A 72,089-nucleotide genomic window follows, 5' to 3' on the forward strand; every position below is an offset into this window, starting at 1 on the left:
TGATGTGGACAAAAAACAGGGTTTGGTAAGGAAAGGCAGGAAGAAAGGTTGAAAGTCAATATTTCTGGACTCATTAAGGGTATTTTAGTGTTCGTGAACACAGAAATGGTATGCTTATGGGTGATAGAAAGTTTAGTTAAGACCATCTTAGTGTATGCTAAGGTGGGGTGGAGAAAGTCACAGGAAATGAGTGGATGAACTGGGAGGTTAGGGAGTTTGAGGAAGTATTGAGATATACTCTCAATACTCTCAATAGAAGTCTCCTTCTAAGAGGGAAAGAATTGGGAAGGAAAGATTGTGAGCTAGGAACTAAATTTACTGAAGGAAAGGGAGTATCCTGGAGATCTGTGGACAATAGCTATCAGGAATTTGACTGAGTGGTAGATGTGAATTTCATGGATTTAAAAGGAGAGATTACAGAATGATAGTGGTAGGAAAAGAAGCAATAAGGAACCAGGAGGATTTGAATTCCCCCCCCTCTCAACCAGGGAATGAGGGGAATGAATAAAGTGCTGAAAAGGGTGGGAAGGGAAGTTGTGTCTAGAGGGAGAGGTCTTAGAAGCCTCAAAGAAAAAGATTTAAAATGAAAGCAAGTTTGTTGCCAATGGAGCAGTGAAAAAGATAGGGAGCTTTTAAGAGGTGAGACTTGGGTGAGGGTGGGGAGGACTGATGAGAATAAGAAAAAGGAATCAGGATGATCAGGGTGAGGAAGGGAAATGGAAAGATCTACATGAACAGATGCAGACTGAAGTAATCAGTCAAGAAAACAATATGCACAATGACTACAGCAATGTAAACAGAAAGAACCACCAAAAAAATCTGAAGTAAATATTGCAAAGAACAAGCCCAACTCAAAAAGACACCCTTACCCCCATCCCGTGGCAAAGCTGGGAGGCCTGTGAGTATTGGACATTGCACATATTTTCAAACTTTTTCAATGTACTGATCAGTTGTGTTGATTTTCACCCTCTTTTCTTTTGCCTTTAAAGAAATATTATTTATTAAATGGAATGGCTTTCTTGAAGGGAGAAGGGAGGGATACTGGAGGAAATTATAGTGATATAAAAAAATACATGAATTACACTTTTAAAAAGTGTTACTATGTAGCTATAAGTAATGAGGGTTTGGGGGGACAGGGGAATAGAGCAAGGGTATAAAGGTTGGAGCAGAAAGCCAGCAAAGATGAGCGAGAAAGGTTCAGATGTAACTTGTTGAGATGTAGAAAAATGTGTAAAGAGAAAAAATGCAACAAAGAAACTTGATTATCCAAAAAATGATTCTTAAAATAGAAAGTGAAGGAAGAATTTAAAGAAGGCAATTGTCCACCCAGCAAAGTCAAAAGAAAAAATAAGACTGTGATGATGGGGTCAAGAGGATGACTCATAAATGGATCTGAATATTAAAAAGAGGCAAAACCATAGAAAGTGCCCAACTTGGATCAATCCTAGGGCAAAGGGAAAGACTCAGGGCAAAGTAGGGACAAAGTTAATAAAAAGCAAAGAAGATACAGCAAAAGCAGCAAAGGGCACGTGCAACCTAGTAGACTTAAAGATTTGAAAAACACTCAGTTGCATTTGCTCAGAAAACACAATTTGATTCTAGCTCCTACTGAATGAAAATCATTTGTTTACATATTCTGCCCTAGTTACTTCACCCTAGCACAAAATATGTCTGTCCCCAGATTCCTTGGGGGGTGTTAAGTGCTGGCTACACTAAATTTTTATCTGGCCTTGTTAATATTAATGTTTTTATTTGATGCTATAGTTGTTAGGAAATGAACTGGATAGTCATTACATGGTCTTGCATTTATTTGCACATATTTACCTTGTCCTTTGGGGAATTACATTTGAAAATATAAGATTAGCTATGATTAAAAGAGCCAATTTGAGAAATCTAAAAAAGCTATCACATTAATTGCAGTGCTTTCTGAGCCTTAACTAGTGTTTTTCTAAATAGGACTTGTGTTCCTAGAGTTTTTGTTGCTATGTCATTCATATGATGGATATTGTGTTTAAATCACAAAGTTTGAAACTTTTCTTTCATAATCATTAATGTAAAGATCCAGACTGATGGCTAAAGTTACATTCCTGACTCCTCTTCTCATTCCTCCCTCTCCATCCCCTCAGCCCAAAATAGAAACCTGCTCAAAGATCACAAACTAGTCTTCCAAGGCTGCCCTTTGCTCCAGCCAAGGGCACTCTGGAACATGTAAAATTAGCTCTGGCACAGGTACAAAGGATTCTGACCCCAGATAAAAATCAGAGGGAAGGATCTCAGACTGAAAACCACATGATGACAATGGAGGAATTGGGCCCAGCAACTGGTTGCCTCAGCAGGGCTCAGATTACAAACTAGAGGAAGCTTGTAGGAAGGTCATGAATAACCAGAGGAGAAGGTCATTGAAGTTAGAGCTAGGAAACTTAAGAAGTCACCTAGTCCAGTCTCTTCTTTTTACAGATAAGGAAACAGAGCCTCTGAAGGGCTAGCAGCCATCCAAAGTTGCCCACATCCTGTGACTGACTCTAAATCCATCAGTTTTGACAGATGGCCATCAGGCCACCCCTATTTGGGAAACACTATCCAGGCCAGTCAATTAGGGCAGGAGTTTTAGGATAGACACACAGGAATCACAAACCCAACCCTTCCTTTGACCCAAAAATCCCAAGAAGTAGGTAGAAAACTACAGTTGCATTAGTTACATTTATTCTTCATACAAATATTTTACAATTTTATTTAAAAACCATTTTTTGACAAAATCATATACACATATTTATATAAAGAAAAATAAAACTCTAGGATAGAACCTAGGGAGCAAGATGGTTTAAAAAACAAAGAAAATTAAAATTTCTTTTTTCTGATCATTAAGTACTGACAAGGTTTTAACCTTCATTTCAGGGAGAAGGGGTTTTCTCCCTACTCAAGGGGCAGTACAGGTATTAGAGGTTAGCCTGAGCCTTCCTGACTTTACCTTATAAAAAAAGTGGCAGGGATGGGGAAGAGGAAGTAGAGTTGCTCTTCGCCCCACTCCCAGAAGCAGCCAGTGAAGTGAGAAAATGGGAATATAGAAAGAGATTTGCATTGCCACACCCACACTTCTAGGAATTTGGCATGCACTCTTCTTCTAGGACAGGTTCCCAGGGAAATGGACAAGTCAATTCCCAATCATAGCCCTTCTAACAATCTAACAATCCCTGGAGGCCTCAGAGCTAGACCCAAATGCTCCCTCCAGATGGTCTTCTTACCCCTCTCCCACACCCACTAAAGTGCTCCTTATTCTAATTCATTTTATATCTAGACCCAAATTATCTTATAGGCTCACTCCACAGCATGCTTTCATCCTCTAAACCCAGAACACTCATTGTATCTAATCCCTTGATACACACCCCTGAGTTTTTTAATTTCCTTTTATTTTAGCAGCCCTATTATGAACACACTAGTGCATGCAGCCTCATGCTCATAACCCACTGCCAGGGCAGCTCCAAAGGAACACAGCTGCAGAAAAACCCTACAGACCCCTCACCTCCATTAGGTCAAATACCTCACTCACGCGCACCCTGACCAGAAATGTACAGGGATTGATGGTGGAGGGGGAGTTACAAACTCCCAGTACAAGGGAATGGGAACAGGATCATTGAGGGTGTGGCAGGTTCTACAATAAGGGGCTGTGGGCAGAGAGGGCCGCCCTGTTGTGTTGCGCCCTCCCCAAACAGAGGATCCAAGAAGGCAGGGCACGAGGATCAGAGAGATAGATAGATAGATAGCTTGATAGGAGACCCTCCAATTGCCGAGAGGGACCCAGGAAAAAGACAGGCTCCGTTCCCCACAATTAACTGGAGACTGGACTCCTGATGGCCTGTCCCCTCCCTTCTTCCCTTCCCCGGCACCTCCTGAGAAGCCATACCGCATGTGGTTATCAGCCCACCCCCGGGGAGACCCTTTGGGAGGGAGGGAGTCACGGCAGGAGCGGGGACGCCTCAGGGAGAACACTCACAGGGAAGCCCATCCCACTGTCACTGGGCCAGGCCAAAGGTCCGCAATAGAGTAGGAAGGTCCCGAGCATCCGCAGCCCCATAGACATCACTCTGGCCCAGCATGGACAGGGCCATGCGCAGGGTACTCCAGATGTTCTCTGACATGGCGCCTCCTTTACCCCGGGGACCTCGGCTTTTCTGCTGCATGTTCAAGGCCTCCAGGAAGTGTTCCACAGCTTCTCTGTGAAATAAAGGGCAACGACTAAGAAGAAGAATGACAAGAGAAACTGGCCAACAGACGGGTTAATGCTGGCAAACCACCCAGAATAGCTGATCCCCATCAATTAAAAATGAAGGGAAGGCGTGTGTGATGGGGGCAGGGTGGACAATGCAGAAAGATGTGCTCTCACCGGTGGGCCCCAAGATTAATGCAGCTTATCCCCAAGTTATAGCGGGAACGGATATAACCAGGCTGTAGTTCCAGGGCCCGGCGGTAGGCAGCCACTGCTTCTTCACTCTGATTTCCATTAGCTAGTGTGGCTCCCAGTTTATTCCACAGCAAATAGTCCTACAGGCAGAAAAAGGCGGGAAGTAAAGGGGAGAGGACGAGACAGCAAGGAGACATGAGAGGGATCTTCCTCAACTTCACTGCTCTCCATCATTAGCTATGTAATTGTCTCCACTGCCTACAGAACAGACTATAAAACACCTTATCCTAGCACAGGATCAAAAGATTTAGACCTGGAAATGACCTTACCAATCATCTAGTCCAATTCTCTAAATTAACAAATGAGGAAACTCAGACCCAGAATTTAAGTGACTTGTTCAAGGCCATTTAATTATGAGATCCAGTATTAGGAACAGGCTTCCTCTACAACATACAGTGATTCTCCATAGTAAGGGTTAACACTATTCAAAGTCTTACTCTGGTCAAGGTCCATAGCAGTAAATACTTATTAAACTGAAGTGAATTGACTAACTTTTGAGATTCATTTCAATTAGTGATCAGTGGATTCTTTCCATCTTTATTTTGCGGTCTAGTTCTGGGCAATGTCTAGGCTTTTTATTTTTTTTTTTAATTACAATGTTCAGGGACTCTGATTCTTAAATTATTTCTCCTTGACCTATTTCCCAAGTCAATTATTTTTTATATCAGATAGCTTACATTTTCTTCCAATTTTTTATTTTGTTCTTATATTTATAGTCTTTTTTTTTAACCCTTACCTTCCATCTTAGAATCAATACTGTGTGCTGGTTCTAAGACAAAAGAGTGGTAAGGGCTAGGCATTGGGGGTTTAAGTGACTTGCCCAAGGTCACACAGCTGGGAAGTGTCTAAAGCCAGATTTGAACCTAGGATCTCCCGTCTGTAGGCCTGGCTCTCAATCCACTGCCCCCAGCTGCCCCCTGATATTTCCAGTCTTTATGGAATTTTGGAGTCATGGTTTTGTTTGCATTAGTATTGTTTTCAAGGAGTATATTTCTTGGATAAAGTTTACCACTTTCCCTTCTAGCTATATATTCTTCTGCCAAGTCTTTCCTCCAAAGGTTTTATTTTCAATTTTTTTTATCTTTTGTTTCATTTATTCTTGATATTCATGCAGTCCCTTTTGTGTCTCTGTAGCTTTCATGAAGTCATTCATTTTGGGGGAATTTCTACATTTGCAATAATTGTTTATATTGAATGACATTTTCTTTCATTTACTCATCTGTCCACTTTTAGACCCTGAATGCCAGAACCAATTTCTTCCCTTCTTTTCCCTCCCATATAGGGTGGCTGGCATTAATCTGGATCGCCTGAGTTTCTGCACTGGCCTTCACCCCTTAGGGCAAGATCCCCTTGGATCTTTTAGGATCTCTTAGGACCTTTAGGTTTTCTTTAGTAATTAAATTTCAGTGTTAGGGGATAAATCAAGTCACTTCAGCAAGTTCTTGGACTTCCAAAATACAAGTCCCTCTACAATCTGACTCCAATCTATCTTTCCAGTCATATTTCATACTTCTCCCCCTCCCTACCCAACCAGACTACCCAACCAACCAATGCCCAAATGTGTCCTACCCTCTCCCATAACTCTATATTTTCACAGGCAATCCCTACATGGAGGAAAACCAATCCAAAGGACTTCTATCTTCAACGTCCTTAACTTCTCGATAAAGAAAGTAAAGTAAAGACCTTCTACTTCTGGATATTCGTTCTCTCCTCCTGTTTTTTTTTTGGTGATACTACATCATGGTTCTCTTCCTTCCTGCTCATCTACATCTTGTCCCCTATGCATCTACATTCCTCAGGGTTCCATCCTGAGGCCTCTCTTCTTTCTTGGCAATCTCTTCACTTCCCATAGTTCCAATTGTCAACTCTAGGCAGAGAACTCTTGAACCTACATTTCCAGTCTCAACACCTCAAACTGCCTGGTGGATATCTCAACCTCAACAAACCATAGACTTCAATATGCCAGAGAATTCATTAGTTTGTCCTCTTTAATTTCCCTATTTCTGCACCATTTCCCCAGTCTCTTGGGTTTGCCACCTAGGGCTCTTCTCCCTCCCTTACCCTTCATCTCCAAGAACTTGTCAAATCTTACTGATTCTTCTTCCACAATGCCGTGTATATCCATTCCCTTCTCTCCTCACATGGCAACCACCCTATTTCAGGTTACCAGACTCCTAACCAGTCTGCCTCCAGTTCAATCTCTATATTTAAACTACCTGTTATTCCTAACGCCTTACTTAGACTATGTGACACCCCTCAATCAGCAAGCTTCAGCAGCTCCCTATCACCTCTATGAGAAAATATAATTTCTTCTGTTTTGCCCTGAAGGTTTTCACAACCTAGCTCCAGATCATCTCTCTAGACTTAATGCACACTTCTCCCCTGTGTTCATGCCAGACTACACACAACCTAGTCCATCTGCTGCTCTTCACACATAAAATTCCATCTCCTACTTCTTTGCTTTTGTCCTGGCTGTCCTCCATGCTTGGAATGATCTTCCTTACTTATGCTTCTTGAGATGCCCTCAGTTTCCTTCCAGCCCAACCTTGTTCAAGGGGCCTCTCCTGATTCTCTAGATGTTACTTACTTTATAAACTACATTTACCTATCTGTGAGCTCATGGTATCCTTACAACAGAATGTAAGCTTCTTGAGGGCAGGGACTATCTTACTTTCCTATTTATAGCTCAGTGGCTAAGCACAAAGATGTGCTTAATAAATACTTGCTAACTAACATTTGAAATCCTCATCCTTTAAGATTCAGTTCAGGTGCTCCATTGTCTGTGAAGCCTTCCTTTCCTCTCCCAGTGATCTCTCACTCTGTAAATTTTTTATGACACTCATAAGAACACAGGAGACATTATAATTAGTCTACACACGGGCTTCTAAATTCTAAGATCTCGAGCTTACATTTTTATAAGTAAGGTTTGCAGAGTACTAAAGAGAAGCATAATGACATTTCTTAACCTTTGTGTCCCCTGCTTCAGCACAACACCTATAAACAGTTAAGTCCTTGCATGTTAGTTGAATTTTATCTTACACATATAACTTTGATATCATAAACAATTCTGAAAGACTCAGGAGCATCGATCAATGATCAGTCATAAATCCAAAACTGAATTCCGCCTCTTCCCCTAGCTTTATGTCCATGGTTGCCTCCAGTTTCCGATCCCCACTATGGCCTTATGATCCTGAATGTGTACCCCCTTTCCGAACTCACTGAAGTGTGAAACATGGCAAGTTATACACCATGACTTCAGACTGGGTCCATCTGGGTCTAGACTTGGCCTCATGTTTTTTTCCCAAAAATTATTTGGATGTTAGTGTTTTATTCAATTCTAGAATTTTAAATCTTAACTTTTCATTTTTAAAAGTCAATTAGGGGCAGAGAGGTGGCTCAGTGGATTAAGAGCCAGGTCCAGAGATAGGAGGTCCTGGGTTCAAATCTGATGTCAAATACTTCCCAGCTACATGATCCTGAACAAGTCACTTAACCTCCATTCTCTAGCTCTTACCACTCTTCTGCCTTGGAACTAATATTTAGTATTGATTCTAAGACAGAAGGTAAAGTTATTTAAAAAAGAAATAATTAAAATCAGCATGTTTTCCTCAGTCTTTTAAAAGTTCCATCTTTTCTAGGTGTCTATAGTGGATAACAAATAAAAAAATATAACTTTCAGAGGGCAGTTAGGTGGTACAGTGGATAGAGCACCAGGTCTAGGCCAGAAAGATCAGAGTTTGAATCTGAGCTAAGACACTCACCAGCTACATGATCAGAGGCAAGTCACCCAACCTTGTCTGCCTCAATTTCTTCATTTGCAAAAAAAGCTGGAGAAGGAAATGGCAAACTCCTCCAGTATCCTTGCCAAGAAAGCCCCAAATCAGGTCACAAATAGTCAGACTCAACTGAACTATAATCTAGGCCACTAGGTAGCTCACTAGATGCTGGGCCTGGAGTCCAGAAGAGCCAAGTTCAAATCCAGCCTCAGACCCCAGCTAAATGACCCTGGGCAAGTCAGCCAACCCATCTGCCTCAATCCATGGAGAAGGAAATGGCAAACCAGTCCAGTATCTTTGCCATAAAAACCCCCAGGACAGTATGGTCCACTTTGGCAGCCAAGTGGCACAGTAGACAGAACACTGGGTATCATCGTCCTGAATTCAAACACTAGCCTCTTGTTTCCCCCCACACCTCCCTCTCTCCTCGTCCTGTGCTCACATCAGGGCGAACGCTGAGGGCAGCCGTGAAGCAATCCACTGCCTTGTCATATTCCCCACTCAGGTTGAAAAGGACCCCAAGGCCACACTGCACATCAGGGTCAATGGAGGCAGGATCTAGCCGTACAGCTGCTAAGAACAACTCCTTTACCTCCACAAATAAGGAGCTGGGAGAAGGAAAGAAGAGAAGAAAAATTAGACAGGCACAGCTGTGTTCCAGTCATCTGATCCCATTTCCTAAACATACCCAGAACAGACCCTTCAGCCACTCAACCCATCTAAACCTCGGAGGCTAAAACTCTTTGCAAAACCACTTTTCACCTTGGCATCTTTGTATACAAATCGAACTTCCAATTGTTAAATCTAAGATTTCCATCCACTCCTGAGACCTCGGATCTGAATCTCCCTGAATTTCAGTTCACTAAGACCAACCAGGAAGAATCACTGGATACTACACCTGGAACAAACCTTGGAGATCATCTCTGGGGGATCTTAACCTCGGTTTTGTGAACTTTTTAATAATATGTTTTTAAGTAAGAGCATTTAAGCAAAATTAGTTTTCTTTATAATCTTATGTATTTTGTTCTAAAAACATTCTTCTGAGAAGGGGTCCCTGGCACAATATATAGGGTTTAATAAACCCTGATTTAGACCCAGACCTTTCTTTATTTTCCAAATGAAAGAACTGAGCCCAAGGGTCAGCTAGGTGGCACAGTGGATAAAGCATCAGGCCTGGAGTTGGGAAGACCTGGGTTGAAATCTGGCCTCAGTCATTTCCTAGCTTGTGATCCTGGGCAAGTTACTTAAGCCTGATTACCTAGCCCTTCCTGCTCTTCTGTCTTAAAATTGATACTAAGGGCTTTAAAAAAAGAAAAAAAAAGACTCGAGGTCCAGAGAAGTAAGGGGCTTGCCTATGACTGCCCAAACAGCTTATTTTTCTCAGACTCTAATTCTTTTCTCAGCCCAACCTCAGCCTAAACCACACAGCTTCAGCAGGACCCCTCACTTACTCAGACAGCAAAGAACCCAGGATACGCTTGCTCGGACCCAGCACTGCCCCACCAGCTCCCTCCTCGGCAGGTGCCACCAGGTGGGCATAGGCAGGTGTGTATCGTAGCCAGTCCCGCAGGGTCTCACAGGCCTGGCGCTGCAGGGACTCGTTGGTGAAGCTCACAGCCAGGGCCATTAGTGCTGTCAGATTATCTGGCTTTAGCTCCAGACATCTGTAACAAGGTGGGGAGGGGAAGTAAAGAAAGAGAGGGGTTAAGCAGTAAATGAGTCTAAATACGGTAGGAACTCCAGAGGCTAGGTCTGCGCCACAGGCACTGTGCACCAAAGCCCCAGATACTGAATCAATACAGACTCACGTTACCTAGTTCACCTAAGACCAGAGAATTCTCTAGATTCAAGATGGTTAGGCTCTAAAGAAATATTAGTCTATCCTCCAGTCATTTGCCTGAGGGAAAAATGAAGATTTAGAGGCTTAGGACCTAGCTGGGGTCCCATGAGGACATGGGCTGATGTGGGAATGGAATCAGTTTCCATCCAAAGCAACACAACATTCACATTCTAGTCTTAAAAATGTGCTCTTTTGAGGGAGCAACTGGGTGGCTCAGTGGATAGAGAACCAAGTCTGGAGACAGGAGGTCCTGGGTTCAAATATGACTTCAGGTACTTCTTAGCTGTGTGACCCTGGGCAAGTCCCTTAACCCCCGTTGCCTAACCCTTATTGCTCTTCTGGTTTGGACCCAATACACACTATTAATTCCAATATAGAAGGTAAGAGTTTAAAAAAAAAACCAACAGAATGTATTCTTTTGAAGGACTAGCAGCTTAGGTATGGACTGAAATCACTACAGACGTCATCTTTCATGGTACTCACCTTCGGAGGGCACTGATAGCCAACAGCTCCTGCTCATTCTCTGCTTGTGTGGTACCCAGGTACTGCCAGGCCTGTAGGAAGGTTGAAAGAGCCCATAACTCATGGAGCTACCCCTGAGATGTGCCCAGAGAAGGAGGGAAAGGATTGTTGCACTTTCTGTTTCATTTTCTTAATCTTTTCCCCTAAGCTCTAGTCCAAAATACCAAGTTATGAGCTTGGCACACAGATTGAAGCATAGTTTTTAACTTTCTTATTTTTCTTGGTTTTTGTGTTTTGCAATGTGGCTAATATGGAAAGTATATTCTGTATGACTCTACATGTAGAATAGATGTCTAACGCTTGTCATTCCAGGGTGGGGGAGTAGTATAAGGGGAGGAGAGAATTTGGAACTCAAAAAATGTTTTTTATTCAACCACTCCCTCCCCTCCTCACACCATAGAAGACATCATCCGACAAACAGATATTATATATAGATTATGTCTTTCATGTTTCTACTTCTCAGTTCATTCTCTGGAAGTAAAATAATCACAAGTTATTCTTCAAATATTAAATCTGTAGCTGTATAGAATGTTCTCTTGTTTCTATTCATTTCACTCTTCATTATCTTATATCATTCTTTCCAAGTTTTTAAAAAGTTAATCATCTCAGAAGCAGCTGGGTTGGCTCAGTGAATTGAGAGACAAGACTAGAGACAGAAGGTCCTGGGTTCAAATCTGATCTCAGACCCTTTCTAGCTGTGTGACCCTGGGCAAGTCACTTAACCCCCACTGCCTGGCCCTTACCACTCTTCTGCCTTTAAACCAGCACACAGTACTGATTCAAAGAAAGAAGGTAAGGGTTTTTTTAAAAAATGAATCGGCTCATCATTTCTTACAGCATAATAATATTCCTTTACCATCACATACCACAATTTGCTTAGCCATTCTCCAATGGATAGATGGAACTTGAAATTTTTTAAAATAAATGTTAAAAAAACTTTTACATATAATTGGGAACTATTTAATGAAACAAATAAAAATATATTTTTAAAATATAAAAAAAGAAAGTATGAAAGGCAAAAAAGAAAAAAAAGCCCCAATTATCTATCTACACCCCACAATTATCTGTCCTTCCCCAGTACTTAGAATTAGGGGAGGCATCTGGGTCTCACAGGCACAGGTCACTTACTTCCATATGCTCAGGATCCTGCTGCACTGCTGCCTCAAAGAGGAGTACTGCATTTGGCAGGTCCCCCTCCTGTAGCCGCAGCAGCCCCTCTGCAAAAGGCTGCGGATGATCCCGAAGTGGGTTCTCTTCTTCAAACTGGTATCCCTACAAGAGAGATGAAAAAGTGAGATGAATAGTCATAGCTCTCCCATGAGGCTAAAGGAAGTCTTATCTGCGAAATGCCTTCAGTCAGAGGAAAAAGGGAAAAGAAGAAAATATAATGGGAAAAGAAGTAGACTTGAAAGTAAAGACCCCCAAAAGAAGTACTGATAGAATTTTGGCAAGTTCTCTGTCTATGGGCATCTGTGTGCGAGGCCCTGTGCTGGGGACAACAAAACAAAAGTCATGGTCATCAAGGAACTGACAGGATGCCTCTGAGTGAAGGGGAAGTCATGATCTTGGGCCAGGGAGACTTGATGGCACCTATACCTGATCAGTGAATTTCTATATGGAATAATTAATAACATGATATCATGCTTCTGTGGTTATTAGTATTTGAGTAGAAACAAGCAAACTTACTTTCCCTACCCCACTTTTAAAATATTATTAAATTAAATTTACTGAATCATTAAATATTGAATATTAAGAAAGCATTTAAAAGTTATCCTAGTCTGAAGCTTTTGGAAGGAGAAATTACATCCTGCTTCCTCTCTTTCCATATAAGTCTAGGAAAGACTGAAGAACTTAAGACAGTGACTGGACAAGAGCAAGGGGCTCTTGATGAATGCAATTTGACCTAAGAGAAGGAAAAGCTTTGGGTAATAGAACCGTTAAGAAGATGGCATATTTGCCTTTACTGCCATCTGCTGACCATGAGAAAAGTACAGTGTCTTGGGCAAGTCCATAAATATTATGTGCTATCTCTATCTACTTCAAAGGGAGGCTTGAATGTTTTTACCCTTCACTTCCTACCACCACTTAAACTTGCCTCTGAAACAGACCTGAATGGCAAAATAAGGACTTTTTAAAGCTTCCCATAGACTCAAAAGGGATTTCTTGTATTGGCTGGTCCCCAAAGTCATCACAGGACCAATAAAATCTTAGATTTAAAGATAGAAAGCACCTCAGTGATCATCTAGTTCAACTCTATTCATTTTACAAATAAGGAAACTAAGACTGAAAAATATTAAGAATTTGTCAGTTCACAGAAGTATTTAGGACCAAAGCCAGGATTTGAACCCACAATGTCTCTGACTTTTGATATTGGCTGTCTCAAAGACAGAACTTCAAGGTGCCAGACTTGTTCACTGATTACAACTAGCAGAATAATAAAATGTTAAAATCAGAACAGAACTTAAAGGACATACAGTATCAAGTCCTTGTTTTACAGATGACGGAAATAAGGCCCAGGGAAATAAAGTAGGCTGCTTGAAGTCACACAGCTAATAAATTTCCTAATGATTACAACAGTGAAAAAGGGAATGAAATACCTCAGGAGACAGTGGCCCCTCATTAATTTTCAAAAAGATGCTGCATGGTCACTGCACAGGTATATTATAGTGGAAATTTCTTTTCCAATGTGTACTGGATATGGTGATTGAGGTTCTTTCCTGCTGCAGGGTGGGCCAGCCTCCCATAGGGGATGGGATCTTGGAGGTGGGACAATGTCATCGTAATGATAGATGGGAAACCGCAGCACAGGTTTCACAGGATAAACTGCTCTACCTTGCGTCAGGCCTGACTTTATTTTATACCCTCATGATCACACATCTACTTGGCACACAGTTTTATTCTCAACATATATGTTTCCATAGAACCTAACAACAAACAGGAAGCCTAGGGAGATAGTCAATGAAACATTGTTTCTAAGTGCAAGATCAGAGGGTAGAATCAACATGACCCAGATATAGGTTAGGGAATTCAGAGCACAGATTTGCCAGAAGTTTTTATGCCTTGAAAAGGGGGTCCTATCTAAATGGGTATATAAGAACCTTAGGTTTAATTTTGTAAGTGGGATCTCCTGGTAATATCCTGGGGGAACAGAGTGAGACATCTGTATTAACCCTGCAAGCATGTTGCTCTCATCTATTTTTCCTGGGGCTAAGTAAGAATAATAATCATAGCAATTCCAATAATAAGGGGATATTAGTAAGGAAAGTCACTTAGTGGGGTGTCAGTGGATGTTTCCATCCTTCCTGGGGGCTGCTTTGCAGTCCTCGGTTACCACATGTGAAAATGTCAAAAGCTTGGTCTTGATGGCTCCCGGCACTTTCCGATAAATGTTGTGTATCTTCCCCCCCAATATGTTTTTACTTATTTAATTAGATATTTCTTAATTACATGTAAAAATTGTTAACATTCATTTTTTTCTTATTTTGAGTTCTAAATTCTCTCCCTTCCACCCCTTTTACCTCTTCCTTTACAAGGCAAGCAATTTGATATCCAAGAAGAATGAAATAAAAAGTATTGTAATATACATTCAGACTCCATCAGTTCTTTCTCTAGAAGTGGAGAGCAAATTTCATCACAAACCCTTAAGAATTGTCTTAGATCATTGTATTGTTGATAATAGCTAAGTCATTCCAGTTGGTCATACTTTATTGCTATTACTATATACAATGTTCTCCTGGTTCTGCTCACTTTACATCAGTTTGTGTTGTCTTTCCAGGTTTTTCTGAAACCATCCTACTCACTATTTCTTATAGTACAATGGTATTTCATCACAATCACCGAAAACAACTTGTTCAGCTAATCCCCAATGGATGGAAATCCCTTCAATTTCCAATTTTTTGCCCCCACTATAAATATTTTCATATTAATAAGTCCTTTTCCCTCTTCTTTGATCTCTTTGGGATTACAGACCTAGTAGAGGAATTTCTGGGTCAAAAGATATGCAGAGTTTTATGGCCCTTTGGGCATAGTTCCAAATTGCTCTCTGGAATGGTTAGATCAGTTCACAACTCTTCCAACAATGCATTAGTGTCCCAATTTTTCTACATCCCTTAAAACATTTGTCATGTTCCTTTTCTGTCATAACCAATTTTACAGATGTGAGGTGGTGGTACCTCAGAGTTCCTCTAATGTGCCTTTCTCTAGTCAATAATGATTTGGAACATTTTTTCATATAACTATAGATAGCTTTGATTTCTTCATCTGAAAACTACCTGTTCATATCCTTTGACTATTTATCAGTTGGGGAATAATTAATATTCTCATAAATTTGGCTCATTTCTCTATACATTTAAGAAATGAGGCCTTTATCAGAGAAATGTGTTATATATGTTTTTTTCCCCAATTTCTTGCTTTCCTTCTAATCTTAGATATAATGGTTTTGTTTGTGCAAAATCCTTTTAATATAATGTAATCAAAATTACTGTATAATTTTATTCCAGTTTTTTTCTTAAATAAAGGATTTATTTTTAGTGTGAACAAAATTTTGATGCTTCAGAAAAAGCAACAGTTTTAGAAGGGCAGACTATAGTGCACCATTCTTACCACTGTTTTTAAAAAGATAATCAAAAACAATAATCTTATGTTTGATCATAAAATCCTCCCTTATCCACAGATCTGATAGGTAAAATTTTCCATCAGGTAAAATTTTCCATGTTTCCCTAATCTGTTTCTGATATCACCCTTTACGTCTTAACAATATACCCGCTTTGACCATATCTTATTATACATTGTGAATGCTGATCTATACTTACTTTCTGCCAAACTGCTTTCCAATTTTCTCATAAATTTTTGTCAAATAATGAGTTCTTGCCCCTAAAGCCTGGATCTTTGGGTTTATCAAACACTAAATAACTATAGTCATTTAATACTGGGTATTGTGTACTTATTATTGTTCCACCACTCTATTTCTTAGCCTGTACCAGATTGTTTTGACAATTACTTTGTAACTGCTTTGTGATTTTGAGATCTGATACTTCTATGCCACCTTCCTTCACATTTTTTAATTAATTCCCTTGATTGTCTTGCCTTTTTGTTCTTCCAGTTGAACTTCATAATTATTTTTTCTAGCTGTAGAAAATAATTTTTAGTAATCTGATGTGGCACTGAATAAGTAAATGTATTTAGATAGAATTGTTATTTTATTATATTGGCTTGGTCTTTCTATAAGCAATTAATATTTCTTCAATTCTAATTCTAAAATTCTTTAAGTCTATTTTCCATTTTTGGAGGAGTGCTTTTGTAAGACTTCCCCAGACTTTTAGAGGGTGGGATAGATTCTTCAGTTCATATATAACAGATAAAGAACATAACAATGAGGCCACGTGGGCTCTAGTCCTAGCTATTCCTAATTAGCTGTCTGACTTTGGACGAATAATTTGATCTTGGTAGGCAGTACATAGCTAATATCACACTCTCAGAATGGGAATGAGATGCTAGGCAGTATCACAAAGGGGAAATCAGCCTCCTTCAGAATGTAATAGCAATAAAAACAAAAATATATTGCTCATTTCAAAGATATAGGAGCAACTAGATGATGCAGTGCCAGCCTAGAGTCAGGAGGTCCTGGGTTTCAATCTGGCCTCAGATTCTTCCTAACTGTGTAACCCTGGGCAAGTCACTTAACCCCCATTGCCTTGCCCTTACTACTATTCTGCCTTGGAACCAATACACAGTATTGATTCCAAGAGGGAAGGTAAGAGTTTAAAAAAACAACAAAAATAAGAAGCTTTCTCCCCTTGTTACTTCAAAATTGCTGCCAAATAATCAACATAATTCCTGTAAAAATGGAGATTTGAACTCTAGACTCCAATCCCCAGAAGACCTTGCTCTGGTTCCCAGGATGCTTTGTAACCTCACTGAATTCTCACCTGGGCCGAGAGCAAATTATTATTTAAAGGGTCTCTGCCTAGGGCTGGGGCTCTCTTCCTGTTTCCACTTGCAAGGAAATGGGTCTTTTCATGATGTAGGTGAGGTTGAATTGGGCCTCTTGGCCCTCCTTCACATATGCTTTTCTTATTTGTATATTCTTAAAATTTTAATCCTTAATAAACCTCTAAAAATATAATACTCCTTGCAGAGAAACTAATTTCTACCTTGCCTCAGTTCCCCATAAATTTTAATCATAACACTCCTATAGTATAAAACTGATGAAAAATAATTTTTCCTCCCGTTTTAGAAAGCACTTTCTTGTGTTGAAGTAATTCCAAGCTATTTAAAACTCAGGCCCCAACTTTCCTCTAGCCATTCTTTGTCCCCACAGGACTAAGTACAGGGTTTAACACACAGTAGGTTTGATAAGTGTTTACTGACTGATTCTGTCCCTTTACTGCACACTTTCTAGCCTTCTGACACACCAGTCCCCACCAGCTGCTCTTTGTCTGGCCAAACTGGCCCTCCTGATCTTCCTCCTCCATAGCATCTCATATTCACCTCAGCCTTTTCAAATCCCTCTGTAACTTCAACTTCACCTATGGGAAACCTTTCATACATCCCCCAGCTGCTAGTGCTTTCCCCCTCCACAAATATATTTTTCCTAGTTATACTGATTTTGTTACTAGCACTACCTTATCTTACCTTTTCTCCTAGGGTTCCCTCTCTGCTCCAGGCAACTCTGGACAAACTGCACATCCTGTGCTTTCTTGCCTTCATGCTATTCCTTATAACTAAAATGACCTCCCTAACTATAGGAATTCGTTCCCAGTTCAAATGCCACCTCCTCCGGGAAGTCTTCCCTGATCTCTATAACACTATTTATACCACACTTATGCATTGCTTATACAGAAGTAATATTTGTACTTATCACCATCTCTACCAGACTACAAGCTTTATGAGATAGGGTAGGACATATTATCTAAAATTCCTCCTTCATCCCACATCACTCCTATCTCAGTGCTCTCATACTCAGGGAGATAATATCAAAGTAGCAATTCTTCCTGGGAAGCTCTGTCTCAGCTCCAGGACCCCCACCTCCTGGCCTGTCTTTGCCCTGGGGCCTTCCAAGGGAGCCCTGCATCAGCGCTTTACTGCTCCACACCCACCAACCCACATCCCAGCTTCTCTTCAGAGACTTCTCAGGGGTACTATGTCAGTCCTGATTAAAGCTGGCCACTTGCTGGCCTCTGGATTTGGCCTGGGAGCCCTGGGTCAGCCTGGATCTCTGCCATCCACCTCTGGCCTCTTTGCTCAAGATTCTTCTCCAGTTCTCTGGTGGACATTTTCCAATCTTGCCCTCTGCTCAATAAGTCCTGGTGGTTCCCCATTGACTCAGGGATCAATCTGAAGTCCACTTTGGGGTACTGAAAGTTCCTTACATTTGTCCCCTTCCTCCTAGCCTTCTTCTACCTTAATCTCCCCCACAATTTAGCTCCAGTGGTGCTAAACCCCCTACACTGCATTGACAGCTTTGATAAAGCAAGATGATAGACTTCCAGATTTGTGATTATCTATTAACAAAGGAAGATAGTTATGTTTAAGGTTTCTTTTCATGTGAAGCTTCACAGGAAAACAGATTTATAGAGTATGCACTTGGTAGTTTTCCTTTCTCAGGTTTGGAGAGGGGAAGGTCAAGGCCCCAGAACAGCCACTCTTACCTTATCATAGGAGGAAGAAGTGAGGTCGTCATAGTCCGAGAGCCATGGATGGGCCTCAGCATCCCGTTTTGCCATCTCTTCCCATTCTGCCTGCAGCTTATCCCAGAAGTCGACATCAGACTGGAGAAAGGCAAGTGAGAGAGGACAGGAGTCAGCTCTCACTGCCTCCTACAAATCTTTCTTCTAAGAGTATTCCCTAGGAATCTTCTTTGATCTTACACTCCCACCGTCTGGGTTGCTATCCACAGAAAAGCTCTTCAGGGAACAGGTCCTTAACCTGGGATCCATGAATTTTTTAAAAAAATATTTTGATAACTGTAGTTCAGCAGAATTGCTTTCCTTTCACAATCCACATATTTGATTTTATGCTTTTAAAAACATTATTCAGAGAGGGGTTCATAGCTTATAGTAGACAGAAGGGGTCTCCCTTCAGGAGCAAGGAGTCCTTGCTCCTGGATGTTGTTCTCACCTCTACAGCTGATTTGGCCCTTTCAAATTCTGTATCTAGGACAGGCACGTTCGCTGGCCGTGTGAACTGGTCCACCCAGGCATCTGATGTGCCCTGTGAGAAAGAAAGGGCAGAAGGCCAGTCAATGTTCTCCCATCCGCAGATTCTTCCTCCTCTCAAAAGGCCCCTCAAGCTGAAGAATATCAGCTCCCACTGCCACCCACACAGGGGGGCAGGACTGACAGAAAAAACTGTCAATGACCATCCTTTCCCCACTTGGGATCAGAGAACACTGAGAGGGAAGCCCTAACTTGGAGCAAGGGCTGACTCTGAGGCTGGACTGGGTCATGACAGGGTCCTACCTGCTGCTGTACAAACTCTGCTGCCCACTGTTCTGCCTGCTCCCGGCTGGACCCCGAATTGGCATCCAAGGACACCCGCCCCTCTCCGATCTGTCGCACGAATCGCAGGAACTGGGGCACAGAGACACACACAGGCCACTTGGGAAAGGACTGCCAAGTGTGTGCCCTCAACCATGGCTGAAAGGACCCTGCACACTCCCTTCTCCTTGAACATACCCAGCTCCAGGCAAGATAGAACAAGGGAGCCAAGAACAAAAGGAAGGGCGTCTCAGGCTCTAAGGCTGGGGAGCAGAAGAAGGGAAAAGGAAACCACAAAATAGAAAGGGGCTAAGAGGGAGATAAGAGAAAAGGGGAGTGTGGGCAGGCCTCAAATTTCTTTGCATTGCTAAGGAACTCAATTAGCACTTATTAGGTGCCTACCATATACAAGGCACTGTGCAAAATATGAAAATGAACCCAGCCCCTGTCCCCAAGAAGGCACTCTAATGTGAGGATACAACATGTATCCAAACAAGTAAACACAAGAGAATCTCAAGAGAAGGAGGACCCTAATGAAGAAGAGTCAGTAAAGGCTTTATATAAGATGTGACATTTAAGCTAAGGGGTAGCACTGTGGTGAAAATACCAGGATTGAAGTTAGGATGACCTGGGTTCAAATCTGGCCTCAGATGCTTTTCAGGTATGGCCCTGGGCAAGTCACTTAACCCTGATTGGCAAGCCCTTGTCACTCTTCTGTCTTAAAACTGATACAAAGACAGAAAGAAAGCTAGGAATTCTAAGAGCCAAATGTAAGACTATGGGGATCCCAGGCCTTGAGTGAGCCTGTGCAAAGAAAGCCCAGAGACAGAAGATGGAATCTTCTTGGTAGACTAGAGATAGATTTTAGAGAGCTTTAATGCCAAACCCAGGAATTTGTATTTTATCCTAAAGGAAATAACTATGAACTGAAAAATGTAGAGCAAGGGAGCAGCATGGTCACACCCAAGTCCTAACAATATTAATTTGACAGGTATATGGAGGATAACTGGAAATTTGGAGAACTTGGAAACAAGGAGACTTCTCCAATAGTTCAAAGGAGAAATTTTAAGGGCCTCCACTAGGGTACTGGCAACCTCTCCAGGAAAAAAACAAAACAAAAAAAGGGATATAAGGGTTAGGGTTTGGGTAGGACTGACCAGACAGTAACTGACAGGGTTGGAGAGGAAGGAAAGGAAAGAGTAAACCATGGCTGATGTTGCAAACCTTGGGGACTGGACACAGAAGCTGCCTAAAGAAACAAGCAGGTGAGTAGAAGGAAAAGTAGACTGAAGAGGGGGAGGCAGCATATTTTATTTTGGATCAGTTGAGATTCAGAGGATGGTGGGATATCCAGGCAGAGACTTTGCACAGGTGTTGGCAATAATTTAGGAGACTAAAGATCACATCTATGAGGTAGCCAAGATAGAGACAGTCTGGAAAAAAAGAAAAAGAAAAAAAAGAGGGCCCAAGGCAGAGCCTTGAGAGGCCCCAAGGCTGGTGATTGGGAAATACATGACTATCCTGCAAAGGAGACCAAGAAGGAAATGCCAGATAGGTAGGGGGAAAATCCAGAGAAGAATGACATAGAAGCCAGGAAAAATAAGTGTGCTTGGGAGGAAAAACTGCTTAACAGGGTAGAAGAGGGGAAAAAATAGGAGGATAAAGAAAAGTCTATTGATTAACCATCAGTTCTCTGGTCTTAACATCCAACTGATAAACAGAGGGGCAAAGCAGACAGAGCACCAGATTTGGGGGTGAGGAAGACACAATTTCAAATCTCCACTCAGAAAAGAAGGGGGGAGAAGAGAGGGGAGGATGCCAGAAGCCAAATAGGGGGCAGCTGGGTAGCTCAGTGGATTGATAGCCAGGCCTAGAGACTGGAGGTCCTAGGTTCAAATCTGGCCTCAGACACTTCCCAGCTGTGTGACCCTGGGCAAGTCACTTAACCCCTATTGTCTTACCACTCTTCTGCCTTGGAATCAATACACAGTATTGATTCCAAGACGGAAGCTAAGGGTTTAAAAAGATAAAAAAAGAAAAGAAAGTTGAGAAATAAGTGGGAAGTATAAAAATAGAGATAAGAGTGTGGGCACTTTTATGAGCATTAGGTTGTGGAGGAGAGGAGATGTGTGATGATAGCTTGAGAGAGCAGAGTTTTAAGGATTGTGTATATCTGTAGCACACGGAAGGCTGCAGCAGATAAGAGATTGGCAATGAGAGGAAAAGGAAGTATACTAGAGAGAGTAAAATTCATAAAAGGGGTATGATCAAAGACTAAAATAGAGCAATTGCCTTTAGCAAAAAAAGAGTGACCTCTTCCTCAGAAACTGAAGGAAATGAAGGAACAGGCCAGAAGAATTCTGAGGAGTCTAATAGGGAAAAAAAGAAAATATAAACAGATGGCTTCTGTTTCTCAGTAAAATGGGAGGTGAGGTCCTAAGGGTATTACAATAGGCTTGAGGAAAGAAAAGCCATTGGAAGGGAGTATAAGAATTAAAGGAGAATAAAAGTGTTGCTAAGAATATCACCATGAAGCCATAAATGGCCTGTTGTAACAAGACAACAAAATTCTAGCAGACTTTTTGACATGATTGGGTAACTGTCTAGTAGCCTTGGGTGAGCAGCATGCAATTAGGCTCAAAGAGGGAGATGGTGGCTCTAAGCCAGGGGTGGAGTGTGGCAAGGGGTGAATGAAGACAAAGGATCCAAGGGCAGAGGATAGGCTGGAGTAGAACTGATCAACTATGGGCTCAAAACTGAAGAGAAGTGAGACCAGAGCAGTGCTAGCAGGCTGGAAGAGCAGACAGGAATGAAAGGGACCATAGGGAAAGACCCATTGTCTTATCTCCCTCTCCCAGGACAGAATCAAGTTAAAGAACTCCTGCCCCGTGTTCCATGCTCAGCTCCCTGAACAGAAACAGCAGGGTGAGGCTCACCTCAGAGTTAGCTAGTTTAGGGTCATCCACCTTGGCCACGAAGTCATTGGCAGTGGACTGCAGATCTTCATCAGGAAGATACTCCTTGTACCTGGGCCAGAAGAAGACAGAATGGTCTGATGCTTCATGCATACTCCTTACCCACTCCCAGCCCTAAGCAATACGTTTCTTCTCTTAATGAAAGGGAAATGTATACATATATTAAAAGGAGACAATTAGGAATGGAAGAAAAGCAGAATCCCATATTCTATCATCTTCTCTTCTCTAAGGCTAGGTGGAACAATGGATAGAGCTCTGGATCTTAAGCCAGGAAGCCCCAAATTCAAATCTAGGCTCAAACACCTACTAGCTGTGTGACCCTGGGCAAGTCAATTAACCTGTCTCCTCAGTTTCCTCAACCATAATATTATATATTGTTAATATTATTATAATATGCATATATAATGAGGAATGATAGCACCTACCCTCCAGGGTTGTAAGGATCAACTGAGATAATATTTATAAAAAATCCAGCACACTGGAACATTATCAGGTTTAATCCTTCCTCCCTCCTTTCCTAACACCCAACCTTGAAGGAATGTGGAATCATAGCAGACACAAAAAAGGTCTTAAGACAGCTCAAGACTTATGGTGAGCTAAGAGATTCTATGTGGGATATAATACAAGGAAGAAAAATTAAAGAGACTAAGGTAAAATAAGAAGGCTGGAAAAGATGGCATATAAATATGAATGAGCAATGGTGGAAAGGATAAAAAATATTGCCTGAAATCTTTCCTCTAAAGTACAGGAAGGAACAGCCAGGACTCACCAGTGGTCAGTGGTGGTTGTTCCCTCAGGCTCTCCTAGCCAGAGTTTCTCTTCTGACTGTTCCAAGTACTCCTCAGCCCAGCGGGCAGGGGACACCGATGAGGGGTCTGCAGAGATTAGGGAGATTGGATAACCAATAGGGTCAGCCAGAAAATGGGGAAGTGAAGAATACTATGTAGAGACTAGTTGGCTTCCCTATCCCCTGTATCTCAAAAAATCTATTCACTTCCCTGGACTAATCATACTAATGAATCTCCACTTTCAGGAAATTAGAGGAAGGTTTCTGCAGGTCAAAGAACAAGGCATGAGGCCACACAGGGAGGTCAGGACCAGCACAGTTATGAGTATTAGGCATGGGCTCATATCCCAGCTCTGGTATTTTTCAGCTGTGTGATTCTAAGCAAGATACTTAATCCCTCGATCCCCAGGTTTCTCATTTGTAAAATGTGGAGAGTAATCTTTACACTACTTACCTCACAGAGAAGTAATGAAGTGCTAGAGGAAAAAGTACTCTATAAAACTCAGAGTACCAAATAGAGAAATGATTCAAATATATGACAGAAACAGTCAACCCCAGCAGAGAGGGGAAAAAGGAGAGCAACAATTTTCAAAAGAATTACAAACCACAAAAAACCCCATAAAAGCAAGCTGAAATAGTATGAGGAATTCAAATTAAAATTCTAATGTTTTACTTCAAACCATGAAAACTGGCAAACAATTAGAAACAATCATTACTGAAGGGACTATGAGAAGATAGTCTGTAAAGTAGAATTTAGCTTGGAATAAAGCTAAAAATAAAGAAAAGAAACTAAAATATCCAAACAATGCCATTACTGAACAGTACCCCAAGGATGTCAAAGACAGAAACAAAGGCTCAACATACATAGCATATGTATGTTAGCAGCCCTCTCTGTGGCAGCACAGAACTGGAAGCAAAGTAGGTGCCCATTAATTGGGAAATGACCTGGAGAAAAACTATGCTATGTGAATGTCATGCAAATGAGTATAATTACATAGAAAAAAAGAGCAATTGGACAAAATTCAGAGAAATATAGCAAGATTCATATGAACTGAGACCAAATTAAATAATCAAGAGAAAAATTATATATAATATCTGAAAAAAATGTGAATGAAAAAGATGAATAAAAGGAAATCAAACTTTTGAGTAACAGAAAAACCAGTGAGAGTCCCAGGAAAGAGAGAAACAGACATACCTCCTCCTGGCAGAGGGGTGGGGAATTACTATGAAAGAATATTATGTATATTGATTCAGATTTGTTTTGTTTTCTTTCACAAAAGAGGGAAATAGGAAAGGACTATGACAGACAAAATGTATCAATAAAACATGTTTAAAAACCCAAAGTTCTATAAAAATATAAGATATTATCATGGTGAATAACTTCATTTAGGAGAAAAGGATTATAAGGCGGCAGAAGCCTCCCCATTCCCTTTTAATTCCCTACCTTCTGTCTTAAAATCAATACAAAGTATTAATTTGAAGGCAGAAAAGCAATAAGGGCTAGGCAATTGAGGTTAAGTAGCCTTCCCAGGATCATACAGCTAGGAAGTGTCTGAGGCTAGAATTGAACCCAGGACCTCCCATCTCCAGATCTCTCTATCACCTGAGCCACCTCACTGACCCCTTTCCCATTACTTATTACAAACTGCCTAACCTGCTCTCCCCCTATTCAGACTCAAGAACTGACAAAAGGTCATTATCTGCTTTGTCTTCTCAGTAATTTTTGGAGTCCAAGGACATTACCTAACACACATTCTGAAAAGGATGCTATTAGAGTAGGAACCATATGCCCCCAGCAGGAAGAGCGGTGTGAGTTCTACCAGTTAATGTGTTCCTAGACAATCTGAGAAGCAAAGAAGCCACCTAGAAGTCAGGCTATCCAGATTGTTAAACCCTGCTCTGTGAGCATTTGTTCTGAAATCTTTTCATTCAGTACATTTTCTTAAAGGCAAACAGTACCCAACATCCTGATGAAAAAGGAAGGGGAAAGCTCTAATATACAAATAGGGACAGACTGAAAGTAAGTCTTCTACACTAATGGACTCTGTCCTTTACTCTCCTCATGTCCAGAAATAAGTATAGAGGGATTGATCCAAAAGGTCAAATTAGGAGAGAAATAAGGCTGAAGAATTAACCTCTATCTAAGGAAGTCCACACCTCCCTAAACTAGCAACAGAAGTAACTAGATCATCAGAAAATCTATTCAATATGCAGTTTTCAAGTAATGGCAAACATCAAAATAGAATCTAATTATACAGACACACACTCACAGACACAGATAGGCAGACAGAGACACATACAGACATACAGACACTCTCTTTCTCTCTCTTTACCTTTTGGAGAGCTATAATCAAGACTCTTAGATTCTACAGCACTCCTGGCTCTATGCTCCACTTAACAGGCAACGTAGGTCAAGTTCATTCCTCTCTTCCTTCACTATCTACCTCCTTTTCTCTATGTGCAAAACCAAAAAAAGTACAAATTGTACTCTTCTACTCCCCAGGTATGTCACATATATGAATTAGAAAATATCAAGAACATGCTGAACTCTTTGGAAGAAAACCTTAAGAGAAATCAAGATATAGTATTATGATTGATAATATCATTTAGTTCTAATAATACCTGATCTTAAAGAATATCATTTCCCCCTGCCTATAGAATATGAGAAAAATATGAAGCAAATGATTATTACTTGATCAAATATAACATTATGAACTACAGAACATGAAAAATATTTGTTATCTAGTTTTCACTTTAATTTGAATTAATTCTTTTCTATGTGATTTGGAGCTGCAAACTGGGCAGTGATACATGAAGAGAAAGGAATTCTCAAAGGCTCATACACACACCATAGGGCTAAAAGTAGTGACCCCTGAATACTAGAAAATATGACCTATCACTCTTCTTATAGTAGAAGTAGTACATGATAACTACATAGAAAATTACAAACAGAACATCCTATGGCACTTCCATTATCCCTTTGAATCTATGACTATTAAGTAATATCTAACATATAAAAACCAATGTTCCCCACATTTTTTGCCCTAAGACATTGTCCCCTAGTTTCAGGTACTCCATTTTAATCTTAATGCTGAGTCCATAAGACAACAGGAAATAATGTAAAATCAAAAGAATGAAAAAATAGAAAATATGAAATATCTCACTGGATAAACTGACCTGGAAAATAGATCCAGGAGAGATAATCTAAGAACCATTGGAATATCTAAAAGCCAGGATCAAAAAAAAAAAGAGCCTAGAGACCACCTTACAAGAAATCATCAAGGGAAAATATTACCTAGGATTCCTCCCTAGCTCTCCCAGGCAACATTTCTTTTACCTTATTCCTAATGAAAATTAGGCAGTAAAAAAAAAATTAGGGCAACTTTAGATGACTTCTAAAGCCCCTTCTTAGCTCTATGATCTTATAATTCAAAACAGTTCCTTAAGGTCAGATCCCATTCTATTCAATTGTATTCCCCTTCCCACCCTCAGTGCCCCTGATGATGGAATTACAGTAAGTGCTTACTGTATTGATTGCTGATCATCCAGCCACTTGCCCCATTCTCATTGATGAATAAAATAACCCCCAATCCTTCCCTTCTTGCTTTCTAGTCATTCACTATTCAACATTCCACCCTCAACCTCAGTAGCCTGTTATTTAGTATCAAGAAGTTATCATAAAACTACAGCATATGCCACTTTTGAGAAATTCAATTGTAGAACACTCAAAAGAGCTAGTTAGGGAAGGCCACAAAGTAACTTATCTTAAAAGAAGACTATAGGAAACAGACCCCATTATTTTATTAGCTTTGAAAAAGTCACCTCTCTCCAGGCAAATACTATGGGGTAGGCTGGTGACTAATTAGGGTCAGCAAGGGATCTATTAGATACACTTTTTTAAAAAAGAGTAACATTCTCTGCCTGTGAAAGTTTCTGCCTTTGATATACTGTCCACTTGTAACAAAGTCACATTAATAATGCACAAAGTGTCCAAGCATTTTTTATTACAGGGAAACTTTCTTTAGCTTTCCCTGGGCTGGCCCTATTCTATTGATGGGGCTCTTTATAATATAACCTCCTTTCTGTAAAAGCAAATAAGATGAGAAGGCACTAGAGTAGGGAAGAGAAAGAATGAAGAAGTACCTAAAAACTAGCTTCCTCCTACTTTTTAATACATTTCTTCTAATATCTACTAAATATTCTATAAAATGGTACAAAAGTACTGCTTCCTCTAGAGTGGGACTATTCAAGGAAAGGAGAAACCAAATAGCTTCACTCCCCCACATCTATTCTCATGCCTTCCAGGAGCAGCTGGAGAAAAAATAAATATGCTACAAATCTCTAGCAGTCTAAGAAATAAAAATTAAAACAGGTCTGAAACTTTACCTCACACCATGCAAATTAGCAAAGATGAAAAAAATGAGAAGTCATTGGTGAAGGGGTTACAGGAAAATAGGTACATTTATGGCAGACCTGGAAAGCACTCCAATAACTTAGGATTTCAATTTAGAATTATGCAAGAAATGTGTTTAAACACAATGACCCTTTGACCCAGTAATTCTACTACTGAGTACATACCCCCAAGGAATTCAGAGATCAAGCAAGTTCCAATATACTCAAATGAATCTGTGCTCTCATTAATTGAGACTTGAGTAGAGATCACAATCCAACCTATATCTGCCTATTCTGTGCTTCTTTTGTCTAGGTTCAACCAAAAATTCCTCACAAGAGGGTCCAAGTAAATGAATTAGAGGCTTCAATCAATATAGTCCCTTGTTACTACTTATTACACTTTCCACATTTCCTCCTGACATTGCAAGGACACAAGTGGAATACTCTGGCTAGCCACCTGTCATTCCTTGCTCTTGTCATGTGAATATCCCATCTTCTCTTCCTATCATTCAATTTCTTGATGATACTATTTATCCATGTTCATCAACATTTCTCATTGGTTATATAGTATAGTCAGCTGATACCATGAGGCTCTCCAAGGTTCTCTAAATGATATTCATCCTTAGCTCTTAGGAGGCACTGGTATTCCATGTCTTGTTACCAAACAGCAATACCTTTAAAGTGTTAGTACTGAAAAGATGGGCCTTTGTATGGAAAATCATAATAGTAAAAGGGTTCTTCAATTTCCTAAACACTGCTATTTTTCAACTCTAGAAGCAGCTCACTGTGTATCTGTACCAGATAGACAAATTATGGACAATTTGATCAAGATAGCTTTCATCTATTTTTTCTTTCCTATATATATGGGCAGGCTGAGCTCCTTTTTTGAGTGATTACAGATCGCTCTGAGAAGGCCCTGCAATGTACTCAGTCTTAATGCAACCAGCACATTCATCTGCAAATGAGAGCAGTTGGAGGATCTCATCATCACAGGGAAATTTGTGTTGGGATCTCCTCCACCACAATGGTCAAAGTCTTTGGTAAAGGCTGGGTATAGTGGCACAAGAGGGCAATCCTTTTGAGGTTCTGAGCTTCATTGAGTGTCTTCTCTAAGTATGGAACTCATTTGGTATGCTACTGGAAGCAGAAGGACACCAGGAGAAGTGACAAAGCCCTTATGAGAAAAGAAGGGCAAGTCAGGATTTCCCTACAGATCATCATTGGGATCCTGTCTGTGAGTGGCTGCACAGCTTTCAACCTATGGAAGATGTCTCAAAAACAAAAATCAACCCCCAAAAAATAATAACAACAAAAATCTTTGAAAAACATATACTTTTGCCTCCCTTGATGTTTATCAGAGAGTCATAGAACAAGGTTGTTTCTGCTGTTAAATCTTCCAAGGATCCTAAATGATTCTGAGATACCTTGCTGTAAAAAGTATAAGGCTGTAGTGTGTTCTACTGAATCAAATGATTTTTTGGTAATCAATACCAAGAATAGTGTTATATTCTCTACATATTTAAATTGATTATTAAATGGCAAAGATGGGATCCATTGTTGGAACAGTTTGCAAAAGTCTACTTATTCTCTATTAATACCCTCACTGGTGCCTCTAATTTGTATACAGATGACTCTCATAGATTTTGAATAGATGGAAAAGTAGACATATGGTTTGGTAGTAATTAATGTCTGCTTAATCATCTTTTTTTTTTCCAATATTAAGAGTCTTGAGATTTTTTTTCCTTCACCTTTGGTATCTTTCCCTCAATGTTCTCATAACTGTATCTCCATCAGGACAGAGTTCCCTTATATCGACTTGATGTATGTTGTATTGTTTAATGTAATTGCTATACAGTCCACATTGTAAACAGTGATATTAGGGTTTCCAGTGTGATGGTTCCACTATCCTTGATAGAGAAAATTTGTTAAAATGGCTTTTGCAAATAGTTTACTCCCCACTCCCTTCCCATTTGTAGTCTTCCTTCCATTTTCATTCTTGGATGCCCTTAAGATGACTTCGCTTAGTTGGATCTCATGCTAAACTTTCATTAAACTGGCTTTGCCCTCCATTGCTTTTGTTTTATGAGACAACAATGTTAATAATCATCCATCATCTTTCTTTGTAAAATTTTACAGATAAGTTTAAATTCTATCCACTCTTTGTTCTGGACAGCTAGGAAAACCAGCAAGTCAGATGTTTGCCAACTGTGGGACTTACTGGGTTCTTTTGGTCTCCTTGAGGCAAATAAAACTAAAAGCTTCTAGATGAAATTATTATAGTTGGTGTTGATATAGGTTCTACTGTCCATTTCCTATTTTTAACTTTTGGTAACAAGTTTAAATAATTCAGGACTAATCATTTTAACTGCACTCCTTTTTTTATTGTTAGGTTTTTCTTTTCTTTCTCGTTCTTTACATATTCTGATCTTAGCTCTAATGAATCAGTGGCCTAATTATAAACATACAGCTGACTCAGGGATAACCACAGGAACTTCTCTTCCAGTATGTTAAAAAAAAAAAACAACTATTACATTCTTCATGGTTTTATTTAGTTTTCACCATATCCAGCACCTATTAATTTTTTAAAAAAGAAAATGTAGATAATATTGTGGTATGAGGCTTCCATGTAAGCAATACATCTTTGGGCTCTCTCATTTCTTTCTCCTGAACCATGTTCCCATATATTTCTCCCCAATCTCATCTTTTCTTTTTGCACTAACACCATCAAGTACAGGGGTAGTGGATAATTTTATTTGAAGGATATTATCAAGTTCTTTATAGAATTTCTCTACTTTACCCTCAGCAAAAGATATCAGAGCATAAGCAAAATCATTACAATGATGTCCTTTTGGCAAACAGCATTAGTATTAGACTATGTGGGGACCAAATGTCCCATGAAATGCTTCTTGTAGAATTCTGTTAACTTCTTTCATTGACTCTGCAAAAACTATTCCCTCTTTCTTCTTTCATTTATAGTAAGACTATTAGGATAGGTATGATTTGGCTCTTAAAATACACCAACTCCTTGCTCACTGGACAAAGAGCTCATATTTAGAATATTAACAGTAAAACTGGAGTTTGTTGCTGTGATTCTTAATCCCCATTACACTTTTCCTATTACTTGAATCATTATAGGAGCAGGAAAAGGCCACATACAACTAAGGGACATTTAACAGTTTTTTCTTATGGGCTGCCTCAGCCAAAAAAAATTTTATCACTAGATGTCCAGCCCAGATGTACCTCTCCATCATGAGCTGGTTTAATTCTCAAAAAAAGGACAGTCTGCTACCAAGATCATTTTCAAGTCTTTCCAGCTTGATAGAACCTATAAGAGACCAGTCTGCTATCATAACCTTTAGAAACCCTGGGCTCCTACATGAGTAGGCATCAATGTAGGGCTTGGTGGAGGAAAGCTCCAATATATATCAAAATGTCCAAGCAGCACTCTATGTAGTAGCAAAAAAAGGGAAACCCCAATGCATAATACTGTATGCTATAACAATCTCAAAAGAAATATGGGACTGGAATATTAAAGGTCACAGGGATGGGAACTAGATCTGTGATTTAAGTGGCTTAGATAAATTTTCTAATGAGGAAACTTCCTCTACCAATGCAGGTCAGCACCTTCTCCACAATTTAGTCTTCGAGAGGTGACTAATACACTAAGAGGGTCAGTGACTTGCCCAGGATCACACAGCCAAGTTACGTGTCAAAGGCAGGACATAAATCCAGATCTTTCTGGTTCTGAGGTCAGCTCTTTAGCTACTATGCCACATTAACCTCTCTAAAAAAGTTAGAAGAAAACCAAATCAGCTATGTCAAGGGACAGTCAAACAAGGAATTAGAGTGATTTTGACAGTTATTTGCTTATGTCCTTTGACCACTTATACATGGGGAATGACTTCTGATATATAGTATATTTATATAATATTATATACATATATTGTTATATTTGTATTATATAATTGTATTAGTTCCCTATATACCCTTAACCAGATCCTCATCACAGGCAGTTAATATAAAGATCGAAAATGTTCCTTCTTATCTTCATTGTGCTAATTTTTTTCCTTACAGAAGACTTTTAAATTTCATGTTACCAGAATTACCTATTTTCTTTTGGGGATCGCCTCTAATCTTTGTTTGGCTATCCCCATAAACAAAAGTCTACATCCCTTGACATAGCAGAGTATGTCAAGACGCTTATAATCTCATCCTAACATTACACAGGTATCCTTTGCCTCCTTTCCCAATTCTACATAATGTCCATTTATTTTGGCTCACTCTTAATATATACCTGGCTTACCTCCTTTTCTGCATCATAAACGTGTCTTTTGCACCGCTTCTCACGTGCTGCAGGCGGCTTACATCTACCAGCTCTCTGTTACTGTGATTCTCTCGTGACCAAGGTATTCTTCTATTCGTAGCCATATAGCATCACCAGGAAAATATTGGTGTTAATGAAAAGATGGGCTTTTTGAGGCATGGAGTAGTTTGGGAGCATTGAAAGTGTGGTATGCATATTCAAACACAATTCCAGCCTAATCTCCACCTGGTGCCAATTCTGGTTTCAGCTCACTATCCACTATCCAATTCTGGGTTCAACTCACTATCCTCTGCAGTGTTTGCCCAGGATATGTATATTGTTAGAATAATTCAATAGGTTGTCCATCCAACTGTATGTTATAGTCCAGGTAAATCATATTTACATAATCCTTAAAAGTCTCCTTGGTTGGCTTCTGTGACATGGTACTGTCTTTCTCTATTTGTTTTAAAGTCTTCATCCACTTGGCATCTTAGTGAAGAGGCCCCCAAGTGTTTTGATGTTCAATGCAACCAGCATAATGTCATTCACAAACAGAAACATTCAGAAAACCTTCCCATCAAATCTCTCTTTTAGAGTCCATCAAAGGCCATCTTCCATGACACTGGCAAAGGCTTTTGGTGAACATATGGTTTGTATCTTTTGAGTGTCAATATCAAACAAAGCTTAAAAACACAGAACAGCATCTGACAGAGAGTCTTATGGGATATCATTGGATCGATGAGGGAAATCACCTTGTTCCACCATCTTTTCCATTCTTTTTTGCATCTTCCCTTTTTACATAACTTAAATCAATCACTGATTACTTTTTTAAAAAGGGGTCAGCTCCAGCCCAGATCTTTTTATATATATTAGCCTAGCTCTGGCTGTCATATTGCATCTAGTCTGTGGTGGCAGAGTCCAAATTGAGGCAGCCCACCAGTATTGCTATTTGCTGACTTCCCTCCAGCTTCCTCTACAAATGCTCTCAGGTAATTTGGCTTAACTGAGTCTCAAGATTGGTATTATTTCCCCGAATGAGAAGAAGGGAACACCAGAAATTTGACAGAAAATGCAGAAAGCCCCAGAAAAGGCTTCCCATGCCAGTACATGTAGCATTTTTGTGGGGTTATTTTTTCCAGATGGTTTGCTGCCAATCAAATTCTGATCCTTCCAAAAGAAAATGACAACCTCACAGATATGCTGTACCAAAGAAAGACAGGAAAAAAAAAACAACAGGCAGAAGAGGACCTACTCCCACTCTCACAACCTAGAATTAGAGGGTAGTGGTAACTTAAATGACCTAACAGAACCCCAGCACCTACTTCCACAAATCCCTCAGTTCTCCCAAAGAGCAAGAGCAGAATAGGAACTTTCTGTTTTACTACACTACTCAAGAAATCTCTGCTCTTTTCCTGAACCACCAACCACCAGGGGAAAGAACAGAAGAGGCAGAGATTCTTCCATACTTCTTGAACTTCAGGAGACAAATTAGAATGCCCATAGCCTTCTTGTCACTGCCCTGATCCTAGGGAGTCTCCTAGCTCAAGTTCTAAGGGGCCCAAAACATATACAAAGTGACTAGGCAACATAGCCAAGAGAACATATAACCTCATAACCTATCTAGAGATGGCTCTGCACTCCTGACTGCCATGTGAGGAAACTACCGATGAGTGTCTAGAACCTTGACCAACTTCTAGCTCTCTACATCCCTAGTTTATGGCTGGTCTCCAAAGAGCAATGGATCATCACCTTCTCAGACACTAATAACAAACCAGTTACTTGGTCCCAAACCAGTTTCACAGCCCTGCCATCATATAGATCAGAGTTTCTTAACCATTTTTGTGCCATGTACCCATTTGGCAGTCTGGTGAAACTTATGAACCCCTTTTTAGGATAATGTTTTTAAAGGCATAAAATACATAGTTTTAAAAAATAGTTCTCCTAACTATAAAAAACTCAGCAGAAATATAGATAGACCCAAATAATTGGAGAAACATTAATTGCTCATGAGTAGGTCAAAGCAACATAATAAAAATGACAATACAACCTAAATTAACTTACTGTACTGATCAAACTCTCAAAAGAATACTGTATAGATCTAGAAGAATTTTATATTTTATAGAATATCTCATTAAAATAATCATGAAATTCATATGGAAGAACAATCATCTCAAGAGTAATAATGAAAAAAGGTGGGAAGATTGTAGGGAATTGTCAGTATCAGATTTCAAACTACAATAAAGTAGCAATTATTAAAAAGATTTTGTGCTGGTCAAAAATAAAGTGTCTATCAATAGAACAGATTAGATACACAACATACAGAAGCAGACAAACACAGTAGCACACTGTTTGATAAACCCAAAGATCCCAGTTATTGGGAGAAGAACTCACTATTTGACAAAAACTGCTGGGAAAACTGGACAGAAGCTTGGTAGAAATTAGGTTTAGACCAACACTGCACACCATACACCAAGATATAGTCCATATAGAAACATGACCTAGATATAAAAAGTTACATCATAAGCAAATTAGAGGAGCAAGGAAGAAATTACCTTTCAGATCTATGGATAGGACAAGAGTTCATGACTGAAACGAGTATTAAAGAGGATCACACAAAATAAAATGGACAATTTTGATAAAATAAAATTGAAAATTCTTACATATGCATATCTAATATAGTAAAAATTTTAGAAAGGAAACAAGTAATTGGGGGGGGAATATCTTTGCAATTAGTTTCTCTAATAAAGGTCTCATATCCAAGATATATAAGGAACTGATTTAAATTTATAAGCCAAAGAACCATTTCCCAATAAATAAATGGTCAAAGGATATGAACAGGCAATTTTCAAAGGAAGAAATCCAAACAACAATTCTATGAAAAAGTGCTCTAAATCACTCAGAATTCAATGTAAATTAAAGCAACTTTGAAGTTCTATCTATCAGCCTGGTCAAAATGACAAATATTAGAGAGACTATGGGAAAAAGTATACTTTTTATATTTTTCCCCTGTTGGTTGAGCTATATGTGAATTGGTCCGACCAATCTAGAAAGCAATTTGGATCTATGTCTAGAAAGTTACCAAATTGTGCATGCCCTTTGACCAAGGTATACTACTACTTGTAGGCCTAAATCCCAACAAAATGAAAGAATCTTTTAAAAAAAGGAATAGCTTTTGTGATAGCCACAAACTGAAAACTAAGAGAATATCATCTACTGAAGAATGGAAAACAAACTGTAATATATGAATAAATGGAATATTACTGTGCTATAAGAAATGATGACATTAACAATTGCAGAGGAAACTGGGAAGACCTCCATTCAACTAATGCTGAGTGGGGTGAGCTGAAATAGAATCATTTATAATAAAATGATAACATTATAGAGGAAAAACAACTCTGAAAGACTCTGATCAATGCAATGATAAAAGATCAGTTCAAAAGAATGTTGATGAAATCAGCCATTCAGTAACTGTCAGGGGCAATGAATTTCAAATGCAGAGTAAGAGATGCCTTTTCAGATATGGCATATGGAGAAATTTGTTTTGCTGGACTATACAAGCTATGTATTGAGAACTTTTAAAAAAATTTGTCCAGTGGCAGGGTCATGATAGGACATATTGATTTTTAAGTGCTCACTAATTGAAAAAATAAAAAGTAATGATAAATTCTATTTTTAAATTATTTTTAAAAATATAGTTATCAAAGTATTTTTTTTAAACACAGTTCATGGTCCACAGGTTAAGAATACTTGACCTTGATGGAAGTCAAAGGCCCAACTTCCTATAAAAATTAAACCAGTGGACCTAAGGATAGAGCTGCTGAAACTGCATACATGGGGAGTGGGGAAGAGGAGGGAATGAAACTGACTTGTTTCATTGAAGGGGGTTACATACTCCCTCATTTAAAGCCTCACCTGTAACTTCAGATATGAATTCCTGAGACCAGTCAGCCTCATTATAATCTTGAGCTATGTCCACTGCATCTCCAGCTGCCAGGAATTCTTGGGCCCAGTTCTCAGATAGTGCCAGGTCAGCCACACCTGGGGCTAAAAGAAAGAGATGAATAAAAAATTAAAGGTGAAAAAAATTTTAAAATAAACACAAAGCCAGCAACTTGAGTTGAGTTCAATTGATAATGCCATGTCCTCTGTTTCTTTTGTACCTCAAGTCCTCTGCCTGCAACCAGCCCTTAGAAAAGGATTTCCCATGCCCAAAATGGCACAAAAATTGGTCATTTCCTCTCCCTTCAGACCCTGGACCTACCTCTCTGGGGAGCCTGGCGGAAGCTAGACTGTTCAATTTCTTGCATTTCTGCCAACAGGTCATCCATCTTGAAGGTCTGGGGAGCCCTGGACACAAGTGGGGCATTTTGGTCCTGAAGGAATTCAGCCACCAACTGTCGGGAGAAACATCATTAAAAAATAATGGGAAAATTCTTGTGCTCAAAATGAGAATGGACCAAGAGCCATGGCCTGCAAACTAGAGTATACAAAGACTACAGGTAAGAGAAAGGAACACAGAAACTACAGACACAGAAACCAGGAAATCTAGAAACTTCAGGGTCAGAAGCATGCAAAAGGATAAGAGTAGGAGCCAAAGTATATCAGGCCAGGGAAGGAGGAAAAGTGGAATGAGAAAGATTTAGAGGCAACACAGCAAAGAGGCAAAAAGGGATCACAGGAGCATAGATCTAGGGCCATAAAGGACCTTAACGGTCACCTATTCCAACTCCCTCATTTTGCAGTTGAGGAAAGTGAGGCTCAGAGGCCCAAGGTCACGAAGGTAGTAAGTAGCAAAGACAGGATTTGAACTCAGGTCCTGTGACTCCCACATTCTTTCCACTGGGGCAAGGAGACAAGAGAAGAGGTGGCAGAAAGGAGACTTGTATGTTTACCTCATTTTCAGAAGCCACTCCCAAAGGTTTGGAGACCTAGGTGAGAGAGGTATGAGGGCACAGTTCCTTATTATGGTACATAAATTCCCCCCATATCCAACCCAGCCTGTGCTTCCCACTTTAAAAATACGTACTGATTCAGGTGCTGGCGTTCCTGGGGGCCATGGGGCAGGATGCAGCCCTTCTTGCTGCAAGGCTTTGTCTTGGGTAAAATGACCTGCCAGCTTCATGAGTGGGTTAGCCCCACCACACTCTGCCTCCACCAGCTCCCGCATTGCCATGTTGACTGCAGACCTTCTGATGGGCAGGAGCAAGTTTTCCGCTCAGCACAGTCTTAGGTGAGACTCCCTTACCCCAACTGCAGCCCTAGGATGGTGGGAAGAAAAGGAGGAACCTCTCTGCATCACAGCAAGCTGGTCATCTCTCTCTTTTTGGGTTTTTTATCTCTCTCCACAGCCTTCATTTCTGGCAGGTTCCCCCACCAAGGCCCGGGTCCGACCACCGGTCCTCCCACTGGGGAAGGAAGCCTGATCGGGTTAAGGAGAGGGCGGCTGTTTAGCTGCCTCCCTATCCTCAGGTATCAGGCAGCTGGAGGGGTGCCCAGCAGCAGCTGCTTGGCCAAAGGTCAGAGGCCAGAGGTCAGCAGGCTCGGTTATCTCCCCCTCAAAGACTCTAGATCCCAGGGGACACCAAGCCCGAGACATTCCTGAGGTAGGGCAGGCTAGGAACCCCGGGGCCGTGCTGGGCTGTGTCCTCCAGGGTCTAGAATGGATACGACGGGAAGAAGAGATGACTCCCATTTCCAGGACCACCAACAAGACCCCCCTACCCCATGGGGCTGGGTCCTCCCCCCTCTGCCCACGGCACCCACACCTGGTCTCGCTCTCCTGGCCTGCCGTCTGCCCCGGGATACCCCCCACACACACGTCACCTGAATCCCCCTCCCTCCTGCCTCCTCCCCCTATTCCAGCCCCGCCCCCGGGGTCCCGCGAGGACAGGGAAAGGGCGAGAGGGAGCTCCCCGTCGGCCCCTCGCGCTCACCGCCACGCACCGACCGCCAGACCTGCTCCGGGCGCGGGGGTGCGGCTGCGAGGTGGGGGCGGAGGCCTGGAACCGGCAGAGGATAGAGAGAGGAGGGGGCGAAGGGGAAGAGGGGAGAAGGGGGGGGGAGTCCGCGCGCGCTTAAAGGAGCCGAGGGCTGAAGAGGAGGGAAAGGAAGGTGGTCAGGGGGCGGGGCTCAGCGGGGTGCGCGCTTAAAGGGACCGAGGTCCGCGGCGCAGGAGGGGCTGGGTTCTTAAGGAGGGGCAGTCCCCTTAAAGAGGAGGCCTCGAGCCTGCGGAGCATAGCCTCGCCTCCTTTCTCCACCCCCTGCTCTCCGAGCCTAGGCCTTCCGGGATCAGCGCCCGCCCCTCCCGGAGCGTCGCGCCGTGTCGCGTCGGTTACTGCCTCAGCACTGAAGGGGTCACGGCTGCCTGTACTCTGCGGCGCGACTGGGAAGGATCCCGGAACCCCCAGCCCTTAACACCCCTGGCTTTCCGGGCATGGAGGTCGCGACGGCCTGAAGCCCACTGGTGTGGTGGAGGGAGCGCTGGTGGGCCGGGCTGGGCCTCAGTCTCCTCATCTGTAAAACGTGGTCTTGGGCTTCCTAACCTAAGGTCTGTTCCCTTTCTATTGTGGATATCTCATTTAAAAAACATTCTCAGAAGCAAATCCATTAAATTTCTAGCATTGACATATCCGGCACTTCTCACAGCGACGCCGGGACGTTAGAACTATTATCCCTATTTTACAGATGAGGAAACTGATACAGAGTTTAAGTGACTGCATAGACTTAGAAAGAGGCCGAGATGGGGGGGGGGGGGGGGGAATATCTGGGGGGAGCTCAGTGGATTGAGAACCAGGCCTAGAGATGGAGGTCCTAGGTTCAAATCTGGCCCCAGCCACTTCCTACCTGTGTGACCCTGGGCAAGTCCCCCATTGCCTAGCCTTACCACTTTTCTCCCTTGGTGCCAATACACAGTATTGACTCCAAGACAGAAGGTAAGGGTTTAAAAAAAAGAAAGTGGCCGAGGTTAAGATGGCTATCCACAGCACCTAATAGCTAACATTTATGTGGTCCGTAACAAATATTCTCATTTGAGATACCTAGGTGGTTAATAATATTTTTATCCTCATTTTACAGTTATGATAACTGAAAATTACAGGTTAAATGATTTGCCCAGGGTCATTCAGAGTCTCTAAAATATTAGAACTCGAGTTTCCCAATTTTTAAGGTCCAAGGTTCTATTACCTGATGCAAATAAGCAATTACTCTTATTTGCAGGCACTAAGGGCTGATATAATTAATAATAGAGATTGAGGGTTTGCCAAAGTGTATTTTCTCATTTAATCCTCACCACGACCTTGTGAAGTATGTGCTTTTATCTTCATTTTGCATATGAGGAAACTGAGGCAGAAAATTATGTGACTTGTCTGAAATCACAGGGCTAGTACAAAGAATGGCAGAAACTCGGCTCTTGATCTCAAGGACTTGCTCCCATTATGATGAGACAACATGCAAACAACTATGTACAGGTTGCAGACTGAGACATGAGACATGTTTTGGGGTGAGGGGGTATGGCCAATGCAGTTTTTTGTTTTGCTTAACTGAATATTTGTTATGAGGGATTTCTTTTTATTTTTCAAGTGGGGAAGGAGAAAGTGGATTTTTGTTCTCTGAAAAATACAAAAATTTTTTAAATATACAAGATAAATCATAGGTGATCTCAGAACAAAGACCCTAGCATTAAGGAGAACTAGGGAAGCCTTCTTTACAAAAGGGTGATTTTAATTGAGATTTGAAACCTGAGTGATCCATCACCAGTTGTCTTGACTTCTGTCAAGGATGCTGTCCACTGGATCACCTAGCTAGCATATATGTATCCAGGAGACAGGAGAAAGGTGAGTAATCTGTTAACCTTGAAAAACACAGAATCACCAAAGTAATTAGAAAAAAACAAGTCTTTAATCAAGACAAAGAATACAATGCCACCACAGAGTCATGTGCAAGATTACCACACAGATTCAAGTTCTGGGACTCTAGGAACACTATCTCCTGGAAAATACACCTAGAAAGGAGATTTTCCAATGAACTGGTCTTATAGTTTTGGGAAATAAAAGAAAGGAAGGACAATTAATTGGCTTACCTGGAGACAAAGGTAAGAGGATTCCATCCAGGGCTGGGAGAGGCCCAGATACAAGATACAATACAAAAGGAGAAACCTCTAAAATAAAAGGGTACTTAAGATTTGATTATATTTACTATAATTATATCTAGGCTGAGACCTTTGGGTCTTTTAAGTTTATTGTCCAGTCTAAGATAAGAATCTAAGGTCTGGGAGTTCCTAAAAGGCAAATTCCCTAGGGACAAAGGTAAATTTGGAGGTTCCATAAAAGAATGTCATTAAATCCAAACAAAGGGGACAATCAGAGTTCCTTGCCACAAAAAAAAAAAGATTAATTCCCTAGACTAGAAGCTGAATGTCCTATGGGTCCACACAGGTCTTGAATTTACAGAGACAGGATCAGAGAGACAGAGTCTCATTGGGCTTCAGATATGACAGGGAAAATGCTCAGGAATGGGATTTGTTCCAGTCCTGAAGTGGGGCTAGGAGCTATTTCCTCTCCAGGGTTCAGAACTGAACTCCCCCAGTTTGTTGCTCTCCCAGAAACCTCTGCTCCTGAACATTCCAACTGCTGTCATCTCTGCTTCTCCTGCATTCCGTCTCATATCTGTAAAATCCTTTCCTTCATGCTACAATATTGCCTTTTTTCTTCTCTTGCCCCAACTTTATCTTTTGCATCTCTCTTCTTTTTGGTTAATGCTTCTAGAGGCTTATTTCCTTTGTTCCAAGCAGGAAAGGGTTATGGATATAGCAGAACATCTCCATAATCTTGGAAGGGGAACCTCAGCAAAGATTTTCTCTTACCAGGCTTCCAAACAATATCTATCAAGGAGTCTTTCAATCTTTCAAAATTTCAAACCTCATGGTCTCTGGGAGACAAACCTAGGTTCTCTCCAGGGAACAGAATCTCGAGATACTATAGAAAATGAGAGGAGAGAGGAGAATCACAAAGTAGACAAGTAACTTTCTCCAAATATCAGAAGATGACAATAATTTATCTCACAGGACATTGGGTGGTGGTTGTCCAAGAGAACCAAAATGACATCTTGACTTCAGCATAAATTGGAATTAAGTGAGGGAGAGTTTCACAAAGTCTCTTCCTGAGGCAGTCCCAAGACAAAAACCAAGACAAGTGGTGATGATTCAGGATGCAGTGGATGACCTTGGCTTCTTTGGTATCTAAGCTCAGAGCACTCCACAGCACCTGCTTCTCTGTCACCTTCATAGTCATTGGAACAAATTGTTCTCCTCTGTCAAATGCCTGGGGTAGATACCCCCCCCCCCACTCGCCAACAGCATTAAGGCCTATCAGTTACCCTCAGGCTGGTTTAGCCCCCATAACTAGATTGTTTGACAAGGTGTGGCCACTGAGAGTGCTTTAGCTTCTTAGAGCCACAGGTGAGAGCTAGGTGGCAAGGTGGACACCAAAAGAGGAATTCAGCCCTAAAAAGACTCATCTAATTTCCAAATGCACTATTATGCCACCCAAATCCCATCCCCATCCCCACTGAAATTGCTCTTTGTTAAACATCCCCATTTCCTTCAAATAAATCTGGTATGACCCCATTCTGAAAACTACTTATGTTTATGTAGTCTGAGGTCCTATCAGATTTTACTTTTCTAAATCCTTACCCTTCTGTCTTAGAATCCATACTATATCCGTTCTAAGACAGAAGAGCAATAAGGAGTAGACAATTAGGGATTGTGACCTGGGTAAGTGGCTTGCCCAGGATCATATAAGAAGTGACTGAGGTCAAATTTGAACCCAGGACCTCCCATCTCTAGACCTGGCACTCTATCCACAGACCCATCTAGTTGCCTCTCCTAATAGAGTTTTTTTTTTTTACAACCATGTTAAACTGCTGACAGTTTTTACTCTACCAAATTATCTGGGCCATTTTTACTAGAGCTTTTATTCCCTATTCCTATGCCAAGCTTAACCTTCATTCCCACCACCACCATCTTATACTTAGAGGTTTACTTTTTTCAAAAATCCAAGTATAGGATTTTGTATTATCCCTATTAAATTTCATCTTATTCATGTAATAACTATTCCTAATGCTTTCTCAGGCTAGGGAAATAAATAAATCTTACATTCATCTAGTCCAACCCTCACATTTTACAAATGATGAAACTGAGGCTTAAAGAGGTAAAGGATTTGCTTTAGATCTCACGGAGAGTATGAGATGAAATCAATGGAACAATGGTAAAGCTAGAAAAGCAGGCAGATTTGGAATTCTACCCCCTGTCTTGTTCATCTGTAAAATGGAGATAATAGCCCTTACCTCAAGGGTTGTTATAGGGATAAAATGAGATATGTTTAAATAAAGTTTATAATCTAAGGAACTTAAGTAAGATGCTAGCTCTTATTAATATCTAGCAATTACACTGTATGTATTTCTCAAAGAGCTCAAAGAAAGAAGAAAAGGATCTGTATACAAAATTTTATAGCAACTTAAGAGATACCTAAGAGGTGCTTACTAGACTCCTAAAGATTATGAATGCTGCCAAAGGACTTGACACCTCTAAAGTGAAAGCTATATGGGTTGCTTTATTCCCCCTACTGTAATTTTGCTTGTTTTATTAGTTTGGAGTGTGTTTTAAATGTATTGCCTATTCTGAAAGCTATTTTTTGCTTGGCCTGATACTACCAATGTAGTAACTGAGGTCCTTGTACTGCAAGTTCATGGGTCATAGTTTGCCCAGGGTGTTAATGCCTAGGCCCATCATGTGATCTCTAGCTGCCTTTCTTGTCTACAAATTTAACTCCTCTCTGATAAAACTGTGACAGAAGTAGGGAGTGACCTTACCATTTGATAAACAGCAGATTGACTTTGTCAAACTGCCAAAGTTCAATGTTTTGGGGCCCAGAAACTAATTGAGGCTTTTTCAGATCCTGTTTATCAGTTATACTACTGCCAAGCTTACAGAACTGATGACCTAAAGAGATCACTCCTATGCGAAGGTTGCTTTGATTGACCTCAATCCAAGAGAAGATAACAACCACTGATCAGCCCCTGGACCCATAGAGGCTAAAAAGAAACCCTAAAGGGGAATTAAGACTCAGCGAAGAGAATCTGGCCTGGAGAATGGGAAGTTATATGTTTAAATATGACCTCAGATGCTTGTGACCCTGGACAAGTCCCTTAACCTCCTGCCTAGCCCTTACCACCCTTCTGCCTTGGAACCAAAACTTAGTACTGAATCTAAGATAGAAGGTAAAGATGTAAAAAACAACAAAAAACAGACTCTCGACACCAATCTGTGGACATTGGCCTCCTGTTTCTTTGACCCTGATATTTAGCTCCTTACCCCTCACCTGTAACCTCTCTACTATGTATTTGTTGTTTGTGGTTTGTACACTTTGGGTTGGGAGAACAGGAGAGCCCAACACTTGGTAGAATTTGATTCATCAGGCCATCCAGGCTTTTAATTGGACCAATTGCTGAAATGTGCACATGCCCTTTTTTGTCCTTGAGAGAAGAAATACTTCTGGTGAATGTGGAAATAAACATCTAGAACTTTGTGAGTATTATTTTGCCATTGATAAGGCAACCGGAGATGCCATGGGTGAGAAAAATGAGTCCTCCTACTCATTCATTTTTAATTGGAAAACCTTTCACAATTCTTACCACCCTTGAGCTTTCAACATATTTTAGGTTGCCAGGTCTATGTTATGAGCAAAATGGGACACAAGGTCAGGAAATGCAACAGCAAATGGGATATAAGTATACCTAGTCCCTGAAGTGAAATACAACCATTCAGGATGGAAAAGGCTACCTGAGAATTTTTGTTAAGCTGGGAGGCCTGGAACACTAAGTGGATTTTTTAGGATAGCCCCACAGGGGTTTTATTTCCTATGTAACAAGAAAGCATATTACTGGTTCCCCTCAAATTGGACAGGCAGGTATAGTTTGAGGTGGTATTTTTGGGCTTTAGGCTCATATCTCTCCAGTCGTCTAGTGCACACTTGCAAAGCAAGCTGAGGGAATTGAGGGGATTAGAAAAGCAAATGGTAGTGGGAATTGTGGCAACTGAATGAACCACACTGACTCCATCCTGTGACTCAATTCTGGATCTAGCCCAGTTCCCTTTCTATTCAATTAAGGGTCTAGCCCAATTTCTGCCTTGTAAGAAGACTTTATTCATTTGTGGGAATTGAGAAAAAGCCTTGATACATTGTTTAAACCTAGCCCTACCTATGGGGAAGCTGAACCACCTCTACCTAGAGGCACTGAAGTAATGACCTGGGTTATGCTGGCCAGAAACCCACCCAGACCCCAAGATTGATGCAAGGAATTTTATCATAATTATACATCTCAAAACTCATGTGTCTTATCTGAAAACTGGCCTTGAATTGATTAATCAGTTATTTCCACGTTCTTTGAATTGTTTGCAGACACTTCAACACTTCTTTTTTCAGTTTTCGGGGAATTGTACCTGGTCACTCTTCCCCTCCTAACTTGGGAAAGTCCCTAATCTTTCCTCCAGTTAGAAATCATATTACATAATGTATTATTTCCTTTTAATTAATCTTATTTGTTTTGAATGTATAAAAGTCTGTCTCCCCCTGTATTTGAGGTTCAGCCCTAACCTGAGGAAGGGACTTGGTCCCACTCTTATTGAACAATTGGAATGCACTGCTTAATAAATCTATATGCTCAGTCTTGACCCTTTGTTTCCTTAGTCATTTCATCTTTTACCCACAGCAGTTTTTTGGTGAGTTGAGCTAGGAAAAGTCAGAACTCATGCCACCTTGGATGGCATACATCCATCCAAGTTTATTTTACATTTCCCCTATTACTGAGACTGAACATGCTTTTATCATCCTATTATATAATATGGGAAGGGATGCAGCCTGGTATTCCTGAATAAAATGTACAAGTTTTTGCAATTATTTGTTAATGAATCCATTAGTGCAAAGGAGGACCTTAATACTGAGCTCCACACACTTTGGGCTGTGACCTTTCAAAATAGGCTGGCTCTATATATTTCCTCCTGGCAGAGAGGGGAGGATACATGCTCTCGTAGATTGGGAGTACTGTACCTGGGCTCTTCCTGACAACTTCGATAATATATCCATATAGACTTGTTTCAGAATTCCCAGAACAAGCTCCAAGAGGATGGAAAGGAACCCTGGCCCTCACAGAAATGGCTAACTTCTTGGTTCCTAAGTCTCTCATGACTAAAGTACATGTTTGCAGGTTTTCTCTTGTGTGTCCTCATAGGGATTGTGTGTTGTTTATGTTTACAGAACCTCCCTTGGTGCAAAGAACTGATTCTCATGCCAACTTCCAAACTACAAGCAGCAGAGATGCAGTTGAGGACAGAAGAGCAATTTTGGTACTGCACCATAAGTGTGGTTAGCACCAATTATGCAGTCAGTCTGAACAGTCCCATTTTCAAACCTCACTTAAACTTTAGAGATGTGGAGAATATTCTTGTACTTATACACTATCCCACCATCTTCTCATGTTTATGTGTGCCAATCAGCATATTTTTGCCCCTATAAGGAAGCTATTTACTCAGGTCTATAAAAGGCGTATACTGTTTGCTTGCTGCCTCGGTGCATTCAATAAGATCCCTTTTACCTTTCTTTTCCCGAGTTTGTCTCAGTTTCATGAGTTTGGGCAAGGCCCAAACCAAGATTTTTTCTTACCACTTGCCTCACCTAATAAACTATAGATTTGTTTACATCAGAGATGCACCATATCTTATTTCATTTTTGTACTAACAGCCTCTCTTCTCAATACCTAGTATCATGTCAGCATAGGTGTTTTTTGAATGATAAATCCATTTAAACTCATTTAGAGACAATTATTATCCCACTGAGGTTTGCTTTATTTCAGAAGGGGCCTCTCAGAAAAAGTATTTTATCCAAAGGAAAGAATCAATGGTGACATTTCAGGTTCCTGAATGAATGGGATATTTGGGAATAGGGCAGTCTTTCCATTGCCCCTTAAAATTGTACCCCTTGGGAAACAACTTGTTCCCTTCACAAAGCCGGCCCTGTGAATATGATGGTTGAGAATGGAAATTAAGTATTGAGTTCATTTACTGTGTATCCAAGATTGCTGAGTACTTTGGAAAAATACAGAAAAAGTAGTCAAGAACAAGCTTTTCAAGATCATTACCTCCCATAAATCTAAAGGGGAAATTACAAGAACACTGGGCTTTGCAAATAGCTGTCAATCAAAATTTGTAAATCTAGGAGGTTTTACAAGTAAATATATACAGTAGCAGGGACTGTTCAAATTCTTTCCCTAGTTGTAAGGGGTTCATTGGGTATCCTGATCAATTCAGCCCTTCCCTTCCCACCCCATCCACTTGATAACCAAAGCTAGGGGATTTAAGGGTGCACAGGAACTTCAAGGTTGTAAGGGGGAACTTCTTTTTGAAAGACTTAAGTGGTTTGTTTGCATATGAAAGGCAGAGAGTTGGCAAAGGCTCTGAGCCAGCCACAAGTGCCAGGTTTTTTTCCCCAATACTTCTCCCGCTGTGGGTGAGCTAAAGAACTTAAAAGAGTTTTAAAGTGGAGAGGCTAACTCTGCTAGTCGTCTGTCTTTGAATTAAGAGAAGAAAAGAGCCAGCTATAGAGCAAGAGCTCAGCTGCAGAGAGTTCAATTTTCATCTTTCCTTTGTCTCTTGGAGAGTGTAGCAAGCAGAAATAGGAGTGTTCAGATTTCTTTTCCCTCTCCCCTTGACAATAGCAGCTTGTGGCAGAAGCACATAGAACAGGTTGAGAAAAGTCATACTGAGGAGAGATTCCAGAGCCTGCGCATCCTAGGATATGGCTTCTCATCCTTTCTGAAAGTGCCTAAGCAATACACTGAGGCAGCATTTCAGCTGAGCCCAGAGCTAGACTCAGTAAATACCAGGGCCAAACCTTGGAGTATATCCAACTCACCCAACAGGGATGCCAACACCCACACAGAATAGAATAGCAGGAGACCCTCATGAGAACAGAGGGACCTGGAGGTAGCAACTGCTTTGGTCATATGCATTTGATATGTTTCCGAATTCTGCTTGGGAACTCTGAATGTGTCCGTTCTCCCCAGACTCTGTTGGAGATTGAAACCTAGGTTTATGGGTGAGATATTTTATTGGGGCTGTGGTTAATATGCCATATCATTAAATGCTTTTGCAATGAGTGGATTGTGGCCTCTGGCTGACTAGAGAAAATGGAAGCTCATTAGTTTTTGTTTCTGGAGTATAGACCCACAGAATACTTTTATGCATTCTTCAGTGGATTCAATCTCAAAAGGGCAAGTTTTAGAATCATGTGACATTGGCCAACTCACTTAGCCAAACCGAGTTTCAATTTCCTCATCTGTAAAATGGAATTACTATTAATTACACTATTTGGCTAAGGAAAGCAACTACAAACTATAAAGAAACTATATCATCAAGAGCTATTACTACAATGAAGATCTTTAAGAAAGTAATTACTACCAACAATGATTTCTTCAAATATGAGGGTAATTTTGTAATAAAATCACCAATTTGGGCATATGTCAATGTGCTTGGGTAAATCCCAATTTCTCTTTTTTTATTTGTATTGTACAAAAGACACCTTTTATTGATTTCAGTGTCAAATATTCATAGGCTGCTGAAATTTCTTTTAAAGTCATTTGTAGTTAACTAGACAAGTGATTTATTTATTTATTTATTTATTTATTTATTGGCCATTTGAATAAGTTTATTTAGTCAATTTAGAACATTATTCCTTGGTTAAAATAATCACATTATTTCCCTTCTTCTCCTCCACCATGCAGCCTGCACCTTCCCGCAGCCAACATGCAATTTCATTGGGTATTACATCAGAACCCATTTCCATGTTGTTGTTTACACTAGGATGTTTATTTAGAGTCTACATCCCCAACAATATGCCTTCAACCCATGTATTCAAGCAGTTGTTTTTCTTCAGTATTTTTACTCTCACTGTGTTTCCTCTGGATGTGGATAGTGGTTTTTCTCATAGGTTCTTCCTAGTTGTTCAGGGTCATTGCATTGCCAGTAATGGAGAAGTCCATTACATTCGATTGTATCACAGTGTATTACTCTCTGTGTACAATGTTCTCCTGGTTCTGCTCCTCTCGCTCTGCATCACTTCCTGGAGGTTGTTCCAGTCTCCATGGAATTCCTCCACTTTATTATTCCTTTTAGCACAATAGTATTCCATCACCAACATATACCACAATTTGTTCAGCCATTCTCCAATTGAAGGGCATCCCCTCATTTTCCAATTTTTTGCCACCACAAAGAGCACAGCTATGAATATTCTTGTACATGTCTTTTTCCTTATTATCTCTTTGGGGTACAAACCCAACAGTGCTATGGCTGGATCAAAGGTCAGACAGTCTTTTATTGCCCTTTGGGCATAGTTCCAAATTGCCCTCTAGAATGGTTGGTTCAGTTCACAGCTCCACCAGCAATGAATTAGTGTCCCCACTTTGCCACATCCCCTCCAGCATTCATTACTTTCCTTTGCTGTCATGTTAGCCAACCTGCTAGGTGTGAGGTGATACCTCAGAGTTGTTTTGATTTGCATTTCTCTGATTATAAGAGATTTAGAACACTTCTTCATGTGCTTGTTAATAGTTTTGATTTCTTTAACTGAAAATTGCCTATTCATGTCCCTTGCCCATTTGTCAATTGGAGAATGGCTTGATTTTTTGTACAACTGGTTTAGCTTTTTATAAATTTGAGTAATTAGGCCTTTGTCAGATGTTTTTGTAATGAAGATTGTTTCCCAATTTGTTGCTTCCCTTCTAATTTTGGATGCATTCGTTTTATTTGTACAAAACCTTTTTAATTTGATGTAATCAAAATTATTGATTCTACATTTTGTGATTTTTTTCTAGCTCTAGCCAGTACCAAATTGTTTTGATAACCGCTGCTTTATAGTATAGTTTGAGATCTGGGACTGCAAGGCCTCCTTCATTTGCATTTTTTTCATGATTTCCCTGGATATCCTTGATCTTTTGTTCTTCCAAATGAACTTTGTTATGTTTTTTTCTAATTCTGTAAAGAAGTTTTTTGGTAGTTCAATGGATATGGTACTAAATAAGTAAATTAGTTTGGGTAGGATTGTCATTTTTATTATGTTAGCTCATCCCACCCATGAGCAATCAATGTTTTTCCAAATGTTTAGATCAAGTTTTAATTGTGTGGAGAGTGTTATGTAATTGTGTTCATATAGTTCCTGTGTTTGTGTCAGCAGATAGATTCCTAAGTATTTTATAGACAAGTTATTTTTTAAATTTAAAGATATTTTATTTTCCCAATTACATGTAATAATAATTGTCAACAGATATGTTCCAAATTTATAAGATTCAAATAATCTCATGTCCATTCCTTCCTTCCCTCCCCCAATTTGGAGATGGTAAACAATTTGATCTAGGCCATATAGGAATTACCATGCAAAACACACTTCCATATAGGTCATTGTTGTAAGAGCATACTCATATAAAACCAAAACCCCAAATAAAACCATAAATAAATTGATGTGAAAGATAGTATGTTTTGATCTGCAACAGACTCCCATAGTTCTTTCTTTGGAGGTAGATAGCATTCCCCATCATAAGTCCTTCAGAACTATCTACTGGAAAAATTTTGTTTTGCAAAATAGTCATGCCCTGTCTTCTTTTTTTTATTTCATTTACTTTTATTATTTTATTCAACCATAGAAGGCATCATCTGACAAAACATATAGATTATATATTTTGTATTTCCAATTCTCAGGTCATCCTCTGGAGGTGATCATTCACAAGTTATATTCTTCAGATACTAAATCTGTAGCTATATATGATGTTCTCTTGGTTCTACTTATTTTACTCTCCATTATCTCATGTCATTCTTTCCAACTTTTAAAAAAATCAATCTGTTCATCATCTCTTATGTTACAATAATATTCCAACACAATCATGTACCACAATTTGTTTAGAATCCTAATTTTTCTTAAAAATTATATTTGTTGGTCATATGACTAGGATCAGCAATAACAGTTCCACTGGTAAACTCTTGATTTTAGGAGAAATTGAGGAGGGCCCCCAGTATATTCTTGAGTAGGCTTCCTATGTCAAACTTATGGGAGAATATGGAAGAGTCCCATAAAATGGGCAGGAATGAATGGGTTTTGATCTGCATCACCTGAGAGAATATCCAAATGCAATGAGATCATGAATCCACTTGAATGGACAAACCACAAACATCTAGGCATAAGCCTAGAATTCCTGACCACGTTTAGACAATTCATGCCTGAGAGTCAGGATGTGTGCCTCTATCTTGTAAGGTACTAGAAAACATTAGCAGGAGTATAGGGCAGGGAATAACCCCTTGGCACCATGATATTTATTTCCCCATGGTAGTAATCACAGTAACTCCCTTATCCCTTGGGGATTTCTTTGCTAACACTCTTGGATTGAGATGGGCACACCATGCTCCACCCTTCACAAAAATTTCAGAATTGACACCATTTGCTCAAATCTAGTCAAGCACTCTTAAAATGGGAAAAGAAAGGTTGTTTATTTCTTTTTTAATACATTCTCTTGTTTGTAACACTAGTACATAGAGTCCAAGTAAGTGGGCAGACAGGGATTTCCCCATAACAAGTCAACAACATTCAAATGATAAAATAATGGATAACTTCACTAGCCAAATACAAACTCCAGTTTTATAACATTATAATCACATGCTCATGTGTATGATGTTATTCATATTGTCTTCCCCATAAGCTAACTCTTTCCACTCTTAACATTTTTCTCCCCTTTATATATTCTTCTACCCTGGCTTATCCATGTGGGATGGATTCTCCCTGCCCAGTTTTCCAGTTTTCCCCAGTTTTCCCCCTTAGTTTTCTTTGTTTTCTTCCCTCAACTGTATTGCTGCGTCCAAGGAACTTTCTTGTTTTTTATAAGAAAGAACTGGAACAGCCTTTCTACAGCATTTGGCACTATCTCATTCTCAGTAACAGTCAACATAAGAGATGAATTATTTCATAGAATAGCATGCACCCCGTTTGTGTTATATAGATATTGGTTTGTAAAATTGGTGCCTCAGTTGATGATTTATTCCTATACTGCCCATTCATTATTTATAACCCCCAGGCAGGTATAGGATTACACTGCTGATCTGAAAGTTGGATGTTTTTATTATATACTCAGTGACCATTTTATGATCCATCATAAACTTGAGATATATAATCATCATAATCACTGTAAATTCTTCTGGGCCTGGATCCCATGATCCAACAGACTCTGTTTTGTGTCTTCTCCGGCCCTTACTCTGAAGTCTAAGTAAGGGTTTCCCTTTATACTGACCCCATCATGTTTGGAACTGAAAATTTTACATACATATATATATATCCTTTTAACAAAAAAAAAAAACAACAATCTCCTGGGAATTCTTAGGAACAAGAGTAAAATGGCTCATAGATGGAAAGCAGCAGCCTTTGAAAAAAAGAGAACCTATCTGTTGGCTGACCTTATGACTTCCATCACCCAAACCCTTAGGGGTTGTCTATGCCCAAGTTCTCAATTAGCTTGCAACACAATAAAATTTTACCCAGGAGTGAACACAGCACAAGGGAACACAGATATAGAATTACTGTAACCCCAGAACTGCATTGCTTCACCAGAATATCTTACCTAGTTCTTCCACTTATTCCTTTCAACAAGTACTCATTGTCTACTGTAATGAGTAAATTCTTAATTTTCTAAATAATTAGAGATTCTTGATAAGTAGGAAAAGGTGGCTGGCTAGAGAAGATGGGTTGAAAGAGCTAGACTGCTTTCATTCAAACAGTAGAATCCTAATGAGGCCATGGGAAAGAATTCCCTTGGAAGGGCAGTTGGGATTTACTGGACTCACTCTTTGGATCGGATGCTTGAAGGGTGGATGTCTGGTTGTTTTCCCCTGATATTCCTTGAGGATTTGAAGATAGCTGGTTAGGAATAATATCTTGTGTTTGAGAAAGGCTGAAGGATTCAGTGTGACTCTGACTGTTCCCTGATTCTACCAGAGGGGGTAGAAGAGAGCATCATTTCTGTGAAACCTGCAGGGTCTTACTGGAGAGAGACAGAAAAGGCCGAATTGATTATTTGAAAATAAAATAAAGAAGGAGTCTAAGTAGATTTTTAAGTAGATTAGCTTAGTTAATTAGATATTATATATTATAGATAGATTGAGGAGTTAGGTGATGTCTGAGAAATCAGATAAGAAAAAGCTCCTCGCGGGGCAGATTGGGAACCAACGTATTAGTATTGATTAGGTTTAGGGATAAATAGATTTAATAACTCCTATCCTAACTCATCTCTAATTCCTATATTCTATCCTTACCTTTTCTTATAGTTGCAATAAATAGAGTTTTTTTGTATAATCAGTCTCCAGCAGATTTCCTCCAACTGCCAACAACTGAATCTCTTTAACCTTAATAGCCTATCCAAAAATATTGATATTAATCAATATCAGGGTCCATATCCCCCATTACACTACTTTGTACAAGGCACTGTCTTGTCTGTCCAAGACAGACAAATCTGCAACCAAAGTGTAATAGGCTAGCTCATAACAGACACCTAGTCATCCATCCCCATTCCTTGGGTTTACAGAAATAGATGCCTTTTGGCAGCTCTTATAAGCTTTGCTTTCTTTGGAGGTATGGTGGGATAGAGATCAGCTCTCCTGCATCTTCCACTCCCACCCACTTCTTTTAATAACCAGTTAAGTTCCATGGACAAAAATGGGAAAAGTATGTTTTTTTTTTTAATGTATTGATGGGTTTTATTGATTCTCCCTCCTTTTTCAAGAAATTCTTTGTTATAAGGGATAGCTCTTTAGGAAAGAGGAAATTGGAAATGGAAATAGACAATGTAAAAACAAGAGATATCAATAAAAATGTATTTTTAAAACAATAAGATCTAAGAATAAATAAGTACCCTTACTGATAGAGGTCAGAGATCAGTTCAGATATTTCTTCTTCCACTGTTAACATAACCAGGAAAGCAGGGAAGGAGAAAACAACTTGTTACCAGTCCTAACAAGGGCTTCAGCCTCTCTCCCATTCAGAGACTATCTCTGCTTCCCGTGTGATGCCCTATATGTCTCCAAAGTGGGGATCATGGTTCTGCTATGGGTCCTTTGTGACCCCAAGGATTTGCATGATCTATGAGAAGGTAGAACAATGGATTGAGTCCCACTCTTCCTTCTTAAATTAATCAAAGGGTTTGTGTCTAATACAACTTTTTACTCATTATGCCCCAACTTCCCCTTTCCCATTCTAAGCCTGTCCTTCCACTGTACAAGTTCCCAACCTTTCCCCATGGGACACTCAAAAGCACTTATAACCTAATTGTGATCAATACACCCTTAGCAGGTGCTGAACAGGTGCCAATGAGAGAATCGTGCCTCTCCTTACCCCTCCCCCCATAATAACCTCAATCTCCCCAAATCTCCTTGTGCCTGCAGCATACAACCCTTGGAATATGAGCTCTGTACCCTGGGTGCAATATGGGCAAAAAAAAAGACGAAGATAATATGGGCAAATACCATGAATAAGATCCCTCTTCCATTTTGTTTCAGGTGAGAGATTCTCAAGAATCTGGGATAGATTTCAATCTAATTTGAATGTTTCAGTACATTATCTTTGTTCTTGACCCTCTTCCAAATAGGGCATCACCATCCTTCCACTCATGCCAGTTAGTAACCTCAGGCTTATTTAGACTCCTCACTTTCCCTGGTTGCACATATCTGATCAGTTGCCAAATCTTGTCATTTCCCTTTCCACATTTCTCACATCCAACTTGAGTTCAGACAACATTGTCAGACTATTGAAATGGCCTCCCCGTTGGTTCTGATCCTCTAGTCTTTTTCCCTAGGCCCATCCATTTTCCACTCAGATGCTAAGATAAATTTACTAAAGTTCAGACCTAACCATATCACCTTGTTTCTTTGTAAGTTCTAATGGCTTCCTGTTGACTCAAGGCTCAAATAGAAATTTCTCTGTTTGGTATTTAAAACCCTTCATAGCCTGGCCCTAACTTAGTTTCCAGTCACATCTATTTATTATTTCCCTCAAATTTATTATTACTCTCAAATTCCATAAGCTAGTCACATTTGGTTCTTCCCTTTCATAAACACATCCACTCACAAAAAACTCTAAAATATTGAAACATGAAGAGGAAATAAGCAGAACCACATACAAAGGAATGGATTTATGCTAAAAATTTTATGCTGAATTAAAATCAGAAACAATTCTTTTCCTTGTTTTTGCATTATATATGATGAATTTCCACACACAGAGAAACATGATTGGCAAAAAGGTAATATGTTTGCTGCCATGATCTATTAATTGTTAGATATCTTTCCGTTAAAAAAAAACTTAAAGAAATTTATCTCTCTCTAGATACGTTAATCAACTTAATAAATAGTTACTAACGAAATAAAGAAATAAACTGACTTGAAACTATTGCTTCTTGAGATAGAGAAGGTAAACTGAAGGAAACTTTTACTTGTTAAACTAAAGAGGATAAACTGAGGGGAACCTGTTACTGCAGCAATGGCTGCTGTTCTCTGGCTTTGACTAGAGAGGACTGCTCCAGGATCCTAAGCCTGCTTATATGTAATGGAGGTAAAACAAAGAAATTCTGGGGGATGCTGACACACACACACACACACACACACACACACACACACACACACACACACACACACACACAGATGCTGATACACAAGGGACTGCTCTGAGGAATCTGCCTATTGATCCCTAATGATGGCTGATCTATTTCCTAGCCTCCTTCCTCCCTCACTCCTTCCAACCCTCTTCCTCCTGCCACCCTTCTCCTCCCAACTCCCCTCCCCCCGAGTGAATTATAAAATACTCTAAGTTTCTTTCTCAGGTAAGGGGTTTATTGGGATAACAGGATGGGAAACTGAGGTAAGGGGGATGAGGAAGTCCCTAATCTAAATGAATGATTGAGAAAGTAGTCCAGTCACAAACTTTGACTCTGAGACAGGGAGATGGAGGACAATGGCTGTTCAAGATCTTTCTTCTTCTTCAGTTAGGATTCTCCTTCTTGTCAATTTCAATGGTCCAAAAGTCAGAGAACTTCAAGTAACCAAGTCAGCCCCACCAGAGTCCAAAAGCCAAGTTTTCAAAGCCCCCAAGGAAAAAGTGCTTCCAGTCAGAGACACGGAGACCAAAAGACCAGTTTCTCTTCTCAGTGTGGCCAGCAAAAACCTCCAGGAAAAAAGTGGCTTCCAGTCAGAGACCAAGTTCAAAAGCCAAGTTTCTCTTCTCAGAGTGTACCAGCAAAACCCCCAACTCAGCTCCAACTGCCAACAACCTGGGGACATTCCGTTGGAATCCTGGGGTTTGCATCTTAGAGCTAGATCTCCAATCCTGCAAAAACTTCTCTCTTCATAGCTCTATCACACTAATAAACAGTGATTATTGACAAATCTGCCTTATCCTCCAAAATAATAATGCCAAACTAAAATGAATGGAGGCCATTAAGCTGTGCATAAGGATTCCTACAGGCTTTAGGTCTTAGAAAATCACATTTTAACATTATGTTTTATTGTATTTTAATTTATTTTGTTACATATTTCCAAGTTATATTTTTAAGACCCTTGCCTTTTGCTTTGGAATCAGTACTAAGTATTAGTTCCAAGGCAGAAGAGCAGTAAGGGGTAGGCAATTGGAGGTAAGTGACTTGTCCAAGGTCACACAGCTAGGAAATATCTGAAGTTAGGTACCTCAGACTTCCTGACACTCTCTCCACTCTGCTACATTGGTTCTCCCTAGTTACATTTTAATCTAGTTGGGATACACTCAGAAATGGGCTGCATATTTGATGCATATGCTCTAAGATGAAGGCAATATGGTGGTTGTTTTTTCTAATAAATAAAGCAAATTCAATCACATTGCTCTCACTAAAAATATTCATGTTAATAAAGAGAAATGTTTTTGTATTATTGCTTATTTCTTATATTTAGACGCCTATTTTGTATGTTTTAAAATGTATACAGTATTCATTAGCATGAATGTAACTATGCATATATTAGGGTATCTGCTCAAAAGTTTTACTGAGAGGGGTCCACAATCAAAAAAGCAGTGCCGGTGGGTCTGGGACAGGGAACATATAAATCAAGGGAGTCTTGGGGCTAGGCAGTAGGAAACTAGCCAGAGGCATTAGTAACTTGAGTTCAGCTACACCAAGGATTCTGGTCCGGGAGCCCCAGTCACCTATCCTAGTACAATGAGGGGAGGAGAAGAGACCTGCCAGAGATAGAGGAAGAAATTCAGGAATATACATCTCCATTGGTTAAGCCATAATGACTTCAGGTCAGGGAGCAGGGCAAAATAAGAGAGGACAAGCCTCAGTAGTTAAGCTGTTAGAAATTATATTTCATTTAAAAATAATAATTTAATCACATATTATAGACTATATATGAAGAGGTATATTTTTAAAGAATAATTAATCCTCTATTACATGAACATATGAATGTATTTTTAAAGAATAATAACTTAATCACATAGGAATATTAACAAACGAAATTGTATTTCAGGAAGCTTATTGATTAAATGGGATATGCCATTTTTTAAAGTCAACTTCTGTTGACTTCTTTTGTTTGGGGATTTTTTCAGACTACCATAGTTTTCCTCAGTTTCTTGTTTGCTCCCAAAGAACTAACCATTCCATATAAGAAAGGCCAAACCACTTTGCCTAGCTGCAGACTAATCCTGTCACTTGAGGATTACTCCAGTCTCCCAAGGAGAAGGTAATAGGAAAGAGCTGATACTCTCAACCCACGTCCTTAACTAAAATATCTACCAATCGAGATTGTCTTGCCTTTGCCAGGGGAGGCCCAAATGATGTATTGTTAGGCCAATCAGAAGGAAGACAGGTGAAAGTTTAAAAGACCCTGTTGGCCCTCACTAGAGGACTTTGGTCACTGAGAGAAGTCATTGACCCAGCTTATTGATTATTGCTAGCTTAACTAATAAAATAACCATGCCCTGGTCCCTGGCCTTTTGGCTGGGATGACCATCACATCCCACTTTGCTGACAGTTTATGCATCTCAGTTAATAAACTTTTATCTTGCCCTAGAAAACTGTGTCTCAGCCTGCCTTTGTTGTCATTTTACTAGCAATAATCCCCTTGATAATTTGATTTATATGCCATTACTGTAAAAATATAAATTCACTTTGATATTTTCATCTGATATTAGTAATCAGGCCTTTAAACAAAATCATTTTTGTTTTTATAAAATTCAAATTTGTATGATTGCAATATGTCTGTCCTTATTGAAGGAGACCTTTAACGTCCCATTTTATTATACAAAAACAAACACTCTTGGAACGACCTCCAAGAAGTGATGCAGAGTGAGAGGAGCAGAACCAGGAGAACATTGTACACAGAGACCGATACACTGTGGTACAATTGAATGTAATGGATTTCTCCATTAGTGTCAATGCAATGTCCCTGAACAATCTGCAGGGATCTAAAAAACACTATCCACAAGCAGAGGATAAACCGTGGGAGTAAAAACACCGAGGAAAAGCAACTGCTTGACTACAGGGGCTGAGAGGAAATGACTGAGGAGAGACTCTAAATGAACACTCTAATGCAGATACCAACAACATGGAAATGGGTTCGAGTCAAGAACACATGTGATAACCAGTGGAATCGTGTGTTGGCTATGGAGAGGTGGTGGGAAGGGGGAGGGGGTAGGAAAAGAAAATGATCTTTGTTTCCAATGAATAATGTTTGGAAATGACTAAATAAAATAATGTTTAAAGTGGAAAAAAACACTTTTATAGTCAATAAACACTAAAACAGTGGATTATAGAGTTCCATTGTTTCTGGTTCTCTTCTATCTATTCTCTCTATTTTTTAACTAATATTAGTTAAGCTAATATTAGATGACAGGAGCATAGCACTCATTAGGAAGACTCAGTAATGTGCTGGAGCCAGCTTACAGGCATAGGAAAGCCAATAGTTAAGTTTTTCATTGTGAGCATTTACATCCCGGAAATCAGGAAATCTAAAAAGCAGGGTTTGACTTATTGTTTTGTGGCTTGCCTAGACTTAAGTAATGAAAAAAATATTAATAATGCCAAACTTAAAAGTGTGTGATATAGGGGGCAGTGACATGGCTCAACAGACTAAGAACCAGATCTGGGGGGGGGGTCCTGGGTTCAAAGCTGGCCTCAGATACTTCCCATCTCTGTGACCCTGGGCAAGTCATTTAACCTCCATTGCCTAGCCCTTACCACTCTTTTGCTTTGGAACCATTATACAGATACATGGAAGGTGGTAAGGGTTGGGTTGGGGTTTTTCTTTATTTTCCAAGGGAAAAAAAAATCATATGCTGGGTTTGTTTTGTTTTGTTTTCAGGAGAACCAGTAGTTAAACATTTACAAGTGGGTAAATTTATAAGTTTATTTACAAGAGGTCTGGCAAAAACCCATCCCTGAAGGAATCATCACAACTAAAGGAAGACCAATGAGAGGTAGATTAGTACCACAGAAGACTTCCATTGGCTTCCAAGTAGTTTTGGAGATATTTTTCAACCTAAGCTCAGTAGGATCGTATTCTTGCTGTAATAACTCATCTTGCCCTGTCGACTAGAGCTCTGGTTCATTTACCTTTCCTGAACTTGGCTCATGGGCATGTCAGCATTCACCCTTCCCCAAGACTCCTCTGTACCAGCAGTCTTGGTAGCTGAAGTCTGAATGAACAGGGTGACAGAGCTAATCCCTTGGAGCTGGGCTCTGCTTTGGCTCTTTGTTGAACAACGTTTGTGACTGAGGGAGAGCAGATGACTAACAACTGCGTCAGGAGGGGCTGCCTGCTCTGAGCTCTGAGGACCTGAGGGAAGGGCAGGTGGGAAAGGCAACCTCTTTGGGAACCTCCTTCTTCTAGGGCTCAGTCCATACTTTCCCCAACAAAATGGCCATTTCTACCTTTGGGGCTGTCTCATGTCTGAGACTTCCAGCATCAGCTCTGGTTGTCAAGTGACGGGTGGGAGGGATTCCAGCAGCTGCACAGACTCTCTGAGGAAAAGCATCATCCCTCCCAGGAGAATGGTTTAGAGGAAAGGCTGACTGGCCAGAAGATATGGGCCTTGGGAGTTGCTCAGGCCGTGCAGATCCGAGATTAAAGCAAATATCTTATTTTGGCTGTTTCAAAATATATTTTCTTCTCTTCCAGGAGAGTGTCTTGTACATGATGAGTTATCGTTTTGTGTTTCTGTGTTTGTTAATGAGCTCTTCTGTGTCTTTTGTGGGTTCAGCACTTTCTATGATAGAGGAAAAAACCAGCTGCCCTCAACCTGATATGTGTATTATACATTAAGAACTCTCTCCAGAAAGGACAGTCTTTCCTATTTTTTGAAAGATGTGAACCAACCCTTTGCTTTCTTTTAGAGATTTTGGTCTGGGAGCAAAAGCCACAGTGGGGGGGAAAAACCCTTGATCTTTCCATCTGGGGGGTCAAACCACCACCAGGATGAATTTCAGCTCTGTAGGAATCCAGAGCCAGAAGTCAGTTGGGGCCCAGGGGGCTCCCTGGATCATGCATGAGTCATGTTGACAAAGCACTTACACATCGTTATTACCACAACTCTTGTCTCTATCTTATACTTGAAGAAACAATTTTGGAAGGATTGTGTGACTTGCCCATGGCTACATGGGCAGAATCTGAAGCAGGATTCAAACCCACTTCTCCAAATCCCATATTCATTAGCATCTACTATTGTCCTTGCTAAGAAAATCACAAGCCAGGAAATTTTGTTTCTTCTCAGGGTAAGGAGTGAGCAAAACTTTTAGATTCATGCCATTGCCCTGAGTCTGAAGATTTTTAAGGAGAAAAGAGAAAACAGGATCAGTTTGGTTACCCTTTCTGGAAGAAATCTTCAAGTAGATTGGAAGCAGGGGGGTAGTAACTAGGAATGTCCATTGGTCCAAAGGACTCTGGGAGGAAAGCAAGATTGGCCAAAAGAGAAAGAACAGAGCACTGAACAGACATGGGCCAGACCAAAAAGGCCTTTCACATACATACACGCATACATGCATACATACGTACATATACATATATGCATAGAGAGAAACAGACAGAGATGGAGAGAGACAGAGAGTGGCACTGGCTTAGGGGAGGCAACTGACTAGAAACCAATCACCTAACTGGACAAAGAGAGAGCCAGCTCTAGGGGCTCTGGATGGGTTCCCAAAAAAGGGAACAGTGAGGCAGGACTCTTCCTCCTCTTGTGAGCAGGGCTGCAGAAAGAGGATTTTGTAACCCAAATGCAGAGGGTAAAAGAGCTGAGCCAGGAAGGCAGCAGCTGTTGCCATTAGCCCTAATAAGGGTAATGGTTTCTCTGTCACACTGGAGCTAAAAGCAGAGACAGGCCCAAAGCTCTGGGCTGCTATTAAGACTGTCCTTTGTGCTGTGACTGGTGAGCTGAGTATTTTTGAGGAGAGGCAAATAAGAGAGCCATATGAGGATTTTTTATAATAAAACATATTCTTTGTTTTGTTAAACCCTTACCTTCTGTCTTAGAATCAATACTGTGTATTGATCCCAAGGCAGAAGAGTGGTAAGGACTAGCCAAGCGGGGTAAAATGACTTGACCAGGGTCACACAGCTGGGAAGTATCTGAAATCAGATTTGAATACAGATTGCCAGGTCTGGTGTTCTATCCACTGAGCTACCTAGAACATTCATATATTTTTACAAAGCCTATTCACCTAGATGGTCATCCATATGTTTGTATTATGTGTCTCTGGGGAAAGTTTTGTGAGAGGGAGGGGAAGAATGATGGAAATACAGAGAAAAAGATAGAGGCCAGCAGAGCCAGAGCTGGAGAGAGAGATTAATAAATCTTCTGTCTCTGTGCCCAGCACTGTGCTAAATACTGAAGATATAAATACAAGCAAGGCTGACATGGGCAGCTATGTAGCACAGTGGATAGACAACCAGGTCTGGAGTTGGGAGGTCCTGGGTTCAAATGTGACCTTGGACATTTCCTAGCTGCGTGGCCCTGGGCAAGTCACTTAATCCTCTTTGTGTCTTGGAACCAGTACACAGTAATGACTCTCAGTCAGAAGGGTTTAAAAACAACAACAACAACCCAGTACCTTCTGAGCCTTCCCAAGGGACTCTTGTATCAGACAGGCCCCTCAAACCTATACAACTGATTTAGGGACATTAATCACAACTTCTACCCCAGAACTAGTACCGCCAAGCTCATAACAGAGAGAGCAGTGGCAGCCTGGTAACCGCTTAAGCCTGTAAGGGAAGAAAATAATCCGGCTGCAGGAGGAAGTCTGTGGGGGGGCCCTGACAGGGACTGTGGAGGAAGAAGTCTGGGGGGGGCCTGACAGGGACTGCAGGAGGAAATCTGGGGGGGGCCCTGACAAGCACTGTATCTAGGGGGAGACGTGTCCTCATCCTTCTAAAGCCACTGATCCTGCCCTCACAAATCTATTTCTCCTGCTGTGTTGATTGTAAAGCAGACCTCGGGGTTCATTGGCCTCCCAGGAAGGAGGTGACACCTACCAGTTGGGATCAGCACCGGCCCTTCGTTTAGAGTCTTGGAGAGCTGCCCAGGGTCCTGACTGGTAAAGAGATTTGTCCAGAGGTGGGAGTTGAACTCAGGTCTTCCAGGCCAGGCTCTCAATTCCCTGCTTCTCAACAAAGAAAGCCAAGTTTTCCTTTCTCCCTCCCATGTGACATTGCTACGTGTAATCCTCCTCTGTCCTGTTTCCCGTAGGATGTGAATATTTTAAGTGAGCAAGAAAGCAGCCGGGACACTGGCACTATTAAAATAAACCTGCTATGTCTTCTTCTCTGGCTGCCCTACCTAGGTGGAGTCTCAGACTATACCATAAACACCTTCCTCTCTGGAAGAGGGCTGCCAATCAGAGACTAAGACTGGTCAATGGGTTAAAAAAAAGACCTCTCAGGGACAGCTGAGTGATTCAGGAGATTGAGAACCAGGTCCCAAGGTGGGAGATCCTGGGTTCAAACCTAGACTCGGGCATTTCCTAACTGTGTGGCCCTGGACAAGACACTTAACCCCTTTTGCCTAGCCCTTGCCTCTCTGCCTTGGGACCAATGCACAGTATTCATTCTAAGATAGGTTAAAAAAAGAGGGGGGGGGGTTACCTCCATCCTCACCCAAACACCCAGAGGGTAAGTGAGTTCAGGAATGTCTGAGTGCTATCAATAAGGGAGAGGGAATATATTGATAGATACAATATCATTGTTGGTTCATGCTTATAAATTAGCCCACTGGACCATGATCTCTGGAATACCCAGGGTGGAATAATTTAAAGTTTGGAAACAATGTGGATCCTCATTGTTGCTGTTCAGTCATTTCTGACTTTGTGACTCTGTGAATGCTTCAATGTTGTCTATGAGGTTTTATTGGCAAAAACAAAATGGAATTGTTTGCCATTTCCTTCTCCACTGGATTAAGGCAAACAGGGTTAAGTGACTTGCCCAGGGTCACATAGTTAGTAGGTATCTGAGGCTGGATTGGAACTCAGGTCTTCCTGACTTCCAGTCCATTACTCTATCTACTGAGCCATCTGGTTACCTCCATATGGGACCTTAAATATATCTTATAAAGTCTAAGAGAAATTTAGGAAGTAAACTCTAGTAGGGGGTCTTCCCCTGGGGGTCTATGAACTTGGTGGTTTTAAAAATATATGTATTTTGGTGACTTTCTATACATTAGATTTCCTTTGTAATTCTGAGTATTTCAGATTAAACATCTAAAGATATTATTCTGAGAAAAGGTCCATAAACTGCACTAGGCTGGCACCTAAAAAAGATTAAGGGTATCTCCTCCTGGAAGGGGCACCTGGAGTAGCAGCCCTGATCTAAAAAGGACATTAACCCATGAGCTATGCTGAGGGACAGAACCACTGAGCAGGGGATATGGTCTGGGCACACCAAAGCTACGGGACTTATAATGGGTTTTTGTCTTCATAATCCCTGTATAACTATTACCTTCCAAGAAACCCCATGGTTCAGAGGCTGATGGTTGGAGATTAGAGCTGCAGGAAGAAGAAACCCTGGAGAAAGCCCTCTAAAGTACTGGTGTTTGGTAGTTGGAGTTTCCCCAAGAAACTGAGAAAAAACTGAGGGAATGCCAAAGGAGGCAAAGGACAGTCGGGGGGGAGGGGAGGGAATAGACTACCTATTACTCATTTCAAATCTGCTGGTATGTGCATATCAGATGGGGAAAGTTCATGGTGTCTGCTTTGTTGATCCTTCTAATTCTAGACCTTTGGCTGAGGGGTGGGGGGTTAGTCCCCTTACTTCCTTATTATCAAGTTGTATTTAGTACTTTAAGACTCAAAAGCAGGAAAGGAGTGGAACCACTCAAATCCTGTGTGAGATGTGGGTATCATACACAACACCCAAGAAAGGTGGAAGACTACTTGTTGGTTTCTAATCTCATCATTCTATTTTTCACCTCCATGGACAGTTGACCATGCTTCCGTGCTTGGAAGGTACTCCTTCATCACTTCTACCATTTAGAATCCCTAGTTTCCTTTCAAACCTGGCTCATCATATGCCACCACCTACAGGAAGCCTTTCCTGATAAGAGTTAGTAGTCTCTCCCTCCTCAAATTGTCCTGCTATATTATATACTTAATCTGTTCACATATTGTATCCTCCCAACCTCCTCCTACCCCCAAGAATATAAATTCCTTCAAGGCAAGGACTATTTTTGGTATGCCCTGGGCTTTGTTCATTTTTTCTTTAAACTAGACCAGTGTAGGAATCTCCCAGTGAAGAATTTCTCCACTGAGCAGGGAGGGATAGGATAGCTGGGTCGGAGCAATATCATAGCTGAGTGAAGGCGTGGGGAGGCCTTCTTGGGATGCCCATTTTGTGCCATCACGATTTTCCTATTTCTGCCACACAAACGATGGCCACATCACCCACACTTCCTGATTTTAGAAATGGGAGTTAGGGAGTTAGTTCCTACTGATTCAGTTCAGTTGGAACTTCTACCCATGCAGTTTGGCACCTTCTCTGCAATTTTTAATCCTGAGAGAGTTGCCTAATGCTCTGAGAAGTTATGACTTGCTCAGTTACCCTACCAGTAAATGGTAGAGGCAGGTCTAGAACAAAGGTCCTACGACTCTAAGATCTGCCCTCTATCCTCTGTGTCACAGGGCTTTTCATATTATGGGTCTTACATTCAATAGGCATTTAATGAATGCTTGTTGGATGGATCAGAAGAAAGATAAAGAGCATCTTCTTTTCCTCCTACCTAGTTTGGACCTGTAGAAATTCAAGCCAGAAAACTAGAAAACCATTCATTGACATATATTGCAAAATGAACTTTCAGGTCTCAAGCCTGGAGGTTGGACCTGGATGAAGGATTATTACATAACTAACAGGGGCCCAAAGTCCCTCAGGGAATCTAGACATAAGATCTGAGTCTTCTGCCCACATGGTATTGCCTCAGACATTGAAGTCTTTTCTCAGTGTCATGGAAGAACTCACTAAGTTTCTAGAATGTTATTGGAGAGTCTCTCTATTACTATCTTTCCCTGTCCTTCCCTCCCTTCCCCTAATAGCTCCTTCCCCACAGATGTTTGGATCTTTAAGCTTGGGAGAGAGCCTTAGACAATGCATTTCAATAACCTTATTTTACAGACAAACAAAACTGTTCCTTTGAAAGATGAGAGTAGTAACACAAAATTAAAACTCCTGCCTCTGCCCATGAGATTGGGGGAAAGGGGAGGATAAGAGAACTTTCTTCTCTCTTCCCCTCCAGAATATCAAAATATATTAGCCATTTGCCTAGGCATCTGTGACCTTTTGCAGATTGAGATGGGGAAGAAATCACTAGTGTCATCATTCTATCATTGGAAACTTGGCTTAGTAGTCTAGCATCATGGGAAATAATCTAGAAATGATCATGGGAAATTTTTTGGAAGTCATCAGAAGCTCTTCACCCCATCCAATGATAGCATCCTTGCTCTCTTCTCTACTAGCCCTCCTGGGGAAATTTGGACTGTTATTTTTCCCTCTTTTTGCCCACCCATTCAAGATCACACAGGCAGGAGGCAGCTCATGGGGTGAGATTTTTTTTCTGAGTTGTTTTTATTTGAAAACCCCAGGAGGTGCCCCACCATTCCCCTAGCCCACCCCCATCCCAGACACAATGGCTGTGAGCTGACACATGATGACAAGTGACACAGGGCTGTGAGCTGCTCACAGGAACACAGGGGCTGTGTTCAGTATAACATTGAAAAAATATACATTATATATAAGACACCCAGGGCACCTCTTCTACCATCCCCTGACCCATCTCCAGGATGTAGAGAACCTCAAGACTAGAGGAGGGGACTGGGGGGAGAAATAGAATGGAGGGCCTTGGAAAGAGACAGGGGAGGGGAAATAGGGAAAAGGGACCCTCTTCCCCAGAGTAAACTGGGAAAATGGAAAGAATACCAAGAGAAGGAAGGGGTGTCCACATTGAGGGAAGTAAAGCTCAAAGGGAGAGGAAGGAAGGGGAAACAAGGGGACTTCTTTCATCACTCCCTCAAGCTCATGGCTACTGACCTTTCCCAAAGTATAATTTTTCACAAGAACTATTAAGCCCAGTTGGCAGTAATGAAGGAACATAAACACTTGTACTTTGGCTGCCAGGGGGACAAAGGAAACAACCCGAGGGTCCCTTCTTCCCCCTTCCTGATATGAGGATCCTGGGTTCTGCTAGGGAAAAGGGGATTCTTGGGAGTGGGAGGGGATTCTCCAGAGGAAAGGTTAACAGGGAGCAGGCAGAGACTATTGGAGGGTGGGGAGGAGAGTAGGATTCCAAAGATAGCTCCCTCCAGAGACTTCCCTGGAGGGGGTCTCACTCTTAATTGTCCTTCTGTTCCAGATGTCTCTTTCTTTTCAGGGTGGGTGTCTCTTGTCTCTTCTCTCCTGGGCAGGGTGCTGTCTCTCTGGGGAAGAGGCCTTAGTAGCGGTGTGGGGCCGACTCAATGATGCGCCTCTCTTCATGGCTGGGAGAGTCAGCTGCCTCAGAATCACTGCTGTCCTCATCTTCCTGCTGTCCCCCAGCAGCCCCTGCCACACATGCCTGCCGACTCTGGTATGACTGGAGGGAGAAAAGAATGAGTGCTCTCCTAATACAGTTTAGAGCCTTTCCTCCTCCACTGTGCCTCCCTTAGTCTACTCCCAGCCTTCATGACAGCGAAGGCACTCTCCTCTACCCCTGCTTTGCCAACTCCAGTTGCCAGCCCTTAGCCCTGTGCTTTCTGGAAAGCCCAAGTTTCAGCCCCGGCCTTTGTTCCCTAGAATTAACTTGTTACCCTGGAGCCCCCACTTTTGCATGGCTCTCACCTCCATGGGGTTAACAATGATGGTGAGAGCTGAATCATCCCAGAAAAGGTCAGGGTCTTTGGGCTCATCTGAAGCCCCTGGTGAACCTCCAACTCCGGAGACACGCTGGTGCAGGGAATGGATGCGGACCAGGCCCAGGACAACCATGAGTGCCAGGAACCCCACACATACCACAATGATGAGAGTTGCTGCACTAGGAACCACTGAGGGGGGAAAAGGGAAAAGATGATCTTGGAGATGGAGGAAAGGGCCTGAGGCAATTCAGAGAGAGAAGAGCAGGAGGAGGGAAGGACATAAACACAGAGTAGAGAGCCCAAACACCGAAAAGAGTTCAAAGCCAGCTTCTACCACCCACTACCCATGTGGCCTTGAGCAAGTGAGTTGCCTCTCTAGGCCTCAGTTTCCTCATCAGTAAAATGAAAGAATTGAACTACATAATCTCTAAAGTCTTTTTTAGGGAGAGCCAGGCCTAGACATAGGAGATCCTGAGTTCAAATCTAGCCTCAGACACTTCCTGGCTGTGTGACCCTAGGCAAGTCACTTAATCCTCTTTGCCTAGCCCTTTTGGCTCTCCTGCCTTGGAACCAATACACAGTATCAATTCTAAGAAGGAAGGTACGGGTTTAAAAAAATTAAAAAGTCTCTTCCAGCTCTAAATGTATGACTCAATGACCCTCAACTTGGACACACATGTAAAATGGATTAAACTAGGAAATAGGGTGAGGCAAGACAGGTCTTAGCCACTGCTGAATCATAGATTCTTAATGCTCTAAGGAATCTTGGAAATTTCCAAGCCTAAATGCCTATCCAATGCAGAAATCTACCCTATGAACTCCCTGACAGATAGATATTTATGAAATTTCTGCTCAAATACCTCCTACGATGAAAACTCACCATCTCAGGGAACAGCCTATTTTGTTTTTAGATAGTGCTAATTCTAGAGTTATTAACTTTTTTTGGTGCTACAGACTCCTTTGGCTATCTAGTGAAGCCTATGGATCCCTTCTCAAAATAATGTTTTTTGATATATAAAATTTGTAGAATTACAAAAGAAACCTATTATTTTGAAATGCAGGTAGTGAAATAGAAACAAAAAAAGAAAGTTTACACAGACCAGGCAAAGAACCCTTTGTCTGTTTGCTAGAAAGTTTTTTCTTCCCTTCCCTTCCATTTTAGAATCAATACTGTGTATTGTTTCCAACACAGAAGAGCAAGCAGTAAGGGCTAGGCAATGGGGGTTAAGTGACTTGGTCACAGTTGAATAGCTAGGAAGTATCTGAGTCCAGATTTGAACCCCAAACCTCCTTGTTTCTAGGCCTGGTTCTCAATTCACTGAGCCACCTCACTTTCCTTAGAAAGTTCTTTCTTACATTGAGTTAAAATCTCCTTCCCTCTAACTTCCCGTCCCATTACTCATATTCTGGGTCCTTGTGAAACTTAATAACCTTTTCAATTGATATTCAACTGATACCCCTTCATCTTCAGTTCTCTAAATAATTTCTATGAGATTTTTTTTCAATCCTTTCACCCTCCTCATGAATTAATCTTATATTACCTTCATCTGGATGGGGGAGGGGGGGTGGCAAAGCCAAGATGGCAGCTTAGAAGCCTGGAAAGTCCAAACCATTCTGACTATCCTTCCACAGCCTCATCTGGATGAACTACAATCTGTCAGCTCCTAGAGGTATGCCACCACCCAGGACAAAGTGGTGTTCTGTTTAGAGATATTCTGACCAGCTGCCTAGGGACATCACCATCCTTGTTCTGTACACTTCATGGACCAGTGATCTCATGAGCATGAATAAGATCATAGGGCTTGGGAACCATAGAGATCACCCAGGCCAATTCTCTCATTTTATATGACAGGAAAATGAGGTCTGGAAAGATCAGGTTATTGCCCAAGTTTATAGAGGAAGTTAAATAGCAGAGCCAACATTTGAAAGGGGGTCCTTCTCTCTTCCCACCATGCCTTGTGGGTTATTCTTTCCCCATTCTGGATATTATGCTTCCAATAATTAGTATTTTAAGTAGCCACTTCACAACTGATTGAGATTTTGATCAAACAAAATCTCTAGGCCTTGGTGGGTATCTTTCATTTTATCCATTCTTTTGTTGTTGTTGTTGTTATTGTGAACTTTAAAACATAAGTAAATATGAATTTGTCCGCATGCAAAGAAGAACAAGAAAAAAATTGTATATGAAACTATAAGTTACTATTATATAAAGCCTTAAGCCTTTTTTTCACATGAACTACTAAGTCAAGCCTCCCCAAGAGTGAATAAAAAAGATGTCCCAAAAGCCTTACCAAAACTGCATCAAGGGGCAGCTAGTTAGCATAATAGATAAAATACCAGGCCTAGAGTCAGGAGGAACTGGATTCAAATCTTCCCTCAAACACTTCCTAGTTATGTGACCCTGGGCAAGTCAGTTAACCACAACTGCCTAGCCCTTACCACTCTTCTGCCTCTCAGTTCCAAGATAGAAGGTAAAGGTTTAAAAAATAAAACAAAACTTGCATTAAGACTTTTTGAGATACATTTTATAGAGTAGATTATTAGAATTTAAGCTAAAGGCTTTATATTAGTCCATATTCAAGTTCATATTTTTAGATCTGGACCATAATTCCTACCTATTTAGATTTTTTAAAATCCTCATTTTGTCAAAGGCAGGGAGTAGGTAGCTTAGTGAATAGAGCACTGGGCCTGGAGTTGGGAAGACCTGAGTTCAAACCTAGCCTCATATACTAGTTATATGACTGGGCAAATCACTTAACCTCCATTTGCTTTAATCCTCTGGAGAAGGAAAGGGCAAACCACTCCAATATCTTTACCAAGAAAACTCCATGGATAATATGGTCCACCCAGTCATGAAGAGTCAAAATCAAACTATCAAGAGGAACTAGATAGCATAATGGATTAGAATGCCAGTTTTAGAGTTAAAAAAGATTCATCTTCTTGAATTCAAATTCAGCTTCAGATACTAACTGTGTGAACCTGGGAAAGTCACAACCCTATTTGCATCAGTTTCCCCATCTATAAAATGGAGACACACTTGCAGAAGGAAATGGCAAACTACTCCAATGACTTGAACTCTTAGACATCTTATCTGTGTCTCAATACATTGATCATCAAAGCACAAAGTCCTTTAGGGGCAGAAAAAAAAAATCTTAGCCAAGAAAACCCCAAATAGGATCATGAAGAGTGGGACACAACTGAAAACTACTGAACAATTTTCTTAAGCCCTCTGAGCATTCTTTCACCTACAAATGTTTTTAATATGGCATCTAGATCTTTATCTAAATCACTGACAAAGACACTTAATAGGGCTAAGGGATGAGAGACAGACAAAAAATAGGACTGAAGAGATTGATAAACAAATAGAGGAGGGAGAATGCTCAGTGGGAGGAACATCCAATCCACCCAATTTTCAGGATGTTTATGAGCTAAGGAGAACAATCATTTCCCACCTCTAAAGATAGACACAGCATCAGTTTTTCTGTGTCTTCTCCGGAGGTGGGATAGCACAGGAAAAGCAGCCAAACGGGGCAGCAGAAAAGTGGAGCCAACCAAAAGCACATGCAAAGGATCACAGCTACTTTCTCCTCAGGTAGGCATCACCTCTATACAAGCTTAGCTCGAACCGAGGAGTCTAGGATCAATTTTGGACCTGAATGGAAGAATCGGGATGAAGATCTCATCAACATGTGAGGGAACCATGGTTATAGGGGAAAGACAAGCACCACCATCTCTGGGTTGAAGGAAGAAGAGACAGATGAGTACAGGATAGGGAAAACTAAACATGGATCCAGCTCCCCATTCCATTCACTTACCCAAAATGGACTCTCTCCGGAAAGTTGATGGTGGGTGTCTCCTTGTGGGTCGGGGTTTCTGTGAAGTCTGATGCCTCTGCTCCCATAAATTCTCTCCCTGGGAACTATCCAGCTCCTCTCTGTCCCTCCCTTGACTCTTGCCCCAAGGCCTCAAATTGATTCCCAAGTTCAAGGGGCATGGAGTCTAAGGGGCAGTGAGAAGCGGAATGGGGCATGGACCTTCACTGAGACCTTTGAGCTTACAGCAACAAAGCACACATGTAGGCTTAGACTCAAGCCCACCAAGACTGTGCGGATACACATCCCAGCAAAAGATCAAAGACTGGCCATACCTGGGACAAGATACATACAGAATACTTGCTAGCCTTCATGACTGCCAAGATCAGCCATTCTATGAAGTGCTTAAGCAAGATCACCTTGAGAAAATATGTGAGTGACTTCAATATGGCCCAGTAGGTATATATTTGCAAAATCACCAAGTTTGTTCCCAACTGGGTGACCCAGACAGTCCCTTGCAGAAACATGTAGATGCAGCCAATGAGGGCCATGTGGGCCATAGATTGAGTATACAAGACCACAATTCTAGCTCCTGACTGTGCATATCCATATGGCAGGTAAATAAACATGTATAAATATAATCTCCCTACCCACAGCCCAAATTCCAGAGTTTTGTGGGCATAACCCAGAGCCCATACTGGTAGATGGGAAACCCTAACACATGTGACTCCACTTGGGCTCACAGAGACCCATCTATTTTTAGAGGAATCCATCAGACCCAGAATCTAGTCCTGAGGGGGCACAATACATATATACACTGCCACCCCCAAAATAAATGGGCCACCCAAGCCTACATATAAGTCTATATCAGTTCCTAGTATATATCTGTACCCCAGAAGCAAATTTATAGACATAGAAAGAGCTGGACAGACTACCCCTTCCCATAATACCTAGAAACACTCACTCAGCCACACACTTCAAGAAGAGTAGACCCAGCAGAGTGTAGAAAAAATCCTTCCACACAGTCTTGCCCTTGAATACACATACCTAGTCCCACACCACAGGGGAACAGCCAGCAATGCCAGGTGGGACCTGGCCAGTCCCACAGCCCACACACAGATCCCTCCTCCAGTTAGATCAGACTCTTTAGAGGTAGCTCCCCAGGGCATTTGCATCATCCCCCAAAGGAGAAGGCAGCCCAATTAGATCAATCTGTCCTAACCATACAATGGTATGGGAGAGGGAAAAGGAAGAAGGAATCGCTACTTTCTGGGACCTCCAAGAAAACATCGGATTGTTCAAAATCCATAAATGTGGCTGTGTAAGGTCTTTTGGAGCTTTCCTTCCTACCTGGCAGTAGTTTTATTCTCACCATGATGTTTTGGCTTGCGCCAATATGCCGATGCATTTGTATTCTGACTGCACATAGCCACTGGATGGTGGCTTCCCAAGAATGTTTTCAGTGTGTCCCAAATTAACTCATTATCATTCCTCCCCTTTCTCCAAACCTTCCTCTCCCCACATTTCCCTTTTGTTGTCAAGGCTATCATCATTCTCCTAATCTCATTGACTTGAACCCAACAATGTCATCCTTACTTCTCATTCACTCTCATCCCACATATCCAGTCTGTTGCCAAATCTTGTCTTTTTTTAACATCAGGACATCTCATGTAGATCTCCCCTTTTCTCCTCCCATACAGCTGCCTCCGTAGTTCAGGGTCTCATCACTGCTTGCCTAGATTACTGCATTCAACCTTTTTACCTGATTCCCCCCACTCAAATCTCTCCTCCCTCCATTCCATCTTCCACTCAGCTGCCAAGATGGTATTTTTAGAGTACAGGTCTGACCATGTCACCCTACCTCTGACTCCCCTCACTTAATCAACTGAGATATCTGCCTATTACTTCCAGATTCAAAATTAGAATCCTCTCTTTGGCAGTGAAAACCCTTCACAACCTGGCCCCTTCCTACTTTTCCAGCCTTTTCACACTGTATGTTCCTCCATGGCCCCTATGATACAACTCCAGCCTTGCTGTTCCATTCCAAATAGGACGGACACTCTATCTGTGCCTTTTCTGGCTTCCTCTTGATCCTCATCCCTGCCTTCTGCTTTCCCTGGCTGTCCTCAAGATTCAGTGAGAATGTCAGCTTCTGCAATAGGCCTTTCCTGGCCCATCCCAATGCTAGCACCTTCCCTGCCATGAGATTATTCTTATTAATGTCTCCTATAGCTGTCTGTACAATTTTCTCCACAGTATTTACCCTACTTAGAATGTGAGCTTCTTGAAGTCAT

The 72,089-nt window shown here is 41.0% G+C and overlaps 2 protein-coding genes and 1 long non-coding RNA gene across 9 annotated transcripts in view; 1 reads left to right on the plus strand and 2 right to left on the minus strand.

Annotated features, from left to right (window-relative positions):
- Positions 1-2,686: 2,686 nt before the first annotated feature.
- PEX5 (peroxisomal biogenesis factor 5) lies at positions 2,687-37,637 on the minus strand. Of its 7 annotated transcripts, none has more exons than XM_007503688.3 (16): positions 37,475-37,637; positions 36,558-36,789; positions 36,424-36,459; positions 35,793-35,925; positions 35,444-35,575; positions 22,819-22,924; positions 22,011-22,101; positions 19,057-19,167; positions 18,716-18,808; positions 18,247-18,366; positions 11,726-11,869; positions 10,559-10,629; positions 9,687-9,899; positions 8,678-8,843; positions 4,382-4,539; positions 2,687-4,212 (listed from the first exon to the last, which is right to left on the minus strand). In XM_007503688.3, exons 2-16 carry the CDS (start codon positions 36,702-36,704, stop codon positions 4,011-4,013), a joined length of 1,923 nt encoding a protein of 640 aa, XP_007503750.1. In that variant the 5' UTR covers positions 36,705-36,789; positions 37,475-37,637; the 3' UTR covers positions 2,687-4,010. The 7 variants fall into 7 exon arrangements, with proteins under 7 accessions (XP_007503750.1, XP_007503749.1, XP_016281415.1 ...); XM_007503687.3 differs by having other exon boundaries at positions 37,465-37,637; XM_016425929.2 differs by lacking the exon at positions 37,475-37,637 and adding an exon at positions 37,295-37,325.
- A 305-nt stretch (positions 37,638-37,942) lies between these two features.
- On the plus strand, positions 37,943-44,258 carry LOC107650096 (uncharacterized). Its single transcript, XR_001624861.2, has 2 exons — positions 37,943-38,078; positions 42,481-44,258. It is a non-coding gene; the product is annotated as an uncharacterized LOC107650096 (long non-coding RNA).
- A 20,434-nt stretch (positions 44,259-64,692) lies between these two features.
- The window catches only part of CLSTN3 (calsyntenin 3), a 77,979-nt gene continuing 70,582 nt past the window's right edge, over positions 64,693-72,089 (minus strand). The window contains 2 exon segments of the mRNA XM_056799180.1: positions 64,693-65,724; positions 65,970-66,172. Of these exon segments, the coding sequence (XP_056655158.1) occupies positions 65,584-65,724; positions 65,970-66,172 (344 nt within the window). The 3' untranslated portion in view covers positions 64,693-65,583.

This window comes from Monodelphis domestica, chromosome 5, assembly GCF_027887165.1.
Source record: "Monodelphis domestica isolate mMonDom1 chromosome 5, mMonDom1.pri, whole genome shotgun sequence".
NCBI lineage: Eukaryota > Metazoa > Chordata > Mammalia > Didelphimorphia > Didelphidae > Monodelphis > Monodelphis domestica.

Coding starts and splice junctions, on each gene's coding strand:
- PEX5 (XM_007503688.3), bottom strand. CDS start 36,704: ATGGCAATGCGGGAGCTGGTGGAGGCAGAGTGTGGTGGGGCTAACCCA. Junction 18,809..19,056: donor CAGAGTTTGTACAGCAGCAG/GTAGGACCCTGT, acceptor TCTTTCTCACAG/GGCACATCAGATGCCTGGGT. Junction 4,540..8,677: donor CCCTCAGCGTTCGCCCTGAT/GTGAGCACAGGA, acceptor TTCTGCCTGTAG/GACTATTTGCTGTGGAATAA.